The 72031-nt window shown below is 41.4% G+C and overlaps 3 protein-coding genes and 1 long non-coding RNA gene across 5 annotated transcripts; 2 read left to right on the forward strand and 2 right to left on the reverse strand.

Moving 5' to 3' along the window:
- The first annotated feature begins 11629 nt into the window (after nucleotides 1–11629).
- Nucleotides 11630–20877, forward strand: fosl2 (FOS like 2, AP-1 transcription factor subunit). Of its 2 annotated transcripts, none has more exons than XM_024429680.2 (5): nucleotides 11630–11829; nucleotides 12101–12314; nucleotides 16946–17200; nucleotides 17469–17576; nucleotides 18657–20877. In XM_024429680.2, exons 2-5 carry the CDS (start codon nucleotides 12186–12188, stop codon nucleotides 19191–19193), a joined length of 1029 nt encoding a protein of 342 aa, XP_024285448.1. In that variant the 5' UTR covers nucleotides 11630–11829; nucleotides 12101–12185; the 3' UTR covers nucleotides 19194–20877. The 2 variants fall into 2 exon arrangements, with proteins under 2 accessions (XP_024285448.1, XP_024285450.1); XM_024429682.2 differs by having other exon boundaries at nucleotides 12195–12314.
- A 5442-nt stretch (nucleotides 20878–26319) lies between these two features.
- On the forward strand, nucleotides 26320–41174 carry LOC112256421 (serine/threonine/tyrosine-interacting protein A). Its single transcript, XM_024429678.2, has 11 exons — nucleotides 26320–26607; nucleotides 27228–27260; nucleotides 27364–27417; nucleotides 34125–34222; nucleotides 34328–34388; nucleotides 34498–34534; nucleotides 37648–37687; nucleotides 37838–37888; nucleotides 39859–39931; nucleotides 40126–40216; nucleotides 40654–41174. The coding sequence occupies exons 1-11, from the start codon at nucleotides 26548–26550 to the stop codon at nucleotides 40701–40703; spliced, it is 648 nt and encodes a 215-aa protein (XP_024285446.1). The 5' UTR covers nucleotides 26320–26547; the 3' UTR covers nucleotides 40704–41174.
- Nucleotides 41175–41254: 80 nt separating this feature from the next.
- On the reverse strand, nucleotides 41255–45797 carry LOC112256422 (glucosamine 6-phosphate N-acetyltransferase). The gene is made up of 6 exons (XM_024429679.2): nucleotides 45605–45797; nucleotides 43888–44051; nucleotides 43647–43709; nucleotides 43121–43248; nucleotides 42835–42896; nucleotides 41255–42274 (listed from the first exon to the last, which is right to left on the reverse strand). The coding sequence occupies exons 1-6, from the start codon at nucleotides 45610–45612 to the stop codon at nucleotides 42127–42129; spliced, it is 573 nt and encodes a 190-aa protein (XP_024285447.1). The 5' UTR covers nucleotides 45613–45797; the 3' UTR covers nucleotides 41255–42126.
- Nucleotides 45798–54842: 9045 nt separating this feature from the next.
- On the reverse strand, nucleotides 54843–58288 carry LOC121846999. Its single transcript, XR_006083982.1, has 3 exons — nucleotides 57003–58288; nucleotides 56788–56903; nucleotides 54843–56468 (listed from the first exon to the last, which is right to left on the reverse strand). It is a non-coding gene; the product is annotated as an uncharacterized LOC121846999 (long non-coding RNA).
- Nucleotides 58289–72031: the final 13743 nt, after the last annotated feature.

Genomic DNA, 72031 nt, shown 5'->3' on the forward strand with positions numbered 1-72031 from the left:
AAAAATCCAGAAAATCACATTGTAGGATTTTTTATGAATTTATTTTCAAATTATGGTGGAAAATAAATATTTGGTCACCTACAAACAAGCAAGATTTCTGGCTCTCACAGACCTGTAACTTCTTCTTTAAGAGGCTCCTCTGTCCTCCACTCGTTACCTGTATTAATGGCACCTGTTTGAACTTGTTATCAGTATAAAAGACACCTGTCCTCAACCTCAAACAGACACTCCAAACTCCACTATGGCCAAGACCAAAGAGCTGTCAAAGGACACCAGAAACAAAATTGTAGACCTGCACCAGGCTGGGAAGACTGAATCTGCAATAGGTAAGCAGCTTGGTTTGAAGAAATCAACTGTGGGAGCAATTATTAGGAAATGGAACTGATAATCTCTGATAATCTCCCTCGATCTGGGGCTCCACGCAAGATCTCACCCAGTGGGGTCAAAATGATCACAAGAACAGTAAGCAAAAATTCCAGAACCACACGGGGGGACCGGAATGACCTGCAGAGAGCTGGGACCAAAGTAACAAAGCCTACCATCAGCAAGGGCATTGAAGATGAAATGTGGCTGGGTCTTTCAGCATGACAATGATCCCAAACACACCGCCCGGGCAACGAAGGAGTGGCTTCGTAAGAAGCATTTCAAGGTCCTGGTGTGGCCTAGCCAGTCTCCAGATCTCAACCCCATAGAAAATCTTTGGAGGGAGTTGAAAGTCCATGTTGCCCAGCAACAGCCCCAAAACATCACTGCTCTAGAGGAGATCTGAATGAAGGAATGGGCCAAAATACCAGCAACAGTGTGTGAAAACCTTGTGAAGACTTACAGAAAACGTTTGACCTCTGTCATTGCCAACAAAGGGTATATAACAAAGTATTGAGATAAACTTTTGTTATTGACCAAATACTTATTTTCCACCATCATTTGCAAATAAATTCATTAAAAAGTCCTACAATGTGATTTTCTGGATTTTTTCCCTCATTTTGTCTGTCATAGTTGAATTGTACCTATGATGAAAATTACAGGCCTCTCTCATATTTTTAAGTGGGAGAACTTGCACAATTGGTGGCTGACTAAATACTTTTTTGCCCCACTGTATATGTCCTGCAAATTGCTTTTGACAAACAAATCAGTCCCCAAAGAAATCTGTGTGGCTCCTCCCCTACGTCCTGAAATGCTGATGTGGCCGCTCCTGCTCTAGATCTAGTGTTGCACGGTATACCAAAACCTCTGTACTTTTTCGATACTAGAACATGAAAAACGGTTCGGTTTAGGATTTGTGTTACGTTAGGTACTTCTGTCAAATGTTTCTCACTGATCAAGCCGGTCTGTCAGCTCAACCGACCCCTTATTATAGCACATATTGTGCCTTCACCACTTACTCATTACTTGCCTGCACTGGGAGTCTGGGCTGCGTCATGTTGTCTCCCCACTCATGATGCACAGAAGTTAACACACTTGAAAAATGCGACACGGCATGTAGAAATGTTGAAACTGTTAACTACTGTTCACAAAACAATATCCATACAGGCTAGATTACTTTACAATGGAAGAAGGTACCGGTAACTTCCAGCTTTGCTGGCAAACTTTCCTAACTAGCTGACAGCTAAAGATAACACCAATTCACTACCCTAGTACTTTGTTTGTGATTTATTCAAAATAAAATGCAAAATATGCTGATTTCAAAGCTGATTGCCACCAAAAATGTTATTCATTCACTTATTCGGTCTCTCTCTGTCTTTTCCAAAGATTATATATAGAGCTCGCCAGCTTGTAGTCCTAAGATCCGGAAATGCCTTACCTCTGTTTCGCTCAGCTGTCCTGTGGGCAAATTTAATGGGGAAAGAATAGGGTTTTGGAATAAAAGAGAAAAAAATAAGCTCTGAGCTTAACACAGGTTTAGGAAAACGTTTTTGTTCTATAAGATGATAGCAGCCAGTTAACACAACCTTTATGAATTATTAAGCGTTTATGTGCTGTTTATATTACATACATTCTTCAAAATTCACAAAAGGTGATGTTAGCTGATGAAGATTCTCATAAAACAAAATGTGTAAGATCTCCTAATCCTGTGTTTGCCAACGTACACACACACACACCTATTAAATATGCTTTCAGCTGTATTGTGGATAGGCCTGGACTACATCTTGATTTACCCAGTTTGTCAATAGAGATAAACCATGCTACTATTCAAATAAATGATTACCATTACGTAGTTATATTGGTCAAAATAAAGTCAAATTGATTGTATGATTTGTATAATTGATTAATTAATGCATACATGGCTGTCTCGGGATTTAAAAGAAAATGTAAAACATTTAAAAAAATGTAATGTTATTGAACTGATGATGGCCAATGATTGAACAGAGCAGTAGCTGAGTTTATCTGTCTAGATCAAGTGCCATTCTGTGGATTTGGCTAATATGCCTTGTTTCTTTGCCGTGGTATCGTTTTGGTATCAAGGATCTTGATGATATTGAGTATTGCGATACTAAACTTGGTATCGAATTCAACATTATGGTATCGTGACAACACTATCTAGGTCATCCTTGAGTTAAGTCATTACACTTATTCACTTTGTGTGTAGGAGTCACCAAAGGACAGGAATGCAGCCAACATCATAAGAAAGGCTATCAGTTAGTCAAACTACGTGAGTTCGACTTGTGCTCCAACCGGAAGCCATTAACATTCCAAGCTGCCTGGCCTCCCTGCTCCAGACGAAATTCTCGTAAATTGCACTGGACGACCTTGTTGACAGACAGAGATACATTCCCCCATTGTGTGTTGTGGCTCCGTTGAAAAGCGCCACTGAAAACACGATTCTGTTTGACCTGTTTTGGAGCAGTGAGGGGGAAAACAAGCTGAGGCAGAGAACCACCTAAATAAAAACCTGACCTAAAGCGCTTCTTGTCAGGTGGCCAACTAACACGTTCCTTTGTCGGTTTCTAGTAAAGAGTGCTGTTGTTTTGATTGGGCCTTTTTCCAGACAACAAAACATGTCGACGAAACGTCCAGTGAGGTGAGAGACGTGTGGAGGTCCTGTTTATCCATAGCTGCAGATGGTGGGGTTGACTCCTCCGCTGCCTGCTCAGAAGTCCCCTGGCCACTTGAGATATTTTATTCACCAAGCCCCGGCTATTTGTTCACTTCTTCCACCACACACTCCAACATTTCCCCTCTTCTGTTTTTCGCTTCGCCTGAGCAGCGTTCCATTCTTCTTTGTTTCGAGGTACGCTGCGTTTGTGACGCACTTCCTTCCATTGTAGCAGGAAGAACTGATACCCTCTGGGGTTTTTTTTTTTTTTTTGGGGTTTACAGTCAAAAGACCACACTTATTACTGTTAAGTGTGTTCATGTGTCATGTGATTGGGGATATTGACTATATCTTACCTTCACCCACATAGTCGTGTCCTGTTGTACATGGTGTTGTTGCAGCTTGTTTTTGCCACTAGGTTGGCTAGGGTAAAGGTTATGCTTCCATTACAGAATTGTATAGCAATTAACAACGAGTACAGAGAATTACCTTTTGTCTACTAGGCAATGGACTGCTAGTTGCCAACATACAAAGGACAAGTGTTGAACAGTAGTGCTCCTTAACAACATTGAGTCACCTTTCAGGTCGATTTTTCAGCATCAACAAACAAACAAAGAAACATTTGGTGGTTGCTACGCGATGGCAATTTGACATTTTAGTCAGTGCTATTCCTCCTCTCCAGAGGTTTTCGCATAAGGCTCTTCTTTTCTCTACAGCACTGATGTCCAATTGGAGACATTATTACATACTGAAGTTATAGGGAGAGTGAGGCATTATGAATGCAGTGTTTGTTGACTACTGCTCGAATACTACTTGAGATATGCAAAGAGGCTAGCGCCTCATCCATAAGCAACTTTTAAACTTTCCTTTGAGGGTGGATCTCTGAGATCACCAAATGTATCAAAGTCTGCCCATCCCTCCTTGAATAGATCACGGATCTGATAAGGAAGATGGGATGAATTATATAGAAATGGATAATGGGGGGGAGGGGGTTATCAATCACTGTCAAGCTTTGACGTGTGTAAAACAATGGAAACTCTTGGCTTGGATATGTCAAGACCCCATATAGGCTTTCTGATTTTCTGTTGGATAGAGACCACAGGGCAAAAACTGCAATTGGATGTCTATCTTGAGCTTGTCAAACCTGCAGTTGTTACTAAGTCATTGCAAAAACTGGAAGGGTTTTGTTTGACAGCCACATTCCTTCTGTTTTCTGCTTACTTTAATGTGATTGGTCTTATGGGAAGAAATGCACATCGGAATAAATACATTTTCTCCTCCTCTGTATTGCACATTCTCTTAAGGTCAGGAACGCTATTGTGCTGCTGTGCTCCTCTATTTCTTACTGCTTTACATTAGTCGCCAAGGTAACCTGCAAATAAAATTGCAGGAATTTAGGTTGCTAATTTGGATCAGCTGTGTCTACCAATCTGATTTGGAATCCAATAGGAATCTGTGCATCACTTGTTCTATGAAATGTAATAACATTTTATGAAGACATCTGAAAAGTTTTCAATGGTAGACGTCAACAAAGTGGTGCATAATTGTCAAAGACACCCTAGTCATAGACTGTTCTCTCTGCTACCACACGGTATTGGTATTATTTACTGCTGCTCCTTAATCATTTGTTTTTCTTATCTCTTACTTTTTTTTAGGTATTTTCTTAAAACTGCATTGTTGGTTAAGGGCTTGTTGTGTTCGGCGCATGTGTCAAATAAAATTTGATTTGATTTTTGATAATTGTCTTCATTTCAAATAAGGTGTATAAAATGTTATTTACTTGCTCAAATTCAGGTGGTGCTTAGTAAATAGACAGCCCACTGTACTTTCAGTTATCTGGATAACATGTCAACTAATCTATAGTATGATAATAATGGTACAATAACAGCACAACTAGGCTGGTGATAAGTAAAAGGATGTATATCAGAATGTCATGCTGACATCATAAACGGTTAACCTATATGCCACGTGCATATGTTTGCAATAACAGCTCACTGCCTATTTCCATGTCTGATCCTTTACCCCATTGCCCTCCGAGTCAGCACTTTAGCGTGTGCGTACATAGACAGCATTTGGAGTTATCAGATTAGCTAGTCTGATCACATGAGCTATTATCCAGGTTAGGGTGTAAATTAAACCTGTGAAAACAATACTGCCATGGAAGGAGGAAAGTGATACCGGGGGGGAGAGAGAATCAGTACCAAATATTTGTGTGTTAATTTACACTTTGACTTAAACTTATACTACAAAGTTAATTTCCTTGGCTTAGTGTTAAATAAATGGAACTGAGCCCACTTCAGTTTACACCCTGGTTAATCACATAATCACTTTGTCAGGTAAAATACCTAAATTCCTCGCACTCTCCCATATTAGCCCCATATACGGTATCTGTCCCAGATGGATTGTTATTGTGATATTTGCACTGATGTCATGCTGAAATGAACATAAGCTCTGCAGCAAAACCAACCACACGTGATATGGATGGATATTGCAAGACCATTGAGACTGTGACCAGCTAACAGAATGGTGTTTTTTCTCTCATGTGGTCATATGGAGGTGGATGGTCAAACACTGATCTTGATTTGCACAGGTGTCTGAGTTGTGTTATGTGTGCTTCCCGGCTGTTGGTGGAGACAGAAATAATAGGAACTGGGTTTAGCCATTGGAGGCAGTGAGTCTATCAAAAGAGCTTGACCATCTTATTCTCATGGTGCAGGAAATGACATATGTGTTAAATGCCCTCGTCCTACAATGCTGATACTTGGGTAGAGCCTGTGTAAAACAATTAGGTAACAATTTAGAATTACTTTAATTAACAAACAGTCATAAACTTTATAAATAGTGTACCGTACATATTGTTAATCAATTATGTCATAACTTTCATAAGAATGTAGGCCCATAAGCATTCAAATTAAATGCAATTCATAAGAAAATAACACAGTTGTTCAAACATTTTTAAGTAGCCTATTTCGTTTTTATAAAGTATAAACAAACATGATACTGAAACTTGAATTATGTTGTATCTATAGGCAAAGAATGATATTTACATACATGGTGTTTGCCTGTTTCCCAAACAAACTGGTCATAACTATGCCTATATGTGAACTTGTTTAATATGAAAAGTAACATTCTTTAAATTCCTCCTGTGTAAATGTATTCATTTGAATGGTTATGGACAGGTGGGTTAATTGGCATCTTTGTTTTATCTAAATGCTTTCATAATCCTCTCTCCCGTCTGCCTGACGTCACAAATGCACCTGCAACATGGGCTATGTGTAGGATTGTATAAGCCTACTTATGAATGAAAAAAAGCTTCACGTGTGAACCGAGGAATAGCCTATACATAATATTCTGATGATCAAGAGATATACTTTTCCACTCTGCTATGTCTGGCTCCGATCGATTGTTGTCATGGCGGATAATTCGCCTGATGATTAGCCTATGCTTCCTCACTTGAGGAGAGATCATGACTCGGACAGACGCTTCAAAGACGTTTGAGAGTCATCCTACCCCGATCGACCACCAAGCCAGGTAGCCCCTCTCTCACGCACAACCCGATGATAGTCTATAAATCCACTGCTCCCAGGCAGTAGCATATTTTATGCAGGAGACCAGTGGTGCATCATATATAGGTATTTCTATAAACGAGGGTACCAGTGAGGATTAACTACACTGGACAATTTATTACAGCTGTTGATAAATCACTGATAATAATCTGGCATTTTTTTTTCTTCATGTCATTATTACATTGGATCTATCTGTTGGACAGGTTTTTTGTATAGTGATCTCAGAAATGCAGTGTAACTATATAACATTGTGTCTCCTTATGTTACGGGGTGAAAGGTTTTCATGGGCACACAAATCCAAAATTATGTATGAATTGCAAAATCGAATGCTTCTTACCGAAAGGAGCACCTTTCCTTGATACTTAAAACCTAAATCGATGTTGTCATTAATGTGGTTCTTCAATAATAAAGCACAACACTTGTTGGATGTGCATTTGGTGTCCACTGTCCAGCTGATCAGTTATGCCATGATATTTTCACACACCATTATCTGATCCTGGAAGGAATTTTCCGAATGACGGTCAAGTGATGAACAGTTGTTATATGATAGTGCATGTGATGCAAGAACATCCCAAGTGCTGGAAAAAAGGTGTTCACAAGGAATGTCCAGAATATTTCGGTGTCTCATTCCTGAAACTGGGGAAGATAGTTGTGCCTGGATCCACGTTGGATAAAATATATACAAATAGTTTTACAGACGACTATATCAGTCCACTAGCGCAGGACTAGTAAAGTTCCAGTGCAGTATTTTTGTGAGAAAAAATATATATATATATTTTTATGTATTAATATTGTGTTTTGAATATGTTTTTTCAGGGAGTGGTATAGGACCATCAGCACCCCTACTTCCCATGGCTATCAATACAAGGGACTTGAAGTAGCCTACTTGAATTTGGAACTCATAAATTAAAGTACTGTAATAGGCCTACCTTGAAAATCTGACATTTGCTCAATTTGGGAAAGGGGGATACCAAGTCAGTTGCATAACTGAATGGATTCAACCAAAATGTGTCTTCCACATTTTGCACAACCCCTCTGAATCCGAGAGGTGCAGGGGGTTGCCTTACTCGATATCCACGTCATCGGCGCCCGAGGAGAAGTTGTTGTTGGGGTTAAATGCCTTGCTCAAGGGCAGAACATAAGATTTTTCCACCTTCCCGGCTCTGGGATTCGAACCTCCGACCTTTCGGTTACTGTCCCAAGGCTCTTAACAGCTAGGCTTCCTGGTGTTTGAAAAGTTATTGTTGCCCATTTCTAAGTTCTCCTGCTCCCTTATAATTTATCCGTGATTTGATTTGTTATCAGATTTTGCCAGAGATGTGGCCACTTTCGTTTGTTTCCCGCCGCTTCAATTGAAGGGTGTTGCGCTACTCTGTTGCGATAAAACCACGTGTGGTTATTGTGAGGACGACATCTAATGCTGGATTCATCTTGGCTTTCCATAAAATCCTTCATTAAAAAAGATACCTGGTTTTTGGTCACTTTCTCATAAAAAAAACAGAGATGGTGAGATTCATATCGGGATATTAATGCTACCACTATTCATGGCATTATTAGGCCTATGTGTGCCTTTGTCGGCCACATAGGCTACATAAAAATTGCCATGCATGCCTCCAATCTATTTAGTCTGGCAATGTCCACATTATCTCACATATTTCAGAATGTAATAATAATTAGGATATCAATGCATTGGCAAGGCCCCCCCCAAAAAACCTTCATAAAGTAGTAAATGGGAGGGGGGGTTAAATTAGGCTTTATATGTACAATTATATAAATTATACAACTGTATAACATTGAGGTCCTTGACAATTACAATTAAGTCCTTGAAAAAGTTAAAGAAAGTCCTTGAATTTGACTTGCCAATGTCTGTATTTTTTTACCATTTTGAAATGTTTATCCCAATGTCACACATTGGCCCCATTATTTATAGAAATATCCATTTACACTGAGTCTACAAAATATTAGGAACATCTTCCTAATATTGAGTTGTACACCCTTTTGCCCTCAGAACAGCCTTAATTGGGGGGGGCATGACTCTACAAGGTGTCGAAAGATTTTCATAGGGATGCTGGCATATTACATAATTTATGTGGCATTCTCTGGATTTATGGTGCTTTCAAGACAACTGGGAAGTCTGGGGGAAACAAGGTTGAATTATGACGTTAGTGATCTTCAGGTCAAAGCTCTAGAAAGAGGAGTTCCCGAGTTGGATGACCATTCAAAACGTGTATTCCCAGTCGGAGCTCGTTTTTTTTTTTTTGGAAAGCGGCAGAAATCATGCTGGATTGACAGCATGGTCCCCCCAATAGTGATCGACTACCGATGATCGCTATGGAGCGCAATCGGCGATGTAGGCTTGTACACAATCGTCCAACCTTAACACACACACACACACTCACTCTGTGTGGTTACAGTGGGCTAACGTATGTCAATGGTCAAGGAACAGCAGTAACATCAGGCAGGATTTAGGCTACCAAATGCCTAGACAATTGTAGCTCAATCTTGGGTGAAATAATCACGTTCCCGGACTGACTGACTGACTGTGTGGATGCTCATTGATTTAACATTACGTTAGCCTACATCCTACACCAGTAAGTTAAAGTTATAAATTATATAGCTGTCGGCTATAGTAGCCACGATTTACCGTTCTTTGTGCAGCTTGAAATGGCGAACAAAATTGTAAATTGTTGCCCTCATTCTGTCATTTTCTTCCCGCATGTTTTGCAAGTTGCAATCCGTTTTTTATTGATACAGCGTCGTCTTTATATCCGAAAATAATAATTTTGGGTATCATCTTTCCAAGGGCTCCATCTGAATTCACCCTGCTACGTTCTTCTGAACTGCCACGCACAACTTTTTCTCAGTTGGCACAATTTTATTGGTTGCTGTCCGATTCAAACTGTAATCCGTTAAATGAAGAGTTGATGCGCTGAACACTTTTTCTAATAGCACCAGTTTTAATATTTGGGCATCAAGTCCCAAATATTGGAGGGCATCAAGTCAGGTCGAGTCAAAGGGCTCAAGTCCAAGTCAAGTCACAAGTCATTGGTGTTAAAGTCAAAGTCGGGTTGCAAGTCATCATATTTATGACTCGATTCTGACTCGAGTCCAAGTCATGTGACTCGAGTCCACACCTCTGCTGGGCAAGGAGCACCGATACTTTATATCTATAATTTCTCTTCATATGACATGGATTGAAAAGGATTTGCCAGCAGATTGTTGACTTGATTCATGACGATGACTGCTTGTCTAGCTTGCTAGCTAAGATTTTGAAAGTATGATGTTGACATCAGTCCATTCAAAGCTACTGTAGATATAACGGGATTTGACTTCCTTTTATCTGTGGCCAATGACCGTGAGTCTTCTTGAATGGGCACTTGTAATGTAACTCTATGGCAGCACCCAAGGAGCCTGAAATTTCAAGCTCTCCCTGTAGATTTGGCGGTGATGTAGTGTCCCCATGAGTGATGGAACACTGAGCCAATCAGGGCGCACCTAGAGAACATTACCAACCCCTATGCTCCTTGTTTTCCTCTGGCTGCCCCACCACCACAAAAAGCTAGAGTTAGGCTGAAACAGATGCATTTTGTAGCTGCCTTACTCAAGAAAGCAAAAAAAGAGACCATGTTTGTATGCAGCTTTATTAACTCAATTATTATTATTTTTTACATTGTTTGCAAACTGATATGTGACTCGTATTAATGCCAAAATAACATGGAAAACTGGGGAAAGGAATGACTGGTCGCCACTGAGTGTTGCAGTTATTGACACACTCAAACCAACTGGCACCTACTGCCATACCCTATTCACAGGCATTTCAATATTTTGTCTTGCCCATTCACCCTCTGAATGGCACACGTGCACAATCCATGTCTCAATAGTCTCAATACTTAAAAATCCTTCTTTAACCCGTCTCCTCCCCTTCATGACTGAAGTGGATTTAACAGGTGACGTCAGTAAGGGATCATAACTTTCACCTGGATTCACCTGGTCAGCCTGTAATGGAAAGAGCAGGTGTTCTTAATGTTTTGTTCATTCAGTGTACTGTACTCTAGTCAAGGCTCATCCTATATAACTACTGCTGTACACACCTTTTATATTCATATTCTGTCCATGATGTCTATACACACGTTATATACATATTTATATTCCGGGCTCTGACATTCATTCAAACATTTCTATATATCTTAATTCCTTTATTTCTATTTTTGGTATTTGCGTGTTTTGTTAGGTATTACTGCGCTGATGGAGCTAAGAACATGAGCATTTCGCTACACCGGCAAAATATGTGTAGGCGACCAATACAATTTTATTTTATTTGACTAGCGGTGGAGAATATGGTAGCATTTCCTTCCATAATCTTCCCTTACTGCTGCTAGCCACATCTAGCTGTTGCTCGGGCTACACATCAGGGCAGGCATTTAAATTCTAGAGCTGCGAAAAACTTCAAAGGGATATAATTCTCTCTCGTTCTGTCTCTTCGTGTGAAAACCAAAGGTTACAAAAACGTTGAATAGTCATGAGATGAAGATCCACACGGGTGGCAAGATATAACTGCACACGTCTTTGTTAATAACTGCATATACCTTACCTACTCTATGTGGCACAGAGACCCTATCCTTCTGAGCTTGAGGAGAAAATGCAGTGAGAGAGGGTAGGGAATCCCTCCAGTCTCTGACGTGCCTTTACCAAGGAAACCTTGTCCTCTCCCAACTGCCCATTTTAGGAAACATGCGTCAAAGGACTGTACCAAATCAGACAAACGGTGAATATAGAGAAACTTTATAACTTCCAACTCGATGATAAAATACACGTGCGTAAACATGTAGGCTTATCACAAGCATAGTACATTGACTCTAACGATGTTATGTATAACAATAAAGCTGATTTACGATACCTTGTGCTGATTTTTACAATCTTAGCTATGATAACCCCTCAAGTGAAGTGTCTACGCCCAGGCAGTGACGTGAATGAGCCTGCTTGCGTTGATAAGCGGCCGCAGTTCTCCGTCGTGCCATTGAAGTGAGTCATCCTAGTGTGGTGAAGGAATAGAAAAAGAAAGATAGAACTGTTCCAGGGGAACAGCGGATTGCTGAAGTAGGCCTAAAGTGTGTCGCGGGGAAGAGATTCTGTAGAGCAGGCTGGGGTGGAAAGCAATTTTAAAGCCTCTGTATGTGACTCACTCGCAACGCAAGTCTATTCACCGCCAACTCTGGATTGACTGCGAAAGTAGGTGACTTTTGTTCTTGAAGTTGGCTCTTGTAGCACACACTACCAGCAGTGACAAGGGAAAGAAGCAGGATATAATTATTTGGAGTGGACAAAAAATATAAATATTTTCAGTTTTACTTCTAGTTAATTACCTTAAAATATTTAATTTCGAAGAGCCTGGATTTATTGTACCAATAACCTATTTGAAAACACTTTTTTTCTGGATTTCCACGTGTTTTAACGACTATTGCTTTCAAGTTGGTCACTTTCCAATCTGGTCCACTTTCAGCTCCCAAAAGGGATTCCACTGTCAGAGGATTTTTTGAGAGTTGGGAGCTCATATCAACTACTGAAATCTTCCTCTTTCCTGGATCATGTACCAGGACTACTCCGTGAACTACGACACCTCGTCCTGCGGCAGCAGCACTTCGCCGGTACAGCCAGAGTCATTCACAAGCGGCAGCAGCACGATCGGCAGTCCGATCTCTACCTCAAGCTACCAGGTAACGCAATACAACATAATATAATATTCTCTTTTCTCAAATTAAAATATTGGTATTCACAACTGTAAATTGAGTTTCATTGTATCGACATTTCGTCACTGTGCAGTTGTCTATGACACACTTTTAGATGGGTAACCCGGAGAGGCTATAGCGCTGTTCGTAATTAAAGGTGCTGTGCAATGCAATAGAGGTGCATATTATCTTTCTAATACACTGCTATGTACATGTTTTATTCAAGGGCCATTAAGAATATTATATTGATATTAAATATATTACTCCAAACTATAGCCTAGTGCTGTAGAGACTTTGTCTTCACATTTGGAGAAAGCGCGCCCGCGGTATCGCCTGTGAAATCAGAATCTGCGGGCGTTATATTGTGATATTCTCCCAATATTTTCCAGACCTGCTCTGCAATAAAGTGAAATGTAATAGATTATATATGTGGTTCTGGCCAAGACACCGATGCGCGAGCGAAGTGCGTAAACAAGGAACAAACCGACTCAATGCCGGATTTATGTTGAATGTCAGAAACCTGTGATATGAAACCTGTGTTATGAACGACTGCTGAAAATGTACTTATTGACACACATGTGTATGCGTAATCTGAATTGCAATATGCAATCAGGTATTGCTCAATCGCTGTAGCCTATAATTTAATACCCACGTGTTGCACTATAGAACTGGTCATTTGAAGTTGAGGGGACGTTTTTATTATAAAATACATATTTTGTAGACGGAAGAATATACTTTAGAAAGTGTTCATACTGTGGAGTCCACAAATAATTTAGGTATACGCACATTATAAGACCTGTTGAATGAGTATAAACTTCTATGAACACAGGAGGCAAGTTATCATGAGTTATAACACACACCAAACTGCGTATAGGTTGCTACAGCATATTTTGCCATTCTGATTGCTCTCAACATTTCTCCTCCAAGATATGGATTTAAATATAAGTTGGAATGTGTAAACCAAAGGGCTACCTTTTCCCTTGCACATGGGATAGCGACTTTATTCATGCGCATAACTTGGTCAAGGGGAACAAAAACATGCACTGATTCGATTCTACCAATCCTTCTCAGTGCCTTCTTGGTTAAGATAGCCTACTGTATGTCTCTGACCTGCTGATGATCAGTGATCATCACTGTAAAGCAAACAGAGCAATATTGACTATGACTCCACATTGGATAGAAGTTCTGCAACAAGGTCTATAGCGTCATTCAGTGGTGGTACGCTGCACATTGCACAATATAGGACATCCACCCATAGCTTCGAGGTTGTGTGTGTGTGTGTGTGTGTGTGTGTGTGTGTGTGTGTGTTGCAGATGGGGCCCATGTATCACGCACTGGCAGATTTTGTCGTGACATGGAAACGGCAGGTTAAGACGCTCACGATGCGTCTCCCAATGCGCCTTCGTTTATGTTGGAACATTTGGAGACTTCGAGGCAGGAATTTTCCCCAGATCCCATACAATGATTAGGCCTACATGTTTTTTTCTACCTGCTCTCTCGTCCTCTCGTTCTAGTGACATTCTGAGATATGATGCCCAGTGGCTATCATTGAGGAAGAACCATAATCAGCATTTCACACCACATGTCCACTTTAAATGCTATTCCTGACAAAATATGAGCTTTTAAGGTTGAAATGTATCGATATGTTTTATGAAAGTGACAGAGAGACAATGTGTCTTGTGTTTTCAGTCGTCTGGTGTTAGGTTGTCCGTGTCCAATTCACAACCCGCAGTAGGCCTACTAGGGCAAATGAAGGAGGATCTCTGCGCTACATTTAACAGCTTGTTCCATAGATCTAGACCAGTGTTCTAAGTTAATTTCGTATAATGAACATTGCAACTGTTCAGATGTCCTCTCAGGCACGTGTCGGAAAACTGAGGGCTAAAAGAAGTGTCTCGTTTTTGTAGGTGAAAGGACTCGTCTGCCAAATGGCAACTGTTGTTTTGCTCCCGTGGGCGCACATATAACAGCTGGACTGGTCGTAGCGTTAAATAATATTGATCGTCCACTCCAGACCAGAACTCCCACGCATTTTACTTTGTTCTTTCAATCGTTTGTCTGCCTGAATCCGTCTTTTGAATTGACTTGGTTACATCAATTTCGAGATCATCATAACCACTTCCTTATTTGTTCCCGGTTTGACGCAGTGCCATAGGTGCTCTCTCTTCCCTGGACATGTTTACAATATTATTGAGCCGAAAGTTCCTGGATGTTTACGTCATCCTTTAGTTTCTCGGGGGCGGAGGACAACTATTCTATTTGTTTAAGAGGGGTGTTATTTTCTTCTGCAGCAATGGCGAAATCCCAGCGCATAAGAGTAAGACTCTGGGAAAGGGGGTAACGTGTGGGAAGCTGTTTACCGGTGTTGTGTCAAAAATCTCCCCCTGCCAGAATCCCCCCTCCCATCTAATTTCCTTAATTTTGTGGCTAGATTCAAATACTTTCTGTGACACACATCAGAGTCAAATACTTTCTATAGAACAAACTTCGTCTGGAGTGGCAACCGAAATTAATAATTAATGTATGTGTGCTATATTAAACATAGAGGAGGGAGTCAAATGTTGGCAAACAATAAACATTTCAGAACAACTATGGCTGAATTATTATCCTTACACTTTCAGAAATACCAGTCGAATAAGACATGGGAGAGATGACGAATTTTGGCAAAGAGATTTATTTATAGACTAATACAAAATCAGTAGCGGATTTAGGTACGGGTGACATGGGCAGCCGCCGCCGCCCCTGGTGCGGGTGGGCGCGAGTTCGCCCAGAACTCCATAAAGCTAGAACTGCCACATACACTTCAACCAAATAGCCAAAACGAAAACTGCAGACAAAAATGTTTTTCTACTACTAGTTCAGTGAAATGTAAGCTAAAATGACAACGGAGTGAAGAGCAGAAATCTCAACTAGGAAGTCGCAGCAATGAAGAACGCAAAGGGGAGGGAGAATTCTCGGCACAACACCGGCATTAGCATACTGACTTGATAGCCTATGCGAGACAACTCACAAATTACTGGGCCGAGAAACGCGTAACATGTTGTATTTGTACCCTGCACCTGGAATTGTGGACAGTGTTTCACATTTGGAGTCTACTCACAGTCGATTCACCTATTGGCTCACAAATCAAATTTGCACAACAGCCTTCCTTTACCTATTTTCATATCCCCGGTTCTTACCAGAAATGTCTGTTACTTCTGTGTGGCAACCAGTCACCCCAATTACCATATCCAACCATTACCCCATTTAGGACTTTACCTTCTCGTTAGTTATTAGTCCCTGGGATTTATGACTGCAGTGGAATTTTCCTTGTTGCCTCACTTCTGGAATGTAACTGTCTGGGGACCTAGCTTTTCTCTCTAGCCTAAATATAATGCCTCTTTCCGCCTTACTGGAACTGACCGATTTACGCACTTGCTTTACATATCCCCAACATGATTCATCAAAAGAAAATAATGGATGAATTGACCCCTGGATGGCAGCCCAGAAGCATTACTCGTCTCTTCATGTTCTATGTTTAATGAACGAGCAAATCCAGCCCATATCGGGTCGGCTGATGACATGCATCACTCACCGTTGCCCTCTAGTCACTCAAGTGTCTGGCGTGGACTTGTTGAGACATACTAACTTGCGTCCTATCCTTGCTTTTAGGGGCAATATCAGTGTGGCATCAGATATTGTCTTATCACCCCAAAGATGCCTCATGAGGGCTCAAGCCATATAAACTGAAATAAGGATACTGTATTTTGCTTTAAAGATGGTCACTTCTGTGTTGTCTCTCACAGCAGTTTGGTGTTGATCACTGATGAGCATGATAAGAGTCCTCAGATAAAGTAAACTTGTGGTCTTATGTCATCTATTTTATTAGAAAAAAAATAGATATGCTTACACTTGTCTATGGAAAGAGAGAGGCCTGTATCAGTGCCACTGCAAACCATCATGATCACCTTATTCTGGCTGGAATAAACAAGTCATCACACCTTCCCTGGTGGATGTTTTTCCTTCTTCAGAGAGGTGTACCATTCCATACCATGTTGCTCTCCAGATGACTTGCAGCTTGATGCAAGCTCCTCTCCTAGCTGTAGTGTGATGATGGAGGTAGCAACACTACGGGCTTTCCCGCCGTGATTCACTGAACGTGTCACTGACTGTGCCACTCCAGGGGTTAAACGGGTGAATCTAGACAGTGTTTGTGTATGGAGTCAGTGATTCACTACTAGCCTGTAATGAAGAGGATGTGTGAGTATGATGAAGGGTGGGTGGCTGGTGTGTAAACGGGGGGGTTACGCTACAGTACTCTGTGGCAGAAATGGAAATTGAGGTAACAGGGTCAAAGACATGTCAAGTTAAGTTTTTCCCCCAGTTGTAACCAGTAAAATAAATTAACAACATTCAATTTCAGCAAAAAATAAATGCATGGAAATGTATATTTTGATGTTACTCCATTCACAATGTGTTTGTCCCCTGAGTTGAAGACACACAACCTGTGTTCTTTGTCATCTTGAAAACATCTATTATCATCTTGAAAATATCCACTCACCATTTTTCTCCCGCTCTGCCCTCTTTTTTTGCCCGCTCTGCCCACCTCCCTATCTTTTGGCTACCTTTCCTGTATCTAGAAATACCGGGTCGACATGCCTGGCTCTAGCAGTGCCTTCATCCCTACGATAAACGCCATCACGACCAGCCAGGACCTGCAGTGGATGGTGCAGCCCACAGTGATCACATCTATGTCCAACCCGTATTCACGCTCCCACCCCTATGGCCACCACCTCTCCAACGGCCCTGGGCTCCTGGGACACACCACCCTGGCCCGTCCGGGTGTCATCCGCTCCATCGGGGACACCCGCGGACGCCGCAGGAGAGATGAGCAGGTGAGGACCACAAGTGTACAGGTGATGTGGGTGTTTAAAAGTTCATTTTGTCTGGATGTGTGGAATTCACCATGTCCCGGCAAGCACTATTGGTGAATGTCTTCTAACATTGTGAGACAGTAGAGTGAGTTTTAATATCAAAGTCCCAAGTTGTGAGGAATTTGGACATGATGGCTTATATGTCTTAACCCAAGGCTTCTCTTCTTGTTTACCCTGTTCAGCTTACGTGTGAGTGACAACTCACAAGGTGTGTTGTTTATTTCCTTAGCTTACCCCTGAAGAAGAGGAGAAGAGGAGGGTGAGACGCGAGAGGAACAAGTTGGCTGCCGCCAAGTGCCGCAACCGCAGACGAGAACTCACTGAGACGCTCCAAGGAGTGAGTTACACGGCACACACACACCCTAACCGAGAAGAAGAGACAAAGTTTTGTAATGGTTAGGTTGTTACGAATGCACTGATATAAGTGGACACAAGTGGCATTTCGTCAAGTTTGATAAAAAGGAGTTGTGCCTGTTGTTCAGACACGTATCTGCCTTCTCATTGGCTAGAATAGTCCCATCTGATCTCAACTTGATGACTACACTTTCCCCTCCCTCAAACTGCTTCCAGCAAAAACGCCCTTCCCTCTCTCCACCACACGCCACTCTTTGTTGAATGACCAAATAAGGAAGTGTCATATTTCAATCATGAAGGGCAACCTGAACTTAAACCTACACTTTACCTGACATTACCTGACATTCTGGTTTGACCCTTATCCTAATTCAAAAAAATATTGCTAGTACAACTTTGTCCAAACAAAAATGGTATGAGGAAGTAGGAAACAAACAAGCAAAGCACGGACACACCTCAAAAATAGGAGAAATAGTGCAACCGTCTATTTCCTTGTTGCACTATTTCTCCTATTTTTACTACAACCGTCTCTTTCTTTCCTTGTTGCACTATTTCTCCTATTTTTACAACAACCGTCTCTTTCTTTCCTTGTTGCACTATTTCTACAATTTTTGGGGTGTGTCCATGCTTTGCTCGTTTGTTTCCTACTTCCTCATACCTTTTTTGTTTGGACAAAGTTGTACTTGCAATATTTTTTTCAATTAGGATCAAAGGGTCAATCCTAAATGTCAGGTAAAGTGTAGGTTTACGTTCAGGTCATTCAGGTGCAACATAGCCAAGACTGCCCTTTCGCTTTATCCCTACTCTTTTCCTGAGCAAACTTACACTCAAATATAATGTGCAGTGTGCTCTTTTTGGAAAACAGTACACTCTTGTGGTAGCATTAGGTGGTGCAGAAACTCACCAATGTGTACCTTAAACAGTGATTGGGGCTGTAACATGAAGATTAACACTTTTTCTGTCTACTCCAAACACCAGAATTGTAATTGAGCTGAATATTAACCCTCCAGATACTGAAGATTAAAACTTGTCCTGATCGTCTGTTTTGTTTGTTTGTGTTTTCCAGGAGACTGAGGAGCTGGAGGACGAGAAGGCTGATCTACAGAAAGAGATCGAGACACTGCAGAAGGAGAAGGACAAGTTGGAGTTTATGCTGGTGGCCCACAACCCCTTGTGCAAACTGCCCCCCGACGATCGCCACCAGGGGGGCCACCACCACCAGCAGCAGTGCGCTCCTCTTCCTCTGACCATGCGCAACAATCTGGGTCCCCGAGGCCTCGTCAACCCCGTTGTGGTGAAGCAAGAACCACAAGAGGACGATGAGGACGGCAAGTCCCAGCGCTCCGTCATCAAGCCCATCTGTCTTGGTGGAGGTGGTGGGATTTACTGCGATAGCGACAGCCTCAACACCCCGGTGGTGGCCGCCTCCACCCCGGCCTCCACACCCAGCGCCCCTAGCCTCATCTTCACCTACCCCAGCATGCTGGAGTCCGAGAGCCCCTCGCCGTCCTCAGAGTCCTGCTCCAAAGCCCACCGGCGCAGCAGCAGCAGCGGGGATCAGTCTTCAGACTCCCTCAACTCACCTACCCTCCTGGCCCTCTGAGCAGGGGCAGTAAGGTGATGTTGTGCGGAGGGCGAGCAGCGCCCCCTTACCGACTTGGAAGACAAAGAGCACACTCAAGCCTGGACCAAGCCAACCAGTAACTGTTTCATTGACACCAGGAACCCTCAAGGGCTAAGCCGCTTGTTTTTCTTGTACGCTTCAGTGTGATTTTTTTATACCCAAAGTGTGTGCACCTGTACCAGCCAGTGTCATCCCTTCTCCATTTCAACTCCAGCACAATTTGTTTTTTGAACAATGAACATATGACATGGAGGTTAGAAGTGACAGCAGAGGCAGTCATAAGAAGAGAAAACTGGTGAATGCAAGACATATTTTTTGATCAACATTAAGTAAAGCCATCGGGCAAAAGTTGCACTCTGCTATGATCAATCTACCAGTTAATGACTAAATGAGAGACCATGGGAGGGATATAGAAACAATGGAGAGATTTTAAAAGCAGGCTCATCTTTTTCCTTTTTTTATCCTCCCTCTCCCAGAAACCAGGACCTGTTTGGGAGACTACAGAGAGTGTGTGGATGCGCTGATACGCTAATAAACATATGACTTTATTTTCATCTCTACTTGTATTTATGACCTGTGCTGTGTGACCTTGCGTTCTGGTGTTGTTGTCTCCTGATGGTTCACTGGGTGAGCCTCAAAGCCTCAGTGTCTCAAACGAAAATAGCCAATTTTTATTCATTGCCTAGATCCTCAACACTCTACTCCGAATATTGGTCAAAGTATCGATGGCCATCGTATTGTGTGCTTTTCTCGGTAATGTACCTGAACTTTATTATGTGTTTAATACATGTTTGTGTGATTTACATTGATGTCAGGGATTTCTCTTCTGTGTGGTTGTTGATAACTATTTTAAGGAGCAGCATGGGAAGCATCGGGGCTCAAATGCTTGAGTGATATATGAGGAGAAATTCAAACCGTGGACCCTTCTACTTCGGAAATTATGTCATTCACCAAGACAGTTCGACCAACGAGGGTATTATGACCAACTCCTTATACCCCCAATACTAGTGGAAGTGAAGGTTCAAGCAGACACTCTAGAGCTTCATTGAAAGTCTTTTTTGGGGGGGGTTGATTGAATTGCAATATTTAAGACCTGTTGTTTACTTCAAACATTCCTTACAGGGTCAGTGAGTGTCATGGTCTTGCTGTGATCACGGGACAGAAGACTTCCTGAACAATTTTTAGTTGTGCTGGGTGCAGCAAATAAGACTGTGCAAAAAATCATTGCTGCTGCTGTTGTTGTGGACTGACCAGTCTTGAAGGAGAACACATCACTTATTTATCTTTGTGTGGATGGTCTTGAGGTAAACTTCACTGGATAGTTACGGTATCACATGATAGCGTTTGAACAACAACACCCATCATGCATTGCGGCAAATTGCAGACCGAAAAAAAGATACCAAAAACCATTGTGGGAGAGAGTGTGTTCTTAGTCTGTTGAACCCCTTAGAAACACGTAGGAAAGCCATTGACTTTAGATCTTCTACTGTACGTGTCATCTACTGTACGTCTTCTGTTTCTGACATCTATTTCTTCTTTTCTCAAATGCTTTAACTGTTTAAAATGATTGAAAACAAACAAAAACAGCAATATGTATAGCAGTGTTTGTTCATTTCGTAATTTAAATCAATAATTATAATAAAAAAGCATTTTCAACAAAGAATTCTTGAAAGTTGTTGTGTTGGCCTGTTCGTCTTTGTGTTCACAAACTGTGTCACATGAGTGATACAGTGTCCTTACATTTGTCGCACTGAATATTAGGCACATTTTATTTTAAAGGCGACGTACCCCTAAACTACTTAGTGGGGTAGATAGACTAAACCACCCGTTATGTTATATCTCATGCAACAGCACGATATAACACTGCCTTAAAAAATGCAATAATTGACAGCGTGGGAAATATCTTTATTATATATGCAGACTTTTTGGTTGGTCATTCAGTGGTCAGTTTGTCAGAACCTATCTACAGTGACAACCATAAAAGCAACTCCACTTTTTGACCATATGCCTGAATGGCCAATTAAACATTTACAAGTAAGTGATAGGTGTCATTATCCTTCTCGTTTCAAACAGGTTTTTTTTCTCCATTTCACAGTTTATACTTATTTCTAGTGGTTAAAGTGAGACATAGAGAACATGTGTAAATCTAACATCACAGGGTATGTTTGAGATTCTTTGAATATAATTCAATCATGAAAAAGAGTCAATGACTTAAACCTTTAGTAGAGAGGCTCAGTGAATGTGGAGCCAAAATGTGTACACGTGTGCCAGTGGAGTCGCTGTAGAAGGACCAGCCAGCCCAGATACCCCTACCTGCAACAGAGTCGTAGTGTATGTATGGTAGTCTCCTTATAGTTGTGCCATAAAGAATATGTAGTTAGAGCACAGAGGACTCCATGACTTATCATTGTGTCCAAGCAAACAGTCAAAAACCTCTCCTGCTAAGTCTTTTATATGTCACCTCTACAAGATCCCATATCCCACTCCAGTTTGCCTCCCAGTAACAGTACCCAGTCAGCCCTTGTCTACACAGAAACTGTGGCCACACCTCAAAATCACAGGAGGTTGGTGGCACCTTAATTGGGAAAGATGGGCTTGTTGTAATGGCTGGAGCGGAATCAGTGGAATGGTATGGACGACATCAAACACATAGTTTCCATGTATTCCATTTGCTCCGTTCCAGCCATTATGAGCCGTCCTCCCCTCAGCAGGCTCCTGTGCTTAAATATCTTAGAGTGATCACAATATGGCTGTGTTTTGGTTCTGTGTGACCTCAAAGGCATCTAATAGTGAAAAGAAAATTAATAGAGAAATCAGTAACACTTCAAGTCTCCAGGTATAGTACTTTATTACTTGTTATAAGCATGTAAAAACCTTTATAGTGTCCTATTGAAATGCTTATAATAAGTTATGTCTATGGCAAAAATCATTGAGTCATTGACTGAAAATGTCTGGTATTTAGCCAGAATCATTATGAGATGGTTATAAGCATTATATGGGTTCTTGCATGCTTATGACAAAACTGCATCATAATGAATTAAACCTGTAGGCTTTATGTAAAGTTCCCTTCACATCATGATGTTGTTATAGTCACTTTCATTACTGTAATGACCAATAAATATATTATTAATAAATTAGGAACTTAATCGCCATGTAGAAATATCAAAGACTTATGGCAAATATAGGTGCTCAATACAATTGGAACAACACTGCAGTTTTTAGGCAGTAGCTGCTTAAAGGTTACTTAAAAACCCTTTACTACTACCAGGTAGCCTCCCCTTAAAAATGTGCACAGGTAATAGTTTCTCCAGTTTAGTAGAGACCAACTTCCCTCCAGAGACTCCCGGGTTATTGTCGCTCACATCCAGCTCTCTCATATGTGAAGGGTTTGACTTCAGAGCTGAGGCCAGCGAAGCACAACCTCCCTCTGCGACTCTACAGAATGACAATCTACAAAATGATATGACAATCAGAGTAAAGCTGGCTCACACTTGGCATCGATTAGAACAATAATGTCAATGTACTCTAATACCCATTCCAATGTCTCATTAACCACATAATACCTTTGCTCATTGGTTTACAGAGTGGACTCAAGTTCACTTCACTCCTGAATCCTGCAGGTCGTTGTCCGTTGGGTCCAGCTGCCTCGAGTGTGAGGGGTTTGAGCTGAGAAATGAGGTCAGCTCTTCACAGCATCTTTCTGTGAAGTTACATCTTAACAGCCTGAGTGGGAGAAAATAATGACATATTTTAAACCCGAATTCAATCAGGATGTGCAATATGATGCTTTAAAGGGGAAGTTCAGAAGTTTACAACTTGATGATTCCTCACCTTGAAAGTAGTCTATGAGCAAGGAGAAAATGTAATCCATGATATGGTTTTCTTTATACAGCCATTACAAACTTCAGCTAGCTTTAGCCACCACTAGCTAAAAATCAATGGAAGTGATAGGGGCAATTGTTTAGTTGAAAAAAAAACGCCAAATCACCTTTTACATTAGAACTGCTAGGCTTCTCAGCCTTCAAGTACCCACTAGAAAACGTGCTGTCAGAAGTCCCCTTTAGCCTACGTATCAGATTAATCTACTATGTTGTTATCAGAGGGTGGCTATATTCGTAATCATATCTGTAAGTTGATACTCATGATGGGAAAAAACTTCAGGTTTATTATGTCTAAGTACCCATCTCCCTGCAGGTTTATATAGCTGCAGGTTAGGACCAGCACGCAGAGGTGTGTGTGTGTGACTGTGTCTGTGTGTCCTGTTCTCAAAACTGTCAGATACAAGGGTGTCTTCACTCAGTCAGAATGTGCATCAGCGTTTCTACTGATTTATCATAGTGGCAGGCTAACAGGAGGCAGCAGCAATCTAAATGATCAGACCAAAATGTGATGAGAAGTGATCGGGTGAAATATGAAGCTACAAGCGAGTGAAAGAAGACAGCTTTGGGTGAAATATCAACTATCCATGAAAGGTCAACTATCCAATCAGAGCAGCAGGATCAATGTGCAGCCCGGGTTAGGGGTGGGTTTGGCCCAAACTTACCCTAGTAAAACTGACTATCCTACCGATCCTCGACTTCGGCGATTTCATCTACAAAATAGCTTCCAATACTCTACTCAGCAAACTGGATGCAGTTTATCACAGTGCCATCCGTTTTGTTACTAAAGCACCTTATACCACCCACCACTGCGACCTGTATGCTCTAGTCGGCTGGCCCTCGCTACATATTCGTCGCCAGACCCACTGGCTCCAGGTCACCTACAAGTCCATGCTAGGTATAAAGCTCCGCCTTATCTCAGTTCACTGGTCACGATGGCAACACCCACCCGTAGCACGCGCTCCAGCAGGTGTATCTCACTGATCATCCCTAAAGCCAACACCTCATTTGGCCGCCTTTCGTTCCAGTTCTCTGCTGCCTGTGACTGGAACGAATTGCAAAATCGCTGAAGTTGGAGACTTTTATCTCCCTCACCAATTTCAAACATCTGCTATCTGAGCAGCTAACCGATCCCTGCAGCTGTACATAGTCTATTGGTAAATAGCCCACCCAATTTACCTACCTCATCCCCATACTGTTTATATTTATTTACTTTTCTGCTCTTTTGCACACCAGTACCTCTACCTGTACATGACCATCTGATCATTTATCACTCCAGTGTTAATTTTCAAAATTGTAATTATTCGCCTATCTCCTCATGCCTTTTGCACACAATGTATATAGACTCTTTTTTTCCCCTTTTTTTCCTACTGTGTTATTGACTGTTAATTGTTTACTCCATGTGTAACTCTGTGTTGTCTGTTCACACTGCTATGCTTTATCTTGGCCAGGTTGCAGTTGTAAAGGAGAACTTGTTCTCAACTAGCCTACCTGGTTAAATAAAAAAATAAAAAATTGTTACATTTCATACCTTTATCCCATAGAGTCCTGTAGAGAGTAAAATTAGTAGTGTAAAATGTCACCCACTGCACAAAAAAGATATGCACGGGTATTTACCCTTGTTGTGTAGGGAAGGCTTTCAAAGGGAAACCTGGCCGTAAGCTGCCCAGTCACACGAGTTTACCCGAAGACCTAAATTCCTTCAATGCTCGCGTCGAGGCAAGCACCACTGAACCGTGCATGAGAGCACCAGCTGTTCCAGACGATTGTGTGTTCTCGCTCTACGTAGCCGATGTGAGTAAGACATTTAAACAGGTTAACATTCACAAGGCCGCAGGGACAGATGGATTACCATGACGCGTACTCAGAGCATGCGCTGACCAGCTGGCATCTTCACTGACATTTTCAACCTCTCCCTGAGTTCGTAATACCTACATGTTTCAAGCAGACCACCATAATCCCTGTGCCCAAGAATGCCAAGCTAACCTGTCTAAATGACTATCGCCCCGTAGCACTCACATTTCGTAACCATGAAATGGCCCACATCAACACCATCATCCCAGACACCCTGAACCCACTCCAATTGGCATACAACCCCAACAGATCCACAGGTGACCGAATCTCTATTGCACTCTACACTGCCCTCTCCCACCTGGACAAGAGGAACACCTACGTGAGAATGCTGTTCATTGACTATAGCTCAGCGTTCAACACCAGAGTGCCTTTCAAGTTCATCACTAAAAGCTCAGGACCCTGGCAGGACACTTGGTAGTTGGTCCTCGCATGCTCTGAGTACACATCCTGGTAATCCGTCTGGCCCTGCGGCCTTGTAAATATTGACCTGTTTAAAGGACTTGCTCACTTCGGCTACGGAGAGTGTGATCACACAGTCGTCCGGAACAGCTGGTGAGGTAGAGAGAGAGAGTCGAAAACAGCATGTCCGGTGAAGAGGTCAGGGTTCCATAGCCGCAGGCAGAATAGTTTAAACTGGAGCAGCAGCACGACCAGGTGGACTGGGGACAGAAAGGAGTCATCAGCCTAAGGCATGTTCATAGGGATCTGGTCCTCCGAAAGAGAGAATTAGAGGGAGCATACTTAAATTCACACAGGACACCGGATAAGACAGGAGAAAAACTCCAGATATAACAGACTGACCCTAGGTCCCCGACACAAACTATTGCAGCATAAATACTGGAGGCTGAGACAGGAGTGGTCGGGAGACACTGGCCCCGTCTGACGATAGCCCCAGACAGGGCCAACAAGGCAGGATATAACCCCACCCACTTTGCCAAAGCACAGCCCCCACACCACTTCACTTGCCACACTTTCGGATTCAAGCACACTCGCCATTTCCTCTAGACCGACCTCACTCCAACTCTCTCGCCAAGGAGCCATGCTGGCGTTCTATAAGATCTCCCCCTTGTTCTACTACCAACTTGGGCACATCGCCCTCATGTGGCAACATTTGCAAACACAGAAAAGGGTCTTTATTTTCAATGTTAACTTCAATTGGATAGTGACGTCCCAAGGATCCCGCATTGAAATTCCCATTTATTTACAGAGAGCAGCTAAGAGCACGTCTCTGTGGTTATCGAAGAAGAAGTTATATTTTTTCAAGCGAAGAATAAGGGAGTTGTCTAGTAGGTGGCGGTAATACGTCTCCGTGGTTATCGAAGAAGAAGCTATATTTTTTCAAGCGAAGAATAAGGGAGTTGTCTAGTAGGTGGCGGTAATGCAACATTTATTGGATTCCAACCGCCATTAAACGTCATCGAAGAAGAACGTCTACGTGGTGACGTTTTTGTCTCTGGTCACGTGACTCATCCGAAAGGTAGCAGCATGGCGGAAACGCATGTGCAACCTCAAAACAAACTCCTGCAATTGTACAGTTTTAGCTAGCAAACCACCGAAACCGAGCGACAGGCCGGGGTACCGGCGCCCAAGTACACTGCAAGATGGATGAGGAGAATAAGCTTCAGTTCCCGTCCCTTCCTCCGTGTAAGGAGGACCTATTGGTAAGTTCTAGCATGCAAAGCTAACGCAGCTAGCTAAAGTTAGCATACTCAAAAACAGCCCTTGTAAAATGAACGTAACGTTAGTCTAACATGTCATCTCTCACGCGACAAATGTTAGTTAAATGTAATCTTGTCTGAAGTATTTTTAAATGACCGTTAATTATATTTCTGCTCAAATTAGATGTGTTCGGCGAACTAGCTACCTAACGTCAGCTAACTATCTAGTTAGTTTGTATATGGCCAATAAACCACACCGTTAAGCCTAATTGCTATTATAAACTGGTTACAAACGTAATTTAAACGTTTTCATATGTATGTTATATGGTCTCATAACACGGCTTTCAACCAATCAACATACCACGGGTATAACAAAAAAAATATTTTTACAACTCTAATTACGTTGGTAAGTTTAATAGCAATAGGGTTTGTGGTATATGGCCAATATACCACGGCTAAGGGCAGGCACGCCGCGATGCGTCGTGTGTAAGAACAGCCCTTAGCTAGCCGTGGTATATTGGCCATATACCACACCCCCTCGTGCATTATTGCTTAAATATACCGTTAAGTTAAGTTAGCGTGCCAGCTAACATCCCTTGATTTTTTTCTGATATCTTCCACAGGACTGGGCGTATCCAATGAGACGAGAAATGCAGGTAGCTATGCCCTTTTCTCCCCAATGTGGAATTCTTGAAACAGGCAACAGAAGTGCTGAGTCATCTCATAATGATGCCAAAACATATTTCTCCATTGTGTTAGGAAATTCTACCAGGCCTGTTTTTAGGTCCCTACTCAGCTGCTATGAAAAGCAAGGTAAGTTGGTATACCATAATTAAAACAGGGGTGGTTATTCTGGTCTGCGGGGGGCAGGTGTGGGTGCAGACCTTTGGTGTGTTTCTGCTTGGCTGGAACAAAAGCCTGCACTCACACCGACCCTCTAAGTGTGAAGGGCCATCCACACCAAGGACGATAAACATTTAAGTAGTTCTAATTCAAGTGAACAGCAGCGTCCACACGATAACTACAAAAACGGTGGGAAACTATTTCCATCATTGGGGTCACTTTCAGAGTGCCCAACGATACAACGTCAACAATCAATCAAAAACGTCTTGTATTGAAGAGTTCTAACTAGGAATAGCCGTTCGGAGAGGACAGGAGGCAGAGCGCATTGTGAGCTTTCCTGAATAACTGGTTGTGTGGGTATGTTGGCCACATTAATTGTAGGAGGACTTGGGAGACTGATTATCCATGACAGACAGCACACCTGTGTCAGAAGCCAATTTCTTCCAAAATACACCATATGAGGGGCCTACTAGTGTACCTTTCTGAACCTTGTAAACCACTGGTGTCAAACTCTATGGAGGGCTGAGTATATGTGGGTTTTTGCTCTTCCCGTGTACTTGATAGATGAATTAATATTTGTAAGGAACTCTCCACACCTGGTAGTCAAGGGCTTAATTGAAAGGAAAAAACTACAACCTGCAGACACTAGGCCCTCTGTGGAATGTGTTTGATAGCCCTGTTGTAAACTGTCAAATAGTCCCATAACTGATCCAAATGGTTGCATAACTGCATAGGCAAGGCCTGATTATTTCAGCATGAAGCATGCATTCAAAATGTGACATTTGAGCTGTTATTAAAATTAGCCTACATCACTGCAGTTTACAGTCCAGACAATAATTGTGTAGCCTACTTACTTGATAACAATAATATAATTTCTAATTTTACTGTTAGCCTAGGTAGAGTAATTTTGTTTTAAAAAGTTGGCCTAATCAATAGTGCAACTTTGGTCTGCAGAGCACAGCCATTTCAAAATGGTAACTCTTTTTTTATACTAGGCCAGTTCAAGGAGAGAAGCAGGCTTGCTATTGCTGAATGTAAAATAGGCCTACAAGCATAGGCTGAAATAATATTAACTTCAGTTAATTAATTAATGTTAATTAATTAATTAATGCTTAATATAATAAAATAAAAGTACTGAAGAAAGAAAGACTGGAGAATGAAAAAAAAGATGGCTTATTAAAATCATACTTTGAAATCATCTTTATAAAAGTGTGTCTTCAGCAGTGATTTAAAGAGGCACTGAATTTGCATGCCTGATCTCCTCTGGCAGATCATTCCAAAGTTTTAGGGGCCCTAATGGCAAGTGCCCGGTATCCTTTTATTTTCAACCTAGACTTTGGAATGGTCAACAGTGCCCTGCCAAAGAATCTCCGGTTGCGACCTGGCTCGTAAGGAGATTAAAATATCAAAGATATAGGATGGGGCTAAACCAAGCCTTAAACTTGATTAATGCAATTATAAAATGTATTCTGAAAGGGACTGGTCGCCAGTGTAGAGAAGCTAAACTCTCAGCTACAGCACGACAAGTGGTACCAGAGCGCCAAGTCTTAGACAAAAAGTCTCCTTAACATCTTCTACCCCCAAGCCACAAGACTGCTGAACATTTAATCAAATGGCTTCCCAGACTATTTGCCTTGACCCTTTTATTTTATTAGTTGTTATAAAATGTTTTGTTCAGGCTCGATGTACACTCACTGGACCCTAACCACACACAGACATGTATATTAACGCCACACGTATACATTCACACCCTTCACATATGCTGCTGCTACTCTGTTTATCTATGCATAGTCACTTTACCCCTACCTACATGTACATATTACCTTGACTAACTCGTACCCCTGCACATTGACTCGCTACCCCTTGTTATTGTTATTTTATTCTTACAATTTTTCCTTGTAGTTATTTGTCACACAAAAAATGTAACTTTAAAAAAACTCAGCATTGTTGGTTAAGGGCTCTTAAGAATTTCACATTATGGTCAATACCTGTTGTATTTGGCGCATGTGACAAATACATTTTGATTTGAAAATAGGTGTGTTACGGTTACATTTTCTGCTGCCTGTTAAAGCAGAGGTGCAGAATATTGAACAAACTGCGGACGTTGGAGTGATTTGACTGCGGCGTATACAAAGAGTTACAGTAAACTAGGCATGAGGAAATAAAATCATGTATTACTTTATCCAGATTAGTGACTAAAATATAATCATTACTGCATCTATGTTAAGATGATAAAAGAAGGACTGGACAGCCTTTTATATGCAGGCTGAGGTTTAGGTCAATGTCAAAGAAGACCAAATTTCGGCACTGAGCAAATTGTTTGATTGGGTTCAAGACCAAATGGTTGCACAGAACAGACAGATCAGCACAGTGAAAAATATCCAAACTTAATAAACAACCATTAGAAAAATGCGAATCACTTGCAAACCAAATCACTTGAGCAACAAGGCAAACAGTAACATGCTGTAAAGGATGCACATGCTAAATGGCGTTTGTTGAATTGCTACATTGAAATATGAGTTTCTATATAATTTTCCCTTTACATGTACACTTAAGTATTATTTGCGGTTGTCACTGACAATGAACATGAACTGAATAGACTGTTACCTTATTAATCAAGCTGGACTCTGAGTAGAAGTAACATGGTAAATGTAAATCTGGGACATAATTTGTGGATGTCCGTCATCCTTTTCGTATATGTTACGAATTACAATTTACTTAAAGCCTAATCTAGACCCCCTCCCTACAGAGTAATTATAGATCCATCTCTAAACGTCATTTTGTATCCAAGATTTAGAAAAAGTAGTTTTCAAGCAATTGGTGGCGCATCCACAAAGAAAGTTGTCTCAGTTCAATGGCTGTGAGTTCTAATCCCACCTGAGTCAGATGTTTCCCCCCCCCCTCCAAATCCTTAATTTACAATATTCATCCCGTACAATATACATCCATCTATTTCTGAAAAATGAAAACATACCTTTGACAGGGATCACCCTGGTAGTAGTTGTTGGTTTTTATACAGTACCCAAGACCAATGTTCCCTCCAAATAAATTAGGCACTGAGCAGATTTCAGGTCTGCTGAGCTCAGACTAGAACCCTGTGAATATTCTGCAACTTCCAGCCTACCAGAGTGGCCTACCATAAAAAAACTATGGAGAAAGTGCATCCCATAACATTTTAACATGGAACTAGCTGTTCTATCATTCAGCCTACAGTGGCATCCAATGTGTGGCCCAGCGTCATTCCGGTTTGGCCGAGGGTAGGCCGTCATTGTAAATAAGAATTTGTTCTTAACTGACTTGCCTAGTTAAAAAAAGGTTACACACACACACCACTGACCAAAAGGTTTTGTTGGCCTTTATGTATGTCCCCATTACCAGTAAAACAGAATCAAACCTATTTCTTTCAATTATTTGCTGTTTCATTGTTCAGTTGTTCAGTTGTTTCATTCTCAACCAGGATTTCTATTGAACGACGTTTGGGTCTTTGCATGTCAAATAAGCATGTTGACCAATCAGGACCTGAATATGACTGCACGTCACATAAGTTACCGCGTTTGTTCATTTTTTAACGTAGTTATTACACTATCACTCGTATGTCATATGTCACAATGCTATGATGCTGGTAAAGTTGTCTCGCTCACCTACAGTGCTGGTCATAAAAAAGCTGGCTAGCTCATGGATGCAAACAATGTTCTTCCTCAAAAACAGCAAAACAACAATCTGTTTCAGTAGCTATAGTTAGCTAGCTAACAATATAGCTAGGTGTTAGGTTCTAATTCTCAGAGGTAAAAACTCAATGGACACTATGAAAGCTTTCCCCAGAGGATCAATACAGCTGCATTTGACAAACATTTTCACACAAGCACTGATATTTAACCCTTCCTCCTAGGCTGAGTCTCCTCCTTCACATCTGTACAAACATTGTCTTTACTGCTAAGCAGGATACGAAGTGATATGGGCCATAAACTTTTATTCCTCCCTTTACGTGACCAGACCTGATCTCAACCTGCCCCCCATCACTAATCCATGGCTCATCTATGTGAAGCTAGCCACAATAAGGATTAGCCACAACAGTGGACTTTGCGGTTAGCCTTCAAAATAAGTGTCATTGACAGCGATGCCATTGAATACAAATAGTAGAATTATGCTGTAATTTTTTTATTTATCCGTTATTTTACCAGTTAAGTTGACTTAGAACACGTTCTCATTTGCAGCAACAACCTGGGGAATAGTTACAGGGGATGAATGAGCCAATTGTAAACTGGGGATTATTAGGTGACCGTGATGGTTTGAGGGTCGGATTGGGAATTTAGCCAGGACACCGGGGTTAACACCCCTACTCTTATGATAAGTGCCATGGGATCTTTAATGCCATCAGAGAGTCAGGACACCCGTTTAACGTCCCAATCCGAAAGACTGCACCCTACACAGGGCAATGTCCCCAATCACTGCCCTGGGGCATTGGGATATTTTTTTCAACCAGAGGAAAGAGTACCTCCTACTGGCCCTCCAACACCAATTCCAGCAGCATCTGGTCTCCCATCCAGGGACTGACCAGGACCAACCCTGCTTAGCTTCAGAAGCAAGTCAGCAGTGGTATGCAGGGTGGTATGTAATTGAATAGATCATGCTAAATGAGGTTGAAATGGTATATAAAATCAACAAAAGACAATTTGTTTGACAAACTCTTTAAATCACACTAGATGTATTATACTTTAGAAATGCATTGGGGCATGCTTATTTCACTGTATAGCCTTACTTATGGATTGTGGATCAATGACATGGGGTATCAGTCTACTCAGTGACACCCAGAGAACATTAGCATTGTAGCTCTTATTGCGGGATTCAATTGAATTGAGCCACATTTGTCAACCTATGTGTATTGAACACCATTCCCAAGGAAAAACAATACTGCGTGGATGTTTTGGAGTCTGATACCTCTGAGGAGGACATTGGGGAAAAATATATTGGGTATTGAGTAGACTGATACCTAAGGATTGGGGATCAATGAAATGGGGGTAAGGCTGTACAGTGCAATATGAATGTCAATACACACAATAGGCTGACTGGGGAGATGATTTGACATAGTCACAGTCCTGCGATTAGAGCTACAACGCTAATATTTGTGTAAACTCTTCACAGTTGTGTTCTGTGTGTCACCGAGTAGACTGATACCCAATTTCATTGCTTCACATTCCAACTTTGTTTAACATTATGTAGTCTAAATATGGCACGATTCCACCAATTGCAACCTTCTGCAACACTTTCAAATGGGTACTTTTATTTTGAAGGCAAACCGCAAATTCCACTTGTGCCTAATCCTTATTGTGGCTAGCTTCACAACACATAACCCGGTCATTTCGAGCCTCACTAGCCAGATGAAGCTAGCTGGCTGCTTATAATGTTAGCTTTGGGCAACAGGGTTAAGTAGCTGGCTAACTATTTATGTTCATGAACTGAATTTCAATAGACGAACAACAAGTGGCAACCTAGCAAATACTTACAAGGATTCCTAAATCATTGCTAAGAATAGCGAAAATGCCTTTTCTACTGGTCATTATTTTCAGGCTGGTTGTATTGGTGCTAGCTAGGTACCAAGCTAAAGCTTGCAAGCTACCCCAGAAGTTGCGGTCAAACAAATAATGCTTTATAACCAACGCGGTATTGTAAACGCATCGTTCGTGGCCTGTGTTTGCAGACTTTTTTTGTACGGCTTTGACAGTGCTAATGATGGTAGTGGTGGCGCTTGGCTTGCACGTATATTCTGAACACAACATTCTATAATATAACTTATTTGACGTGTCAAATGAAAAGCTTATTTAACGCGTCAAGTAGTGTTATTTGACGTGTATCTTTCTTGACACGCAAAGACCCAAATGGCGTTCCATAGTATGTCGTGAAGCAAATAGCAGTGACGCTATTACTGTGTAACTCCGGTAGGGAAACATTTGAAAAATGGCGCACTTGGTAACGTTAGTGTGTACCGGTGCTCGACCAGTCGTGAAAGCCAACATCCCACGACAGAACGACTGATTGTCAATGGCAATGAATTCCATTATCTTGACGTTAATGGATTTCGCCTTGGAGTTGTCTCGCTTAAATTTTCTTACTCTTTCAAATGACTGTTTGATCCATACAGCAGACACTGGGCTAGGTTAGGAATGCTATGTATAGCACAACATTTTACGTGGCGTCATTGCATAATTTCCCTACGTTACATAGGTATGCACGTCAGTTTTGACATCGGTTTTTCACATTGCCAAATAAGGTGCACTGTCACCTGCTAACTAAACCTAAAACATCTGGATTTAAATGTTTTTTCCCCCATTTTTTTCACAAGTTACTCTTTAAGTAACCTGTCTTCTGTAACCATACCAAACATAACATACTAATTTGAGTTTCACAGATTTTATTATTAGGCCTACAGCTTGCAGTAGGATGTGTTGATCAGTTGATTGACAGGTGTAACGTAGAACGATGACCTTGCCTCCAGTGTGGATGTTCGCCAACATTTTCTAGGTGTGTAGTTTATTCTCATAGTTATAGTTCGTGTCTTTGGGGTGGATGGCCCTTTAAAATTAGTTATGGAAATGTTGAAGGTCCTGGACCATAAAAAGAATAAATGTTTTGAGTTTGTACAATGTGCTGTTAAACTGAACCTTTTTGTCCTCTTTTAGCTTTCCATCCTTGAAAGACAGGAGATAACACACTTAGTGTGTGTTCGCCAAGATATTGAAGCAAATTTTATAAAGCCCAACTTCCCACATAAATTTCGGTAAGAATCAAACTGAGAATGGGTACGTGTTTAAAACTCAGTTAAATGACATCTCTCACTCAATCGATCAGCTAATTCATGTGGCCTGCTTTCTTCTGTTTTCAGATACCTCGTTTTAGATATTGCCGACAATCCTGTGGAAAACATAATTAGATATTTCCCTATGGTGAGTTTCAGCATGAGCTAAATGTGATGGATAATGTTACAATGTACTGCAGCCTGACCTGCCATGTTATTGCTAGTAGGCCTAAATGTATTTTCTCCTCTATCCACAGACTAAAGAATTTATTGATGGCTGTTTAGCAAGCGGAGGTAATAAAAATGTATTTAATTGGATTGAATATTGTTTTTAGAATTTCATTCCAAAAAATGCATACAACAATGTGCAGGTACTTATTTTCCTTCTACAGTGCCTTCAGAAAGTATTCACACCCCTCAACTTTTTTCAGATTTTGTTAGTCTGAATTTTTTATTGATTTACAATCATGTTTTGTCACTGGCCTACACACAATATCCCATAATGTCAGCGGATTTTTTTCCCCAAAATGTCTTGTCAATAAGTATTCAACCCCTTTGTTATGGCAAGCCTAAAGTTAAGGAGTAAAAATTGTCTTGAATTAAAAAAAGAGCAGACATTGAATATCCCTTTGATTTCATTAATTACACTTTGGATGGTGTATCAATACACCCAGTCATTACAAAGATACAGCCGTCCTTCATAACTCTGTTGCCGGAGAGGAAGGACACTGCTCAGGGATTTCAATGTTGACTTTAAAACAGTTAGAGTTTAATGGCTGCGATAGGAGAAACCTGAGGATGGATCACCACAATACTAACTTAATTGACAGATTGAAAAGAAGGAAGCCTGTAAATAATATTTACGGTACCAGTAAAACAGTTTGGACACCTACTCATTCAAGGGTTTTTCTTTATTTTTTATTTTTTTACATTGTAGAATAATAGTGAAGATATCAAAACTATGAAATGGCACATATGGAATCATGTAGCAACCAAAAAAAGTGTTAATCAAATCAAAATATATTTGAGTTTCTTAAAATAGCCACCCTTTGTGCAAAGCCGTCATCAAGGCAATCTTGGCATTCTCTCAAGCAGCTTCATGAGGTTATCACCTGGAATGCATTTCCAACAGTCTTGAAGGAGTTCCCACATATGCTGAGCATTTGTTCGTTACTTTTCCTTCACTCTGCAGTCCAACTCATCTCAATTGGGTTGAGGTCAGGTGATTTGTGGAGACCAGGTCATCTGAAGCAGCACTCTATCCCTCTCCTCCTTGGTAAAATAGCCCTTACACAGCCTGGAGGTGTGTTGTAAGTCCCACTAAGCGCAAACCAGATGGGATGACGTATCACTGCAGAATGCTGTGGTAGCCATGCTGGTTAAGTGTGCCTTGAATTCTAAATAAATCACTGATAGTGTGGGCACCAAAGCACCATCACACCACCTCCATGCTTCACGGTGGGAACCACACATGCGGAGATCATCCATTCTCCTACTCTGCATCTCACAAAGAGAGTGGTTGGAACCAAAAATCTCAAATTTGGACTCATCAGACCAAAGGACAGATTTCCAGGGTTCTAATGTCCATTGCTCGTGTTTCTTGGCCCAATCAAGTCTTTTATTTTTGTTTGTGTCCTTTTAGTAGTGGTTTCTTTGCAACAATTTGACCATGAAGGCCTGATTTCATGCAGTCTCTGAACGTTGATGTTGAGATGTCTGTCACTTGCACTCTGAAGCATTTATTTGGTCTGCAATTTCAGAGGCTGGTAACGAATGAACTTATCCTCTGCAGCAGACGTAAGTCAGGGTCTTCCTTTCCTGTGGCGGTCTTCAACTGATTGGCTCAAATGCATTAAGATATTCCACAAATTAATGTTTAACAAGGCACACCTGTTAATTGAAATGCATTCCAGGTGACTACCTCATGACGCTGGTTGAGAGAATGCCAAGCGTGTGCAAAGCTGCCATCAAGCCAATGGGGGGCTAGTTTGAAGAATCTCAAATGTAATATATATTTTGATTTAACACTTGTTTGATTACACTCCATGTGTTTTATTTCTACAATGTAGAAAATAGTTCAAATTAAAAGCCTGGAATGAGTAGGTGTCAACTTTTGACTGGTACTGTATATATTCCAAAACATGCACCCTTTTTGCAACAAGGCACTAAAGTAATACTGCAAAAATGTGTCAAAGCAATTAGCTGGAGCTGGAGTCGCTTACCAAGAAGACACTGACTGTTCCTGACTAGCCGAATTACAGATTTGACCTAAATCTGCTTGAAAATGGTTGTCTAGCAATGATCAACAACTAAGTTGACAGAGCTTGAAGTATTTTGAAAGGAATAATGTTACACAATCCAGGTGTGGAACGCTCTTAGAGACTTAGCCAGTAAGATCGTAATTGCTGCCAAAGGTGATTGTAATACGCATGGACTCGGGGGTGAATAATAATCTACACTGAACAGAAATATTAACTCAACATGCAACAATTTTAAAGATTTTGCTGAGTTACAGTTCATATAAGGAAATCAGTCAAATTAAATACTTTAATTTGTCCCTAATCTATGAATTTCACATGACTGGGCAGGGCTGTGGCCATGGGTGGGCCAGGGGGGACGTAAGCTCACCCACTTGGGAGCCCAGCCAATCAGAACTAGTTTTTCCCCACAAAAGGACTTTATTACAGACAACTACTTCCCCTCCCTTTGACGATCATGCAGGTGAAGAAGCTACGTGTGGAGGTCCTGGGCTGGCGTGGTTACAGGTGGTCTGCGGTTGTGAGGCCGGTTGGACGTACTGCCAAATTCTCTAAAACGGAGTTGGAGGCTGCTTATGGTAGAGAAATTAACATGAAATTCTCTGGCAACAGCTCTGGTGGACATTCCTGCCGCCAGCATGACAATTGCACGCTTCCTCAATTTGACAGCTGTGGCATTGTGTTGGGACAACTGCGCGTTTTAGAGTGGCCTTTTATTGTTCCCAGAATAAGGTGCACCTGTGTCATGATAGTGCTGTTTAATCAGCCTTTTGCTATGCCACATCTGCCAGGTGGATTTATTATCTTGCCAAAGGATTAAATGCTCACTAACAGGGATGTAAACAAATTTGTGCACAACATTTGACAGAAATAAGCTTTTTGTGCATATGGAAAATTATTTTTATTTTACTTAATCTCATGAAACATGGGAACAGCACTTTACATGTTGCGTTGATATATTTGTTAAGTGTAGATAGTGTTTTATTTTGACACTGACATTTATCAATTAAGTCTTTCTGAAGGCACTGTATGTGACTTATTGTACTCTGCACCTGGATAATTGTTGGGTTGTGCAAAACAGTGCTTTTGAATTCTTATTATTTCCCCGTAGAAATCGATCTTGACTCTTTCCTTGTCTTGTTCACATAGGAAAGGTACTAGTTCATGGAAACGCAGGGATATCAAGAAGGTTGGTTACCTCGTGTAAAATATTTGATTTTGAACAGATCCAATGTGTTTAAAAATTGCCTGCTTGTCTATTGATCTTGATTGATCTTCCTGATACTTAAAGATGAAGATTAGTATCAATCTTAATCTAAATAATTCTCTCTTCTTGCAGTGCTGCCTTGGTTATTGCATACCTTATGGAGACATTTGGTGTAAAATACAGGTAAGACCGTTCAACAAACCAAGCAGGCTTCATTTATTGCTAGCTAGTTCAGAGTAGAGCTGGAATGATAAACCGAAAATGGCCACGGATATTGACTTCCTCTTACCAAAGCAAATGTTGGTGATTTTGCTACACAACGGTTGTGTAGATGGTTATAAAACCATAATTTGTTCCAACAGTAAAATCCTATGCATTGTGTTGAGTCCTGCTATGAAAGTGTCTGCCTGTCCCTGTTTCGCTGTTGGCTGCTGACTCACTCCCTCTCCCCACGTTCCGTGCGGAGGAGAGAGCGATGCATTCTGAGTAGCACAAGCATGTGAACGTTGTTCAAAATGCTATTGCGGGAAAAATAGTTTTCAATGCAGCTATTGTTCTAATCACAGAGAGGAGACTCACAGCTTTCTGTGAGTCTATACAGTTCATTCGGAAAGTATTCGGCCCCCTTGACTTTTTCTACATTGTTTCTACAGCCTTATTCTTAAATTGATTTTCCCCTCATCAGTCTACACACAATACCCCATAATGACAAAACAAAAACAGCAAAAAAAAAGTTTTTCAAATGTATTTAGAAATAAAAACGCTATCACATTTACATAAGTATTCAGACCCTTTACTCAGTACTTTGTTGAAGCACCTTTGGCAGCGATTACAGCCTCAAGTCTTCTTGGGTATGACTCTACAAGCTTGACACACCTGTATTTGGGGAGATTCTCCCATTCTTCTCTGCAGATCCTCAAGCGCTGTCAGGTTGGTTGGAGAGTGTCGCTGCCAAGCTATTGTCAGGTCTCCAGAGATGTTCGATAAGGTTCAAGTCTGGGCTCTGGCTGAGCCACTCAAGGACATTCAGAGACGTGTCCCGAAGCCACTCCTTTATTGCCTTGGCTGTGTGCTAAGAGTCATTATCCTGTTGGAAGGTGAACCTTTGTCCCAGTCTGAGGTCCGGAGCAGGTTTTCATCAAGGATCTCTACTTTGCTCCGTTTATCTTTCCCTTGATCCAGACTAGTCTCCCAGTCCCTGCCGCTGAAAAACATCGCCACAACATGTTGCCACCACTATCCTTCACCGTAGGGATGGTGCCAGGTTTCTTCCAGATGTGACGCTTGGATTTTAGGCAAAAAAGTTAAATATTGGTTTCATCAGATCAGAGAATCTTGTTTCTCATGGTCTGAGAGTCCTTTAGGTGCCTTTTGGCAAACTCCAAGCAGGCTGGCATGTGCCTTTTACTGAGTGGTTTCCATCTGGCCACTCTACCATAAAGGCCTGATTGGTGGAGTGCTGTCCTTCTGCAAGGTTCTCCCGTCTTCAGAGGAACTCTGGCGCTCTGTCAGTGACCATCACCTCCCTGACCAAGGCACTTCTCCCCCGATTGTTCAGTTTGTCCGGGCAGCCAGCTCTAGGAAGAATCTTGGTGGTTCCAAACTTCTTCCTTTTAAGAATGATGGAGGCCACTGTGTTCTTGGGGACCTTCAATGCTGCAGGCATTTTTTGGTACCCTCCCCCAGATCTGTGTCTCAACGCAATCCTGTCTTGGAGCTCTATGGACAATTCCTTTGACCTCATGGCTTGGTTTTTTGTTCTGACATGCACTGTCAACTGTGGAACCTTATATAGACAGGTGAGCCTTTCCAAATTAAATTCACCACAGGTGGACTCCAAGGTGTAGAAACAGGATGCCCCAGAGCTCAAATCTTTGAGTTTATATTTTTGTTCAGTGTAGTTACATTTATTGCAATATTACTTTTTTCCATATCGCCAAGCTAGTCTCTCCCAAAAAGTATTTACTGTAATTTATCGCTGATTATTGCAAACAAAATGTAAATTTATCGCAATATGGATTTTTTTTTGTCCATATCGCTCTAGTTCATAGACATTTTATAATGAGTTCACTCCATGTATTGCTGCTGTCCAGATGCATAGTGACCAAAGATCTAGTCACATGTCCTGCTGTATTTGGCTGGTTCTTCTGCAGGGATGCTTTCAGCCATGTTCAGGAGAGGAGATTCTGCATCAACCCTAACGTGGGCTTTGTACATCAATTACAGGTAGGGTCCTCTGTATCAAGTTGTTGATTCAACCTTCCAAACAGCTCTGACCACTGATATACCAAAATGGCTTGAGGGATATTCAGTGGATTTCAACATTACAAATTTGGCAGATAAATAAATGTCTGCTCAAAACAAGACCATTTCTGTCTGAATGTTTGTGACATTGCTCCCTCCATCTCTGGGTTTTCTAGGAATATGAAGCGATCTACTCAGCTAAACTCACCATCAAGATGTCACCAATACAGCTGGGCAGATCATTCTCCCTGCATGCTGGAATGCCAGGTCAGTGTGTGCAACTTGCATTCAGGTGACAGTTCCAAGAACCTGGGCTTATTGTGTCACCGTGGGTGGATTTGAGATGACTTACAAACTGCCTAGAAAGAAGTCCATTGCAGTTGGAGGTGCTTATGTACCAACACTTCATGGTTTTCCAACAGCAAGGCTCATTTCAACATGGCTGTGTCGGCATAGCTATCATTGTTCATATGTTTTTCATTAATGTCAAAATAAATTACTCTATCATCCTAGTACATTCATGTACAATCAATGGGTGCAAGTCAGATAATTCCTATAATGCAACACATTGAAAGTAGCTGATTATTATTGATCAGTGACTGGACAGAATGTATGCACTCATATGCCCAATTACAACTGGTTTTCATAGTTTATTTAACCTCGTCACCAGTCTTTCTTTATGGATTTGACTCTGTACCTCACAGGCAGCCTGAAACGAAGCCTGGAAGAAGACGAGGATTTTGGGGGAATGTAGGTCACTGCTGAGCAGAACGGATAGGCTTATTATGCAGATAGCTGTCATCACATACAGTGCACTTTTTTTTTTTTTTTACATTTGTATTGATATAATAAATGTATATATTAAAAATTTTCTAAAGGAGGTCAGAGAGCATTGGGTCCACTTCCTGACGTCTGAGACCAAAGGGAGAGGGGATACAATTTCTTAAGTGACTTGTTTTTCTTGAGCTGTATGCACTGAAGGTTTTATAGTATTTAAAGCATTTTGCATTTGCAGCGGGACAGTATTGCAATAATGCACTTTTGATACTTGAATTACTTTTTGCCAGAAGGGGGCAGTTGGCGTAAGGTACAGTAATAAGAAGTAAATGCCCAATGCTGAGCCACACGTTAGGGAATTGGGAATATTGGACAGATCAGGTTTACAATTGAGAAACAGCTTTCCAGAGAATTAACGAACCACTGTTCAATAAAAACATTTAACATGTATTTTGTACTGTTATTTTTTATCCATTTAACACACTGCTCCCAAATGTTAGGTTTTTGTATTTTGACCAAAGTAACAACCAGTGTAAAAATAATTTATTAGCATTTTTACATAGAATAAAAATGTCCCCAGTTGCCAAGACTAACAGCATAATTATGAAACTAAACTGAAAAACCTAAAGGTTGAATAAATAAGCTTTCATTACAATTCCATTTAATTTACCCCATACCTTCATACCAAATGTAGCTATGTATTTTCTAGAACAGAATTCCCTCAAACCTATACATGATTTTACTTGTGTACAACTTGAACTTCCTGAGGTCTGAAATAACCCATGTACCATTGATCACTAGTGAAAGCATATATCAAACTTGAGTCATTCTGTGCTGCCCATAGGCCAATAGTTTGCCAGCACAGTTATCAGTCTAAAGGGCACCAAGATCAAAGTCTTTTTGCCAATGAACACAAAATACAATTTCAGCGGGTAATTGTAAAATTTCCCAAAATAAATATGCAGTACCTTAGCATAATGAATGTCCCAAGTTTTCTGCCCTACATTAAGGTACCAAATGGTCTTTGTAGTACATGGGACTTCTCACATGTGGACCAGTCTGCAAATCTTAAGTTGCAATTAACATACGTAAATATTAACTAAACCCTCAACACATACATTTGAATCAAAAAACTAGGAAATCGTTCAATGTGTTTCCTATAAAGCACAGAGAGCACTTTATCGCATGTGCAGAAGTCCCAAATTCCAGACTGGATTGACATTCCTTTGTTAAGAAGCCAGGGACACAATGCCAAATCTCCCCCAGGTGAGGTAGCTTTGTGACCAGAGGGATGGTGACTGACGGTGGGGAGATGACTTAAACGTTAGGATCCTAAACCAATATGACAATGTCCTGGAACCAATTTCTTCAAGTCAAATCCCAGGGAGGGAGAACGACGCTCAATCAAAGAACCGACACTGCATGTAAGTCTCGTCTGATGCGGAGTAGCTAAACTTTGTGTAGAAGGCCACGTTCTTGGGTGCACATTCCAATGTTATTTTATAGCAATCTAGTTTTTTGCTGAGGAGAGTGAGGGTCGACACTAACCTGAAATTGGTGAGAGAAAACAAGAACCGTTAAAGGACAATAGCCCACCTTGTTTTGCGAGACAAGTAGAAAAAGCTACAACCTCACTGTGAAATGTAACACTCATGTTTACCAGATAGTATTACAGAACAGGGGTTGGAAGAGAGGCAAGGACTACCAATTAAGTCAAACTATTTTTTTCCATTAGTTTACTGTTCATACAGTCCCAAAATATTTTGCATGTCCGCAGTCAAGTCATCATGAGGTGGCAGGTAGCCTCGTGGTTAGAGAGTTGGGGTAGCAACCGAATCTAATCCCCGAGCTGACAAGGTAAAAATATATAATTCTGCCCCTGAACAAGGCAGTTAACCCACTGCTCCTAGGCTGTCATTGTAAATAAGAATTTGTTCTTAACTGACTTGCCTAGTTAAATTTTAAAACAATGTGGCAAGTGACACTACTTCTTGTCAATAGGATTTTCAAGAAGCAAACTGACTGCTGACATGCAAAACATTGAGACTTAACAGTGGCATTGTTTTTTTGGGTGGATTTTTCCTTTAAGCTCAGTGGAGACTACTCACAGTTTCCCCAGCTGTTTTCCCCGGCACACGTCACTGACAACCACCTCCTCCACCCTTCCTCTCTGTGAATGAGACAAAATGTCAGACATTCAGAAGTCTTCAATGGGCTGAATAACTATGTGACAAATGTGTGGTTTTGAGCAAAATATCCCATTGTCATCAATGCAATGTTACGCGTGTCTGTCACGATTCGGCCCGATAAGATTTGACCAAGTACATCAATCAAAAAGGAGTTGACATAGATCCAGGGAGGGTTTAATGTATATTGCTTGTTGGTAAACCCTACCTTTGCACAGGAATGAATGAATTTGTGCTCTGTGATCAATGTGGCCGTGGCAACAATCTGTCCCAGGTTTGTGTCCTCCACCACGATGACATAGTAGTCCCCAGTCTTTTTCATGTGCTCAAAATTCTCTACAAGAGAATATACAGGATCATTTGGGTAGTGCGTGCATCTACATCTGATGGACAGGATATCATATGGCAAAAGGCTTATTGAGGACCTTTTTACTGGAGAATGTGTTTGTTTTCTATGATTGTGTATTGATGTGTATACAAGGCTCATCTGTAAAAGAGACCTTGGTCTCGGCATGACTCCCTATCAAAATAAAAGGTCAAATAAAATAACCAGTTCTTAGCAGTAAACGATAGTATGGCTCTTAAGCATATCAATATTTTTTTAATGTTTGTTTTAGGATTTATATACCATGCCTTTGAAAAATCTGAATGTACATTCACAACATGTCAAAATCCATTGTCAAAATTAAACAGTCAATGTGTATTGCCATACCTAGGCTTTGATTGGAACTTACTAATAAACTGCTCTGGCGTAACATCCCCTGCAGTTGTGAGTTGGGATAACACCTTGTAGAATCCTGTGTAGCAAAAACAACATTGGAACTATTAGGAAACTTACATTCATTTTATTTTAGACAGAATAGAATGCCTGCTTCAGTCCGAATAGTTCCTGCTTCAGTCCGTTTTCTTCCGGTTGGTGCCGAATGCACACAACCCAGATAAAGCAGTGTGTTGTAGTGGCCCTTCCTTCCTTACCCCTGTTGAAGTCAGCTGTGCAGAGGGGCCTGAGGACCAGACCTTCCCCAGGCTGGGAGGGGGAGATTGGGGGAGAGAAGGACACGGTCTTGCTACTCCAGTCCAGCTCCTGGAGCAGAGCTGGCTCGAATAGTGGCGTCTCATCCAGCAGCATCCCACAGGCTCTGTACACACACACACACACACACACACGTTTAATGTTAGCAAAACTGTGACCTGAAGGTGTGGGAATAGGATGTATGTACTAATCAAATACTGACTGTATGTAGTGTGTAAATCCATTCTCCAAGATTAGCTTAATATGTTTACTTTTGAAATGACGAATTCAGTTCTGGATGTACAGACAGTGGACTTTGACCGAGCAAATACGGTATAAAATAGTACTGAGGAACAAAACGAGTCTAAATTTGGGTTGAAAGACACTCAGGGCAGTTTCCAAAATGGTAGACAATGTCAGTGAGTGACTAACATTCAACTTGAGGAAATTGTATAAATAATTTAATGACACTATTCTGTCCTCTTGGCTTTGTCAGGTGAAATAACTTCTTATCTCACTCTTACTGGGATTGAATTACAACTGTATTGTGTTCAGAATATGTCCTCCAATACTCTCCTCCTATCCAGGAAGTGTAACAGGAGTTGGACCTACCCCACTATGTGGACACATTTGGGTGCAGCCATAGAACAAGAATTTAGGCCTACAGTCCACCTTTTGCCAAGTAAAAGAACTGACTGATGGTGGTCAAAGTCAATTGTCTTGCCTAGAATTGTTTCATAAACAGCGAAGGACTGGTCTAGTTATGGAAGTGTTTATATTTTTTTCCCTTGATGAATCTAGAAGAGCAAGGTTAGTTCATTGCTAGCGGTCTTTGGTAAAACGTACTTAAGTAAAAAATACTTTAAAGTACTACCTAAGTCGTATTTTTTACTTCACTACATTCGTAAAGAAAATAATGGACTTTGTACTCCATCCATTTTTCCTGACACCCAAAAGTACATTTTGAATGCAAGCACTTATCAAGAGAACATCCCTGGCCATCCCTACTGCCTCCGACCTGGTGGACTCATGAAGCACAAATACTTCATTTGTAAATTATGTCTGAGTGTTGAAGTGTGCCCCTGACCATCTGTAAATAAAACAACAAGAAAATGGTGTCCTCTGGTTTGCTTAACATATGGGATTTGAAATGATTTATAACTTTTGATACTTTAGTATATTTGAGCAATTACATGTTATTTTGATACTTATGTATATTTAAAACCAAATATTTTACTTTTACTCAAGTAGTATTTTACTGGGTGACTTTTACGCGAGTCATTTTCTATTAAGGTATCTTTACTTTCACTCAAGTATGACCATTGGGTACTTTTTACACCACTGCTAGCCGTCATAAAATGTTCACTATTTCCAAAAGGCACAGTAACTATGTTGCCACAAGCACAGATAGAACAATGGTTTAGTTATAGATATCTTTGCCATGAGTTTCCATAGTACCACAGTCTTTTTCCTGACAAATGTTTTCCCTGACAAGCTAACGTTACAACAACTAGCTAGCTAGAGAGAGTAACTACTTGCTAACATGTTAATTATAGCTAGCTAATTATATAATTAATCAGAGATCTGCTGGCTAGCTGACGTTAACTACACTTCACAACATTGCTCTTCAGCTATGCTAATGTAGCTAGCTAAATCAAGAAAATATGTCAATGTACTTACGGTGACATCAATGTAAGGACACGTACAGATGAATAAATATCGGAATGAGATGAATGAATACTTGATCGATCTCCTTCTTCGAGAGTATCACTAGCTTACATCATTGATCGAAACAGATGATTTTTTTCTTCCTCCTTCTGATATCACTACTGTATGACGTGGCAGAGATGCTAGAGCCAGAGACGGAAGAGGAAGTGAGACATCCCACTCCACTCAGAACTAAGTAGACAAGACCAAGAGCCGTATACTGTGCCTTCAGAAAATATTCATGCCTCTTGATTTATTCCACCTTTTGGTTGTTACAGCCTGAATTCAAAATGGATTAAATAGCTTGTTTTTTTCCTCTCACCCATCTACACACAATAACCCATAATAACAAAGTAAAAACATGTTTTTAGAAAATGTTGCAAATGTATTGAAAAGGAAATACAGAAATAGCTCATTTACATAAGTATTGATACCCATGAGTCAATAATTTGTAGAAGCAACTTTGGCAGTGACTACAGGTGTCTTTTTGGGTATGTCTCTAAGAGTTTTCCACACCTGGTTTGTGCAACATTTGCCCATTATTATTTTCAAAATTCTTCAAGCCCTGTCAAATTCGTTGTTGATCATTTCTTGACACCATATTCAGGTCTTGCCATACATTTTCAAGTAGATTTAAGTCAACACTGTAACTTGGCCACTCAGGAACATTCAATGTCTTCTTCGTAAGCAACTCCAGTGCAAATTTGGCTTGTGTTTAGTTTATTGTCCTGCTGGAAGGGGAATTAATCTCCCGGTGTCTAGTGGAAAGCAGATTTTGCCTGTGCTTAGCTCCATTCGGTTTATCCTGAAAAACTCCCCAGCCCTTAACGATTACAAGTATCCCCATAACATTATGCAGCCACCACTATGCTTGAAAGTATGGAGAGTGGTACTCAGTAATGTGTTATATTGGATTTGTCCCAAACATAACACTTTGTTTTCAGGACAAAAAGTGAATTGTTTTGCCACATTTCTTGCAGTATTACTTTAGTGCCTTGTTGCAAACAGGATGCATTTTTTGGAATATTTTGTATTATGTACAGGCTTCCTTCTTTTCACTCTGTCAATTAGGTTAGTATTGTGGAGTAACTACTATAATATTATTGATCCATCCTCAGTTTTCTCCTATCACAGCCATTCAATTCTGTAACTGTTTTAAAGTCAACATTGACCTCATGGTGAAAACCCTGAGCGGTGTCCTTCCTCTCCAGCAACTGAGTTAGGAAGGACACCTGTATATTTGTATTGACTTGGTGTATTAATACATCATCCAAACTGAAATTAAGAACTTCACAATGCTCAAAGGGATATTCAATGTCAGATTTTTTTAACCAAAAGGTGCACGCCCCTCTTTGCGAGGCATTGTAAAACCTCCCTGGACTTTGTGGGTGAATCTGTGTTTGAAATGCACAGCTCGACTGGGGGACATTACAGATAATTGTACGTGTGAGGTACAGAGGTGACATATTCATTTAAAAAATCATGTTAAACACTATTATTCCTTGTGATTTATGTGACTTGTTGAGCAAATCTTTTCCACAACAAAGTGTGGAAAAGGTCAAGGGGTGTGAATACTTTCTGAAGTAGTTGGGTCAGGTTTTAGAATTAGCTGCCATGTTTGCACCGTTGTTCTTAACATTTTGGTGATGTAACAGTACGAGAGCACCTCTGACAATTCCCCTATGAAATTACCGCTGTAAACAAGCAGCAAAGAGTTGCAAATTTAACAGATGTTTTTATTGATTAGCATTTGGGATAATGTGTATCCAAGTCTGTACTATGTTGTGTTGTCAACAAATTGCATGTCTGCTTTCACTGGACATCTTCATAGGTTTTGAAAACTATGTGAAATAATCAGTACAACGAAGGGTCAATTAGTAACGGCCATGGAGGAGAAAGTGGAGCTCTCTAAATGTTCTGACAGAAACCGCAATGGCCCAACTCTCTATATACAGTGCCTTCGGAAAGTATTCAGACACCTTGACTTTTTCCACATACAGCCTTATTCTAAAATGGATTAAATAAATAAAAATCCTCTGAAATCTACTCATAATAACCCATAATGACAAAGCGAAAACAGGTTTTTAGAAATATTTGCAAAAAAATGAGCTATGAGACTTGAAATTGAGCTAAGGTGCATCCTGTTTCTATTGATCATCCTTGAGATGTTTCTTCAACTTGGAGTCCACCTTTGGTAAATTCAATTGATTGGACATGATTTGTAAAGGCACACACCTGTCTATATAAGGTCCCAAAGTTGACAGTGCATGTCAGAGCAAAGACCAAGTCAATTGTCCAAAGAGCTCCGAGACAGGATTGTGTCGAGGCACAGATCTGGGCAAGGCTGCCAAAAAAATTCAGCAGTACTGAAGGTCCCCAAGAACAAAGTGGCCTCCATCATTCTTAAGCGGAAGAAAATTGGAACCACCAAGACTCTTCCTAGAGCTGACCACCCGACCAAAATAAGCAATCGGGGGAGAAGTGCCTTGGTCAGGGAGGTGGCCAGGAACTCGATGGTCAGGAACTCGATGGTCACTCTGACAGAGTTCTAGAGTTCCTCTGTAGAGATGGGAGATCCTTCCAGAAGGACAACCATCTCTGCAGCACTCCACCAATCAGGCCATTATGGTAGAGTGGCCAGACGGAAGCCACTCCTCAGTAAAAGGCACATTTCAGCCCGCTTGAAGTTTGCCAAAAGGCACCTAAAGACTCCCAGACCATGAGAAACAAGATTATCTGGTCTAATGAAACCAAGATGGAACTCTTCGGCCTGAATGCCAAGCGTCACATCTGGAAGAAACTTGGCACCATCTCGGTGAAGCATGGTGGTGACAGCATCATGCTATTGGGATGTTTTTCAGCGGTAGGGACTGGGAGACTAGCCAGAATTGAGGGAAACATGAACAGAGCAAAGTACAGACAGATACTTGATGAAAACCTGCTCCAAATCGCTCAGGACCTCAGACTGGAGCGAAGGTTCACATTCCAACAGGACAATGACCCTAGGCACACAGCAAGACAACGCAGGAGTGGCAAGTCTTGAGTGGCCCAGCCAGAGCCCGGACTTGAACCCGATCGAACATCTCTGGAGAGACCTGAAAATAGCTGTGCAGCAACGCTCCCCATCTAACCTGACAGAGCTTGAGAGAGTCTGCAGAGAAAAATGGGACACACTCCCAAAACAGGTCTACCAAGCTTGTAGCGTCATACCCAAGAAGACAATGCTGTAATCGCTGCCAAAGGTGCTTCAACAAAGTACTGAGTAAAGGGTCTGTATACTTACACTACCGATCAAAAGTTTTAGAACACCTACTCATTCAAGTGTTTTTATTTATTTGTACTATTTTCTACATTGTAGAATAATAGTGAAGACATCAAAACTATGAAATAACACATATGGAATCATTTATTAACCAAATACGTGTTAAACAAATCAAAATATATTTTATATTTGAGATTCTTCAAATAGCCACCCAAATGCCTTGATGACAGCTTTGCACACTCTTGGCATTCCCTCAACCAGCACAACCAAGTCAGAACAATAGGCTTAAATTATGAGGGGAAAAGGGAGCAAATTATTAGCATGAGGCACATGGGCTACTAACAGCTTACTACACAACATACACTAAGTATTACTTTCTTAGCTACAGTGTATATATCTCCCTGGCATATTACATGATTTATGCAGCAGTATACAAGACACGTAGTTGTGCTGTGCTCACTTGAACAGGGAGGTGGTGCGGTGGTCCTTCGTGGTAAAATTGATCATCAAACTTTGTCATCAAAGTCTAGCATTCTCTGGATTTATGGTGCTTTCAAGACAACTGGAAACTCTGAAAAAAACAAGGTTGAATCATGAACTCCGTGATCTTCAGTTTGGAGATCTAGAAAGAGACCCGAGATCCCAACTTGGAATTCCGAGTTGGATGACCATTCAAAACTTATTTTCCCAGGCGGAGCTAGTTTTTAAAAAAGTTCCCAGTTGTCTTGAACTCACTGAAGTCTGAGATTTCCCAGTTCCGAGTCCAGTTGTTTCGAATGCGGCAGAAGTCATGCTGGATTGACAGCATGTCCAACTTTAAATGTTTATCCTTTTATGGTTGGAAAAGAGACCCTTCAACCCTGACTTGGACCATACATCCACTCCACTGTATAGCAGGCTAGTGATTGTTTTGCTATGCTTGCAGTTAGCCACGGATTCCTTCCAAACCACTCATTGTTGTGTAATGTTTATGTCCAATGGCCGATGAGCACCGATACGTTTTACCTATAATTTCTCTTCATACGACAAGGATGTAAAAGGATTTGCCAGTAGACTGTCGACTTAATTAATGATGATGACTGCTAGCTTGCTAGCTAAGATTTTGAAAGTATGATGTTGACATGATCAGTTTAATCAAAGCCACAGTACATATAACGTGATTTGACATCATTTTATCTGTGGTCAATGACCTTGAGCATTCTTGGATGGGCCCTTAAATATATATATTTTTTTTTAAACCTCTTTTTCCAATTTCGTAATTACCATCTTGTCTCATCGCTGCCACTCCCCAGCGAGCTCGGGAGACACGAAGGTCGAGTCATGCATCCTCCGAAACATGACCGCATTTCTTAACACCCGCTCGCTTAACCCGGAAGCCAGCTGCACCAATGTGTCAGAGGAAACACTGTTTAACTGACAATCATTGTCAGCCAGCAGGCACCCGGACCGCCACAAGGAGTCGCTAGAGCACGATAAGCCAAGTAAAGCCCCACCGACCAAACCCTCCCCGAACCTGGACGACGCTGGGCCAATTTTGTGCCGCCCTATGGGACTCCCGGTCCCGGCCGGCTATGACACAGCCTGGAATCGAACCACAGGCTGTAGTGACGCTGCAACTCTATGGCAGCACCCAAGGGGCTTGCATTCATGAGCTCTCCCCATAGATTTTGCAGTGACGTAGTGTCCCCATGAGTGACAGAACACTGAGCCAATCACGGTGCAACTAGAGAACATTACAAACCCCTACACTCCGTATTTTCCGCTGGCTGCCCCACCACCACAGAAAGCACTGAGTTAGGCTGAAACAGATGCATTTTGTAGCTGCCTTATTCAAGAAAGCAAAAAAGAGACCATGTTTGTATGCAGCTTTATTAACTCAATGATACATTTTTGATTGCAAATGTACACCCCCGATCAAAAGTTTGGGGTCACATAAAAATGTCCTTGTTTTTGAAAGAAAATCATTTTTTTGTACATTAAAATAACATCAAATTGATCAGAAATACAGTGTAGACATTGTTAATGTTGTACATTACTATTGTAGCTGGAAAAGGCAGATTTTTTTATGGAATCTCTACATAGGCGTACAAAGGCCCATTTATCAGCAACCATCAGTCCTGTGTTCCAATGGCACGTTGTGTTAGCTATTCCAAGTTTATAATTTTAAAAGGCTAATTGATCAAGTATATTAGAGTGTCTAGTTTGAGAAACAGACTCCTCACAAGTCCTTAACTGGCAGCTTCATTAAATAGTACCCGCAAAATACCGTCTCAACGTCAACAGTGAAGAGGCGACTCCGGGATGCTGGCCTTCTGTTAAAGGAATTAAATTACTCTATGTTTTAATATCCAATTAAATTAAACACTCTGTCCATTCATAAGGACTTGTAAGACCCTTATTCTATAATAATAGACAGAGCCCAGTCTCAAAATCAAACAGCAGAGTTTATTCTCGAGAGTACTTACACATTTTACCACAGGTTATAAACTGAAAATGACGTCAGCGTTTTCTAAATGTTCCGTCTCTTCTTGACACTGGTAGAAAGGCTCTATAGTTCTCAAGCCTTCCCTCCTCGCCTAGAGCCAAGGTCAGCCAGTGTAGATAAGCATTCTAGTCAGTCTGGAGATAGAAAGAAAGAAAATTCATACATGTACAGTAACATAATAGTATTCTGATTAGTTCATATACAGTAACATAATAGTATTCTGATTAGTACATATACAGTAACATAATAGTATTCTGACTCGTCAGGCCTGATTGAAATGTATACATAATTAGTCATTATAGGTAAAAATTCCCTTAACACCTTTAGGGAGAGTTCCTCTGTCCAGTGACTGTGTTCTTTTGCCCATGTTAATCTTTTATTTTTATTGGCCAGCCTGAGATATGGATTTTTCTTTGCAACTCTGCCTAGAATGCCAGCATCCCGGAGTCGCCTCTTCACTGTTGAGAATGGTGTTTTGCGGGTACTATTTCATGAAGCTGCCAGTTGAGGACTTGTGAGGCATCTGTTCTTCAAACTAGACACTCTAATGTACTTGTCCTCTTGCTCAGTTGTGCACCGGGTTCTCCCACGCCTCTTTCTATTCTGGTAAGAGCCTGTTTGAGCTGTTCTGTGAAGGGAGTAGTACACAGCGTTGTTCAAGATCGTCAGTTTCTTGGAATAGCCTTAATTTCCCAGAATAAGAATAGACTATCGAGTTTCAGAAGAAAGGTCTTTGTTTCTGGCCATTTTGAGCCTGTAATCGAACCCACAAATGCTGATGCTCCAGATACTCAACAAGTCTAAAGGCCAGTTTTATTGCTTCTTTAATCAGGACAAGTTTTCAGCTGTGCTAACATAATTGCAAAAGGGTTTTCTAATGATCAATTAGCCTTTTGAAATTATAAACTTGGATTAGCTAACACAACACAAGTAGCTATAGAGTTTACTTAGCTACTGCAGCTACAGTAGTTGCCTTGGTAACAAAATAGACATACTTCCTAGTTTAACTAACCAAACCATCAGTCCCAGCTTGCTATAATGAAAATCAAATTCAACAATGACAATGTTTTTAATTTGACTTTTTCTTTCAAAAGTAGCTCAAACATAGAACATGTAAGCTCAGCTCAGCATTCAACATCATAGTACCCACAAAGCTCATCACTAAGTTGAGGACCCTGGGACTAAACATCTCCCTCGGCAACTGGATCCTGGACTTCCTGACAGACCGCCCCCAGGTGGTAAGGGTAGGCAAGAACACATCTGCCACTCTGATCCTCAACACTGTGGCCCCTCAGGGGTGTGTACTTAGTCCCCTCCGCTTCTCCCTGTTCTCCCACGACTGCATGGCCAAGCACGAATCCAACACCATCATTAAGTTTGCTGATGACACAACAGTGGTAGGCCTGATCACCGAGGAGGTCAGAGAACTGGCAGTGAGGTGCCAGGACAACAACCTCTCCCTCAATGTGAGCAAGACAAAGGAGCTGGTCATGGTCTATAGGAAAAGGAGGGCTGAACAGCCCCCCATTGACATAGACGGGGCTGAAGTGGAGCGGTTCGAGTTTAACTTACAGTCACGTCAAACAGTGCAGCCAAAATAACAACAGTAGCTGCATTTGCATTTCGTTTGAGCTGTTTTTTAGTGACATTTATTTGGATGCATCCCTAATAATGAGCTAATGAGGCGCAATTTCACTGGCATAGAAAAGGAGAGGAGCTAGCCAACAACACAGTTAACACAATCATTTCAAACTGAATCTGGAAAGACTGCAGGCTAGCTGCACTACCTTTTTTAAATTGATATTTCTTTGTATATATCCATACAAATAATGCCAGCTGGAAGGCATGTATGGTGAAACTTTAGAATAGACTGTTGGATATGCCAACTGCCAGAAAAGCTAGTAAAACTTTTCAATGGGATCATTCCATAAGGGGATACTGGGCAACTGAACTTTCTGACCTTTTTCAAACAGTCTGACTGTGAACATCTGTACAAAAAAAAAAATTAAGGGAGACATGATAAAACAAAAGATACAACAAAAAATCTATTGATGCAGTATGAAAAAAATGGGTAGAGAATAATCATAAACCCAAATTGAGAACCTTTTGTTTGATCAAGGGTGCATTTGTGTGTTAGAGATTTGTTGTGTATAACCTACCTAAAAGCAAGAGATCGCTATGTGCACAGGTAAGATCAGGGATATTACCTCTGCGTATTGAAACAGGTCGGTATCGTGGTGAAACAGAAGAGGAAAGACTATGTAATTATTGTTACCACGAAGAAATAAAGAATTAAACTCATTTTATCCTCTATTGCCCGTTCTACCACGATATACGCTTGCTCTTATTCCAGAAAGTCCACCAGATATACCCTGGCATTATGTGGCTGAGTGATGAGGAGAAATTGAAATGTTTTTTTTCTCCATTGTGTATTTCCGTTTGTGGAAATTTTTTGATAAAGCCTGGAATAAAATAAAAGGGGCTACCGATAATTAAATTGTAAAAATATTTAGATTCTATGTGGTAAATGGCATGTGTGTATATAGATTGTGTATAGGCTTGTCTCCCATTTGAATCTTCTCTTTGTGCCTGACTGGGTTCAAGTGACTTCTGTTTCTTTTTTTATTTATCTATATATGTTATGTATGCATGCATGTATGTAAACTCAGCAAAAAAAAGAAACGTCCCTTTTTCAGGACCCTGTCTTTCAAAGATAATTCGTAAAATTCCAAATAACTTCACAGATATTCATTGTAAAGGGTTTAAACCCTGTTTCCCATGTTTGTTCAATGAACCATAAACAATTAATGAACATGCACCTGTGGAACAGTCGTTAAGACACTAATAGCTTACAGACAGTAGGCAATTAAGGTCACAGTTATGAAAACATAGGACACCAAAGAGGCCTTTCTACTGACTCTGAAAAACACCAAAAGAAAGATGCCCAGGGTCACTGCTCATCTGCGGAACGTGCCTTAGGCAAGGAGGCATGAGGACTGCAGATGTGGCCAGGGCAATAAATTGCAATGTCTACACTGTGAGACGCCTAAGACAGCGCTTCAGGGAGACAGGATGGACAGCTGATCGGCCTCGCAGTGGCAGACCACGTGTAACAACACCTGCACAAGATCGGTACAGCCGAACATCACACCTGCGGGACAGATACAGGATGGCAACAACTGCCCGAGTTACACCAGGAACGCACAATCCCTCCATCAGTGCTCAGACTGTCCGCAATAGGCTGAGAGAGGCTGGACTGAATGCTTGTAGGCCTGTTGTAAGGCAGGAAGATGGTATCCTGGAGGTCTTATTGTTTTCTTTTGTTGATTAAATAAACACACTTGAAACCGAGCTAATCCAACTCTGTCCGTGTCTGATCTGTGTAAACGTCTTGACCAAACCCCCTGGTCTATATATATATACACCCCCTGGTGTATATATATTATTTTACTGATCTAGGGATGAAATTTTTTGGATAACCTTATTTACTATTATATATATATATATTATATATATATTTTTTATATATTTTTTCACTCTTCATGCAATGCAGAGAACACCGGAAGAACTATAATTTAATTACCATGAGTTAATTGTATTTTTTTTTAAATGTGTCAAATAATACCATAAGGGATGGGTTGCCAATTGGCGAATAGACACAAAAATAAAATTTCATTCATTCAAAAATAAAATGTAATTCATGCCAGCTGATTCATAATTTAGACTGGCTGAGAAATGCTGCCTACCTATCTGTCTCGTCCCGGCACGTTCATTACTATGGGACGGCTGGAGGATGTTTAAACAATGTTGCAAATGTCGGAGAGACAGACAGTTAGGTTTGTACAAATCTCCGCTGTTGAAAACAAAATGTTAGTCTAAAAGAAATGTGAGATAATGTCTCGATGCTTTTTATTGTGGAGATGAAGTTTATAAATTACCTAGCTGGGCTGATGTGACAGTGGATTGCAGTCAGATGGAACAGAGTAAATAGGCATTTTAACATCATAGATTTAGCCGGTGGTAAATTGTGGAATAGACACCGGCTGGAATGAAGCATTCAGAATTAGACCCACCCATTGTAAAAAATAATCATTAACCAGATTACCCTGGATACCAAAATTAGATGAGTGATAACTCAATTCTAGAATGTTGTCATTGATGAGAATGAATCAAAAAATCTATTGACATTCAGAATTTACTCTGTTTACACATCCAGCCTGTATTGTAGTTTCATGACCAGAGACAAATCATCAAAGGCACATTATCTACAGTATAAATTCAGAGTGGTACATGCATTCACACAGTCTTTATTTATAGGATCCTTCCAACCATATGATTAATATGTCAAGTGATAAACTTTTCACTGTTAACTTGATAATTTATGAGAAAAACTGCACTTATCATGTGAAAATTACAGTAGATTAAATATCTGCAGCTGTAATGAAATCAACCAAATCAAACTTTATTTATATAGCATATTTCGTACATCAAATGCATTTCAAGATGTTCAAAGTCATGCGTTGAAAGGCATGTGGCAATTAACATCCTTCCTCTTGGCCAAGTCTCTATAGCTGACCAGGGGATTCTCTCTACCACATGAGAATGGCCTTGTGGAGCTCATAAGTGTAGCCATGCAGCTACACGGGCTATTATTGCGGTTCACAATATCGTCTGTAAAAGATATGTAATGTGAGTGGAGGAAGCAAACCGTGACCAACCAGGTGCAGTCAGTGGAGGACCTGTAACCCAGGTCACAGGGTCTGGGATCCTGGGTGCCTCACCGGATGGTCTGGTGGGCACCACAGTGGTGCTGGTGGTCAAGTATACCTATGGTAAAGGGACCATACCATTGAGGCAGTGAAGTCAAAAAACGTCTATATCAAGGAGGGAGAGTCTTACCGCCTCCGTGAAGCCCATCCTTACTTGCATCAGGTCAAAGGGCAACGCCACATCACTGGAAGGGACATCATCTTGGTTGTGTGGACCACCAAAGCCTCCATCACCATCCGCATCCAGCGTGACGACCTCTGGCAGACTCATATTGCTGGACTTGAGGAGTTTTCAAAGACCGCATGCTCCCAACGTTGGCACTGCAACAGTGAACATCCGCACACAAATCAGTTTTTGTTCTTACCTTTTTGGGGGATGGGGAGCACTGGATCAGCTCTCTTGTTGAACATCCTGTCAGTGCCTGTGTTCAGGGAAGCCAATGGTCCAAAAATATTCCACATAGTACACACACAGTAGGCTTTCAGAATAGCAGTACGGTAGTTAACGCAAGTTCAATCACAAGAACTGGTCTGAGTGAATCTCCACATAGTTTCTTTCAGTAGTACAACAGAATTCACATTGCAGTTTATCATGGGCACAATAGGAATTTATATCTGTGATGTTAAAATGATGTCTTACCCCAGAGTGTAAGAGAGAGTACATCACTTCCAGCAGATCTCCTTGCTGAGGGTGGTGTTGATCAAGCACTGCTTCTCGTGGGGTGAGCCTGACGTTCCCCATGTCACGCCTCATATCTAAAACATGAGGAAAAGGGGACATGAAGTCAGAATTTCGATGCAACTACCAATTCAATGTTTTACACAATATTGTATCATATTTGATGAGTTACTGACCTGTCCGCCCACAGGCTCGATGTGCTGTAGTCTCCACAACTGGACACTCGCTCTCGGATCACACTGGCACAGGATGTCCATGCACCAGATGGTCTGAGGGATGCACTCCTGTTGGACTGGAAAACAAAGAGACATTTGGTCAGTGGTGGGTCTTTTTCAATGCCATATCAACATCTTTGTCTGGAAGAAAACACCTTGTTTGTCATAATACAAACACACCTTGGACAATGTGACAAGTGATGAGAACCATACACAAACGTGACAAACATACTGCACAGATATCAACAAATTCATTGTTGTATCACATTTGATGAGTTACTGACCTGCCGGTCCACAGGCTCAATCTGCCGACAGAAAGTGCATTGTTAATCATAACACAAACCCATCTTGGAGAATGTGACAAGTGGTCCCTCAACACCCAATCCTCAAGCCTCATTGGTTGTTCTTGTTTCCCAATCAAGAGTCTGTTTCTTCCTCTTTCTCTTCTTCTTCCCCTTCTTTCTCTTCCTCTTCTGCCATGGTGGATGAGCTACCTTTTCTAGTAAATACAGGGCCATTTCTCTTTCCCACCGGAAAATAGCAGCTGCAGACCCAAGTGTTGTCACTGGGTTTCCGGGCCAAGCTGTCTGAAAGACAAAAAAAAGTTACTTTTACTAGCTAGCTAAGTTGATTACTGAAACGTTACCATCTATATTCAAATACCATAACTCACAGACTTGACTATAGTAACGGTAACAGACTGGGCTTTGGTTTATCTGCACATCTAAAATCCTAATATGTCGATGGGACATTTCTACTGGGATGGAGGAATCATCTGGAATGCTCAACTAGATGATCAGGACAGTCTAGTGTACTATTTGCCCGAAGAGGTGGAGTATTGCTATGAGTTATACTACTTCTGATTCTAATTCTCAAGAGTAAAGTTAAAACCTTCAGCCGTGAGGTCACTGAGGAGGACCAACACCGATAAGGGTGGTTCGGCTGAAAGGGACTGACATGCATGGATGGAATAAGGATTTTGGGCACTGGCCAGCAGACCACGATTTCTACAAGCTCGGGTAACATTTAGGTCCTAAATCTGTGGCATACGATGTTTATAAAGGCCAAATTTCACTCCTGTGTCAGGCTAGTTCGGCACATTTTCTGCTAGCCATTTCACTGCTGTGTCAGGCTAGTTTGGCACATTGTCTACTAGTCCAGTCTGAAAAGTAGTAGCCTCGGGCTACCTTTTTTTATCCCTGCTGACATGTGCACTACCATTCAAAAGTTTGGGGTCACTTAGAATGTCCCAGTTTTTGAAAGAAAAGCGCATTTTTTGTCCATTAAAATAACATCAAATTGATCAGAAATACAGTGTAGACATTGTTAATGTTGTAAATGAGTATTGTAGCTGGTAACGGCAGATTTTTTTAATGGAATATCTACATAGGCGTACAGAGGCCCATTATCAGCAACCATCACTCCTGTTCCAATGGCCCGTTGTGTTAGCTAATCCAAGTTTGTCATTTTAAAAGGCTAATTCATCATTAGAAAACCCTTTTGCAATTATGTTAGCACAGATGAAAACTGTTGTCCTGATTAAAGAAGCAATAAAACTGGCCTTCTTTAAACCAGTTGAGAATCTGGTGCATCAGCATTTGTGGGTTTGATTACAGGTTCAAAGTGGCCAGAAACAAAAAACTTTCTTCTGAAACGCTATTCTTGTTCTGAGAAATTGCCAAGAAACTGAAGACCTCATACAACTCTGTGTCCTCCCTCCCTTCACAGAACAGCACAAACTGGAAAGAGGAGTGGGGCCCCCCGGTGCACAACTGAGCAAGAGAACAAGTGCATTAGAGTGTCAAGTTTGAGAAACAGACGCCTCACAAGTCCTCAACTGCCAGCTTAATTAAATAGTACCCGCAAAACACCAGTCTCAAAGTCAACAGTGAAGAGGCGACTCCGGGATGCTGGCCTTCTAGGTTCCTCTGTCCAGTGTCTGTGTTCTTTTGCCCATCTTAATCTTTTCTTTTTATTGGCAAGCCTGTGATATGGCTTTTTCTTTGCAACTATGCCTAGAAGGCCAGCATCCCGGAGTCGCCTCTTCACTGTTGACGTTGAGACTGGTGTTTTGCGGGTACTATTATCCCCCCCACAATTCTGAATGACACTCTTTGTTTAAGACCTATTGAAGATTGAATAACCAATATTCAACGAAAATCCAATATAAACATTAGCCAACTTCAGATAGCTTCTAAACTAGCATATTAACTCAGTAGCAAAGATATTAGGTTTCCCCATCTGGCAGCCCGCAGGTGATGTCATTTGGATTCCCAAGTTCTCCGAAAAAAAATGCTGTAAAAACACTAGCAAACCAGCTTCAAGTGTTTTTAATTTTGGACATCTGTATTCCCATGCATAATAGAGAGAGATATGTGATTATATCTCTTTGTGCTTGTTTCATTATATTTGCAGTCTACTAATTATTTTTCATTATGGTCTGACCCTTGACCATCCATCACTGAAGAGGAAATTGCCCCATGGCAGAATCTAGTTGATGATCCCTAGCCTATGATGTTGATGTAAATTGTACATTGTGGATAGTTTGGAATATAGCCGGAAATATGTTAATAAATATGTAATGACCCAAAAACCTAACTATGTTTGCACTATAGTTAACCAGATCTTGACTACAACTAAGTATTTGACCCCACTGTGTTTTTACATTGTGAGTAAAATGTAATGCTTCTTACCCTTTAAATTCATTGACTTCAATTGAAATTATGATAAACGAGGGAGTGAAATTACTTTTTCTCTTCCGTCTCTGGTTGCGGTACCCCACCAGTACAAACTGCTTAAATCAAAATAGCATGGCTACTAAGTGTGCAATGTTATAAATGATGGATTTCAATATTGTCCTCATCTTACATTTTATTTACACAATATTTCAGAGCTTAGCGATATAAATATTGTTGAACTGGTCAAGCAAGCTGCCAGACGATTAACGTGACAACTACCGATTTCAACTTCACTGTTGGTTAAGGGCTTGTAAGTAAGCATTTCACGGTAAAGTCTACACTTGTATTCGGCGCATGTGTCAAATAATGTTTGATTTGATAAGCGTTCTCTGAAAAGGGCTTATTCAAAATGAGACCACTAGCTAGATTTATTGCTCCTCTTTAGGCCTTTTTGTTTTATAAAACAAATTAAAAAGATAAGCCTACAATGGTTGTGCAGTATAGACTATGGCAGCAATAGATTATTGAGTCAGCTAATTTAAAAAAATAAACAATCGTGAAATCAATTGTGAAATCCACATTACGTGTTTTTTGTGGATTCATTAACTGATTGCAGTTATTGTCTCCAGTTTTAAAGTGATTTTATATTTCAATTACTGTTGTGTATTGTATCCTACAAGCTACTTTTAAGTAATTACCAAACATTGTTTCATATTATTACATTTTCCAGTTTTGCTTAAAATTATGTAAAAATGATCTAATAACTGTTATAGTTTTTCTGTTGACATGACTGCTCTATCTTTGCGTTTAGCTGTCTGTTGTGAAATTCTTGAAATACACAATCTGCCTTATAAATGAATATAAGGGTCAACTCAAAATGATCTACGGATAATGGATATGTACGGGTAACTGGCCTAGAGATTTGCTGTAGACTAGGGATAGAGAGTCACGTTACAAGATACTTCTATAACATTAACGATTCTGGTTTCAGACACCTCCAACAACTTAGTTACTTTTCAGTCTGCCTTTGGGGAAATTATCCTACTTTTCAGGATGCCTTTTCATACTAAGGTGACAGACAAACAATTTGATCATCTATAGTGGATGATTGCTCTTGTAAATAAACAAGTTTCAAAATTACATTTCTATGTGTTCCCAAGTGATCACAATAATGTCTTGTCGTCCCATATTCAAAAGACAATGTTTGTATATACTTTACACATGACATGACTTTAGATATAGCTAACAGACATTCTCTCACCTGACCACTGAGGAAAATTACTCAAGGTGTCTTTTGTAATGTACTCATCTGTCACGTTCTGACCCTAGTTATTGTGTTAATTGTTTGTTTTAGTTGGTCAGGACGTGAGTTGGGTGGGCATTCTATGTTTTGTGTGTCTAGGTTGTTTTTCTGTGTTCGGCCTAGTATGGTTCTCAATCAGAGGCAGGTGTCGTTAGTTGTCTCTGATTGAGAATCATACTTAGGTAGCCTGGGTTTCACTGTTGTTTTGTGGGTGATTGTTTCCGTGTCTGTTTCACCACACAGGACTGTTTCGGTTTTCACATTTATTGTTTTGTATTTTTGTAGTGTTCTCGGTTATCGTCTATATTAAAGATGTTTAACACTAACCACGCTGCATTTTGGTCCTCCGATCCTTCTCGCCTCTCCTCTTCCGACGAAGAGGAGGAAAACCATTACAGAATCACCCACCAAACAAGGACCAAGTGGCGTGGGAACAGACAGCGGCAGCAGCAGCAGGAGCAACAGCAGCAGCAGCAAAAGCAGCAGCAGGAGAAGCAACAGAAGCAGCAGAGGAAGCGGGAGCAGCAGCAAAAGCAGCAGCAGGAGAGGCAACAGCAGCAGAAGAGGCAGCAGCAGCAGCAGCAGGAGAGGCAGCATTAAGAGGCAGCATTATCTGGACTATACAACTTGGGAAGAGATAGACAGGTGGGCGGTCGACCCAGGGAGAGTGCCGGAGCACGCCTGGGATTCGCTGAAGCAGTGTGAGGAGGGTAACAGGAGAATGAGGTTGGCGAAACGAGCACGGCGGCGCGGTAGGAAGCCCGGGAGACAGCCCCAAAAATGTCTCGGGGGGGGCACAGGGAGAGTGTGGCAGAGTCAGGAGTCAGACCTGAGCCAACTCCCCCTGTTTACCGTAAGGAGCCATGGATGGAATCAGAGCTGTCGGCGAAGCTGAGGGCTGAGTCTGAGAGGGTTGAGGAGTTATTGGACAGACTGGAAGAGAGTCAACGGATGGAAGATGAGGAGACACTCGAGGAGTTGTAAATAGAATTGGAGGAGAGTGAAGAGAGAGAGCTGTTGATTTGGCGTAGTATGCAAGGGCATTCGCCCAGAGGTGCATGTCCCAAGCCCGGTACCACCAGTGCCGGCACCCCGCACCAGGCTGTCTCTCCGTTCTTTGGCTACAGGTGCTCCCGCCTGTCCAGCGCTGCTAGAGCTTTCATACTCTCCAGAGCTGCCGGAGTCTCCCGCCTGTCTGGCGCTGCCGGAGTCTCCCCTCAGTCCAGAGGCGCCAGAGCCCCTCAGTCCAGAGGCGCCAGAGCTCCTCTGTCCAGCGCTGCCAGAGCCTTCCTCCTCTCCAGCGCTGCCGGAGTCTCCAGTCTGCCCAGCGTTGCCTGAGCTGCCCGTCTGCCCAGCGCCGCCTGAGCTGCCCATCTGCCCAGCGCCGCCTGAGCTGCCTGTCTGCCCAGCACCATCAGAGTCTCCCGTCTGTCCAGAGCTGCTAGTCTCTCCCGTCTGTCCAGAGCTGCTAGTCTCTCCCGTCTGTCCAGAGCTGCTAGAGTCTCCCGTCTGTCCAGAGCTGCTAGTCTCCCGTCTGTCCAGAGCTGCTAGTCTCCCGTCTGTCCAGAGCTGCTAGTCTCCCGTCTGTCCAGAGCTGCTAGAGTCTCCCGTCTGTCCAGAGCTGCTCTCCCGTCTGAGTCTCCCCCGTCTGTCCAGAGCTGCTAGTCTCCCCGTCTGTCCAGAGCTGCTAGTCTCCCGTCTGTCCAGAGCTGCTAGTCTCTCCCGTCTGTCCAGAGCTGCTAGTCTCTCCCGTCTGTCCAGAGCTGCTAGAGTCTCCCGTCTGTCCAGAGCTGCTGTCCAGAGCTGCTAGTCTCCCGTCTGTCCAGAGCTGCTGTCCAGAGCTGCTAGAGTCTCCCGTCTGTCCAGAGCTGCTAGAGTCTCCCATCTGTCCAGAGCCGCTAGAGTCTCCCATCTGTCCAGAGCCACTAGAGTCTCCCGTCTGTCCAGAGCCGCTAGAGTCTCCCGTCTGTCCAGAGCCGCCAGTCAGCCAGGATCCGCCAGAGCCGTCTCATCAGACCACATGTCCTTCTCCCATTCCTCCTCTGGATCATCCAGATGGTCATTGGCAGACTTCAGACAGGCCTGGACATGCGCTGGCTTGAGCAGGGGGACCTTGCGTGCGCTGCAGGATTTAAATCCATGACGGCGTAGTGTGTTAATGTTTTTCTTTGAGACTGTGGTCCCAGCTCTCTTCAGGTCATTGACCAGGTCCTGCTGTGTAGTTCTGGGCTGATCCCTCACCTTCCTCATGATCATTCATTCCCCCACGAGGTGAGATCTTGCATGGAGCCCCAGAACGAGGGTGATTGACCGTCATCTTGAACTTCTTCCATTTTCTAATAATTGCGCCAACAGTTGTTGCCTTCTCACCAAGCTGCTTGCCTATTGTCCTGTAGCCCATCCCAGCCTTGTGCAGGTCTACAATTTTATCCCTGATGTCCTTACACAGCTCTCTGGTCTTGGCCATTGTGGAGAGGTTGGAGTCTGTTTGGTTGAGTGTGTGGACAGGTGTCTTTTATACAGGTAACGAGTTCAAACAGGTGCAGTTAATACAGGTAATGAGTGGAGAACAGGAGGGTTTCTTAAAGAAAAACTAACAGGTCTGTGAGAAGAAGAATTCTTACTGGTTGGTAGGCGATCAAATACTTATGCCATGCAATAAAATACAAATTAATTACTTAAAAATCATACAATGTGATTTTCTAGATTTTTGTTTTAGATTCCGTCTCCCACAGTTCAAGTGTACCTATGATAAAAATTACAGACCTCTACATGCGTTGTAAGTAGGAAAACCTGCAAAATCGGCAGTGTATCAGATACTGGTTCTCCCCACTGTAGGTACTATATAGTGCAATTGGGCAGTTCTGTGCAAGTTCTGTAATACATCACATAAGTGGACTTGCAGTGGTTACTCAAGGAGAACTTTGGGTAGCATTGCACTACAGAATAGGCTGTCTCTTATGGTGTGGCCACTTATTTTTTTATGATATTGGGAAAAATGAATTCTCAAAAACATTTAACAGCTACAATTATTGTAAGCCTGTAGTCGGTAAACAGTTGTTACAACTGAAGACTTTGGGTGGAGAATCAGGACATGCATCCAGATTTGCTCCCAGACAGCAAATCGTGTAAAGAGATGGCAGGAGAGTAGAATAAAAAAAATATTGTCAGGAGAAGGTAAGGAAAGTGTATTTAAAGACAAAGTAATTCATGCAGCTTCAAATGTCGAAGAAAGTTGGAAATTGTTGCGCCTCCGTTTAATTTTCTTCCCGCAAGTTGCAATCCAATACAGAGTCATCTTTATATCCGAAAATAATAATTTGGGGTATCATCTTTCCAAGGGCTCCATCTGAATTCACCCGCCGACGTTCCTCTGCACTGCCACGCACAGCTTTTTCTCAGCTGGCACAATTGGATTGGCTGCTGTCCGATTCAAACTGTAATCCGGTAAATGAAGAGTTGATGCGCCGCACACTTTTTTTAATAGCATCAGTTTTAATATTTGGGCTTGGGGAGGGCATCAAGTCAGGTCGAGTCAAAAGGCTCAAGACCAAGTTAAGTCACGAGTCATTGGTGTTAAAGTCAAAGTCGAGTTGCAAGTCATCATATTTGTGACTCGAGTCCGACTCGAGTCCAAGTCATGTGACGAGTCCACACCTCTGCTAATCACTGATCATAATCTAGATGTGATTGGCCCGACTGAAACATGGCTTAAGTCTGATGAATTTACTGTGTTAAATGAGGCCTCACCTCCTGGTTACACTAGTGACCATATCCCCTGCGCATCCCGCAAAAGGAGGAGGTGTTGCTAACATTTACAATATCAAATTTACAAATAAATAAAAACGACTGTGTTTTCGTCTTTTGAGCTTCTAGTCATGAAATCTATGCAGCCTACTCAATCATTCAATTTTTTTGGAAAAAGCTGTTGCACAGCAACTCACTGCCTTCCCGAAGACAAACAATGTATATGAAACGCTTCAGTCTGGTTTTAGACCCCATCATAGCACTGAGACTGCACTTGTGAAGGTGGTAAATGAGTATGAGGCCTCACTCCCCCTATCTGAGACAAATACTGCAGCCCTCATCCTCCACATTCAACACCCATTCTGCCAGTCATATTCTGTTAAAGGTCCCCAAAGCACACACACATCCCTGGTTTGCTCCTCTTTTCAGTTCGCTGCAGCTAGCGACTGGAATGTCATGCATTTCTATCACAAGTTGCTGGGCTGACAGTTGGCATGAAATGGCAAATTACTTGTCAGAAAAGGGTGATATCTTTCCTATTAAATGAGTAAACAAACTAGGTACAACACCCTCTTGGCTAGTCCGTTTAAAAGAAAGCTAACCAGCTAGCTAACATACAATAGAAAGGTATGGGAAGTTAGTTAGCACAACATGCTTACAGACTTTCAGTAGAGAAATACATATTCATAAACATTATACTAGTAATAATTTCTCAAATCTGGAAATGAAATAGCACAATTACAGATAAGTAATGTTAGCAAAGACTCCTCCATCAATGTTTTTAGATCTTAAGCTTGCGTAAAGGAATCAATCAATGGACTTCTACATTTATATATATATAAAAAAACACATTTAGTTGTTTTTCTATTGATAAAGGCTTTACGATTTTTTTTCTCTCGAAAATATGCAATATAATTGTCCATTAACATTTAAACAGGGAATTTCCTACTTTGAAAAGCAACTCCACAGAAGAAACACGTTTTCTACACTTGTAAATGCAAACAGAACAGGTGAAAAGAAAATCAAGTGTAAAATACTTAACATTTGCTCACAACGTGAAATTAAGGCGACAGGCGTTTTATTCACCTGTTCATTCAAAAATGACATGCGGAAGATGCACGTGTAAAAGTGTACACTAAGTAATTAGAACGCTTGAATGTTATACTTTCAAACGCATGAAATTGTGCCACTGTACACGTTTTCAACGCTGGTGTAGTAACTGGCACAATTTCATGCGTTTGAAAGTACGCCCAGAGTTGTAATAAATAAACCAAGATAGACCACAGCCTGTCGTTTCCAATGGGAATACATGAGTCATCGTGGGAAGAACAAACGAGGAGGTGGGCACAAGCTAGCGAGATCATATTGGCATGTTCTAGCCCACATCTGCATATTTCCGTTAGAGAACGCCTACTCTGTGACGTGAGAGTGTGCAATTACTCAATTCGCCTTTGCACTCCTTCTAAACAACGCCATTTAAAAAAATAAATAAACATTTTTTGGCAAAGGGTCAAGTCTTCAAAACTTAGTCCACTCTGTTCATAGCAGATTCTAGTTTTGGGAACAAAAAACTGTATTGAGATAAAAATGTTCCATCAACGAGAAACCGTGCAGAATCTCGGTCAGAATCCATCTCCTTCCCTCTTCTCCCACTGGTGGAAATGCCAAGCAGATGCTTCAAATTTATACATCCGGTGAAAGATCTGCGGTACCACGTTCTAGCCCCTCCCACATCAATTTCCGTGAGTTTCACTTTTGTTTGACTTCCGGCCTGTCGCGATGAATTGCTTACTCTGGGCACGAGATGTTGCTAAATATGGATCAAATTGTAAAAATGTGTAAATGCATTCACATAATTTAGGTTGAAGGTTGAACCAATGCAATATATATTTTATTGGCTTGCTAAATGAACTGCTTTTCCTGAAAATGTCTCTGATAAAGTTGTTAGTTGTTGTTCTTATGCAATATCCAGGACATGTTACAGCCATAACATCATAATCAAGTAGTCAAGCATCTGCAGATCAGCGAGGAGGAGGAGGAAAACCCATAGAACAATAAGTACTAGTTAGTTATTATATCAGATATACATTGAATTGGCTTGCTAAATGTGTTGCCTTTACTGAAAATGTCTGATATAGCTATACTCTGAAAAAAAGGTGCTATCTAGAACCTAAAGGGTTCTTCAGCTATCCCCATAGGAAAACCAACTCGTTGGTTCCGGGTAGAACCCTTTTGATTCCAAGTAGAACCAATTTGTAGTACCAACCTTAATGCTATTGGAAACTGTTTACCAATGTAATTACAACAATAAACAAGTCATATTGACTCATACACGTGGTATACGTTCTGATATACCATGGCTTTCAGCATTCAAGGCTTATAAACCATTTTATAATTTCTTTATCTATTTTTACTGAGTCGCTATCTGTCTCATGTTGTAATGATCATCAGCATGAACAAGATTGAATTCTGTTGAATTGTCAACTGGACTAAATTCTTAGTAGGAAGATGGTGCTGTTCAGAATGACAAGTTTATGACTGTTGGTGTTCACAGGAATCTCCAAATGCTAAGATGAAGGAGCGGGAGGAAAATAGACAGCTTTTTTCTATCACACCTTCACCAAGTCATACAATGTTTGCTTCATGAAAAATTGTTACATCTTCTGAAATAAATACAGAGTTATTTTTGTTAATTCTGTTTCTAATGTTTATGCTGGATGTGAGTAATTTAGCAGGTCTATAGTATAAGGTATTGTTTTGAAATGTTTATTAAATATCTATTCAGTCAACTCATTATTTTATTTTACCTTTTTAAAACCTGTTGTGACTAGGGGGCAGTATTTTCATTTTTGGAAAAAAAAATGTTCCCATAGTAAACGGGATATTTTGTCAGGACAAGATGCTAGAATATGCATATAATGGACAGCTTAGGATAGAAAACACTCTAACGTTTCCAAAACTGTAAAAATATTGTCTGTGAGTATAACAGAACTGATGTCGCAGGCGAAAGCCAGAGAAAAATCCAATCCGGAAGTGCCCCATGTTTTGAAAGCTCTGCGTTCAAATGAGTCCCTATTGAGCAGTGAATGGGCTATCAACCAGATTACTCTTTCTCCGTATTCCCGAAGGTGTCTACAGCATTGTGACGTAGTTTTACGCATTTATGTTGAAGAATACCCGTAAGCGGCTACATTGCGCAAGTGGTCACCTGATGCTGCCAGAGAGATTCTCACGTAAAATACAGAGGTAGCCATTACTCCAATCGGTCCTACTGAAAAACGAATTGTCCCGTTAGCTAATGAAGATTATCTCATAGAACAAAACAACATTTCCTAAGCCTGTATTTAACAAATAAGTTATTTTCGATGATTATCAAAAAACATACAAAAACACCAGTCATCACCCCATACGCTGTCAAACAAACCAATGGCGGAGTTAGTGCCCGGGGGTGGAGGTCGGCCCCAATCTCCCTGAGTAGACCCCATCCCTTTCTTGCCCTCTCCCCCAATCTCCCAGTGCAGGGAGCTTGCTGGATGGAGTGGCGCCCAGTTGTGGCCTTGGTAGCAGGCAGAGATCTGGCACCCTCTCCAGGTGGTCGGCCCCCCTTCCCTGAGTTGCCCCCCTTTGTGCAGGGAGCTGGGTGGATCTAGTGGCTCCCCTTGGTGGCCGGGGTGGAGGTCAGGCCCCCTCTCTGGCAGTTAGCTGCCCCTACTGGGTCGGCCCCAGCACTCTCCGGCCCTCTCCCCCCATTTCCTGCTGCAGGGAGCAGGCTGGATGTAGTGGCGTCCCCTGGTGGCCACAGGCAGTGGTTGGCCCCAAACAAGCATTCTAATCACCTGAAAATGCACACTGGACAGGTGTAAAGAACACATGTAAAAATTACCAAACAAGTTTTTGGAAATGCACTCTGGACCATGGCGGAGTTAGTGCCTACAAAAAGAGGCCATTACTATTTCGCTCTACAGCTTGGACAAGGATCTGGCTGGATGTAAGGGGTTGGGCCCCCCTCCCTGGGTTAGCCTTAGCCCTCTCTGGCCCCCTCCCCCATGTCCCTGGGGAAAGGAGCTGGATGTAGTGTCGCCCCCTCTTCAGGGCATCGGCATCTATAAAAAAGAAAGGAAATGACCTGTAAGTATAATGTAAAACAACATTTTATAGGTTGAATGATGCGTTTCCAGCGGATCCCATTCCTCACTTGAATCCCATGCAAAGTGATGTGCGTGACAATATGACTTCTTGTTTGTCTCCCTACCAGCAGACTCGGTCTCTCTGATGGACTGTCTCCACCTTCCACCACCGTGCGCCAAATACTCAAAATGTGAATCTTTAAGGCTGACACCCTGAGCTGGTGTGACTGGACAGTAAAGGAGTCAATCTCAAATGTGAAAACTGTTCAAGGGTGTGTAGACTTTCACTAGGCTCTGTATACCCATTGCTTCTTGAAGAAAGGTTATACATGCTTGTTGAGCTAAGTTTAACTGTTGTTCCGCATCAGAACAAAACATAGGCATGTTTAACTGAAAACAAACACTGTATAGCCTCAAAACATGGTTCAAACTATCATTTTTATATAATGGGTGGCCATTAGTGCATCCATAGCGCCCATATATTTATGGTCAGTGCTAACTGGGATCCTTGGGACGTCCTTACCCTAAACCATAACCCTAACCGTAACAAAATCCCTTACCTAACCTTAAACATTTTAAATGTCCACTTCAATGGGGTAGGGACGTCCAAAGGAACTGGAATAGCACGGACCATATGTTTTTTATTGTCAGAGCTGTAGCCATGAATACTGGGCAGGGGACACAAAATAAGAGAGACATGTGTGAGAGACAGACAGTGGCCTGACCATAGAATTATAGAATATTATTATGACATAGCCTGACAATAGGTCACAGAAAATAACTATTTTCTGAGGGAAATTAATCTGAGGCCTTTGCGGCCCCAAGTTGCCCATCCCTGACCCAGAGTCCTGAAATGTTGTGCATAGTTCCCTCTTCTCACAAGGAACAAATTTGCTTCAAGGAACCACAAGGTCTGCCATTATGTATTTTCCATTTAGCATTTTCTTTTTAAACATTTAAAATATATCTCCTCTGGAACCACAGGGCCAATCTGGATGAAACTTGATACTTGGCATCTATGGACCAAGGTCTTTCAATGCAATATTTTTCAGACTAGTATGTCAGACAACTGACCAATGGGGACGTGGTCTGGCACATAAATGCATATTTGTAATGTAACCAAATGTGGCACACATGTTCCAAACCCTATCCAGACTCAACACATGCAAACACATTCAGATTGACCATACGGTGGCGCTCTTGATCTGTTTGACTCAGTGTTGAAATTGAAAACCTCTGTGGTTATTGTTTTGTGTTATTTTGATGTTCTTCCTTATTGTGTGGTGTCAAAATCTGACTGAATTGTTGTAACTTCTTTGCTCTTTTTTTCTCCTGTTATTCAAAAGGTGCTGTCAGGACAAACACTTTAACATGCAAGGCTACAGATGGAGAGAGACGTTTTAAGGTGGCTGAAGCTTGCAACAGAGACGGAGGAATAAAGGAGAGGACCGAACACAGCAAGGAAAGGGCAGATAGACCCAGGGAGACATAGATACATGTAAAGGATAAACACTGACTTGTAACTTATCTGGAAATCATGGATGACTTGGTACTGCCCGAGAGTATTAGTTGCAGATAATGTACAGAGCAGAGGTGTTTATCCCGCTTATACCACTGTTGCCAAAGAAAACAAGCACACATTTACTGGTCAACATTTTCCACTATACCTGGTTGTTAGTTCTATTGGTTAGGTTGCTAGAAAAGCAGACTTGTTGTTCATTCTATTTGTTTGATAGCTATGCAGGCTGGTTAAGTTCTTATCCCTAGCTTGCTAGCTAGCATGCTCTACCATACCTTGGCTGAGATAGTCTTGAATCACATCATTGTGTCAGTCATACAGAGTAACATTGTTTCTGAATTTTCTTAGCAGACTGGTATTTTTTTAAAATACATAATTGGATAATAGCTTCACTTGTTCTTCTCGTCATGGAAGCCTTACTTCATATTATTCTGATATTTTTCCATGTGAATACCAATAGATTCAGTTTCCCCAAACGTGCACAATTTCTCAGAAAGCGCTTGCTCTTCTCCCCCATTCATGAGTACAGAGCCGGATTAAGAAATCATAGCCCCCCCCACTTCCCCTGCACCAAGATGCAATTTGATGCGTGGTACATTTACTGTTGAAGAAATGTCTTGCAATTCAACGTAACTTGCACGATAGAAGACATTAGCTGAATCTTTTTTTAATACCACACAAATGACCGAAATGAGTGGCTACACTGACAAACTGAGAACAATCTGGTCTTGAAGTCAAATAAACAATAGCCCAGGCCAGTGAAGCGACACACATATTGTACAATATTAGGAGGCAATTTTTTATATATAGTACCAGTCAAAAGTTGACACACCTACTCATTCAAGGGTTTTTCTTTATTTTTACTATTTTCTACATTGAACTCCTTCAAGACTGAAAAGCATTCCTCATGAAGCTGTTTGAGAGAACGCCAAGAGTGTGCAAAGCTGTCAAGGCAAAGGGTGGCTACTTTGAAGAATCTCTAATATATTTAGATTTGTTTAACACTTTTTTTTTGGTTACTACATGATTCCATGTGTGTTATTTCATAGTTTTGATGTCTTCACTATTATTCTACAGTGTAGAAAACTGTATAATTCGTTTATTTTTTAAAAACCTGGAATGAGTAGGTGTGTCTAAACTTTTGGCTGGTAGTGAATGTATTTTTTAGGCTACTAAATACAATTTCCAGTGGCACACTGACTTACCTCATGAAGAAGATGAACCATAGGCCACTACTCACGGTGATGGTCGATGCGCAATAGCAAGATCATCTCAAGATGAGCTACCTTGAAAAACAGTGCTGCTGTATGCAAGAATGTGGGAGTTGTTGAGAAAGGTTTTCTTCTATTGGTTCTACAGACAGATTAGTCTTCTCTTCTCAGCAGTAGGTGTTCCAAACGGTACATTTTCCCCACGATTGTATTTTGAAATTTGCAAAAGGCAAACAGACAGCTGCAACAAACCCTTCTATGAATTATACTTTGTCTATGGCCATACTGCAACAAGCTGTAGGCCTATATGTGGTGTGCCTGCTGGCCGCCTGTCTCTCCACCCACTCATTCCAATACGTTCTGCAGTGTATGATGCGTCAAAGAGTGGCATATGGCATCTAAACC

Source organism: Oncorhynchus tshawytscha, linkage group LG08 (assembly GCF_018296145.1).
Source record: "Oncorhynchus tshawytscha isolate Ot180627B linkage group LG08, Otsh_v2.0, whole genome shotgun sequence".
Lineage (NCBI taxonomy): Eukaryota > Metazoa > Chordata > Actinopteri > Salmoniformes > Salmonidae > Oncorhynchus > Oncorhynchus tshawytscha.

What these genes read in the sequence shown, in the direction of transcription:
- fosl2 (XM_024429680.2), top strand. Translation starts at nt 12,186, where the DNA reads ATGTACCAGGACTACTCCGTGAACTACGACACCTCGTCCTGCGGCAGC. An exon ending in GCCGCAGGAGAGATGAGCAG is followed by an intron (nt 17,201 to 17,468) that starts GTGAGGACCACA and finishes TTATTTCCTTAG; the next exon opens with CTTACCCCTGAAGAAGAGGA. An exon ending in TCACTGAGACGCTCCAAGGA is followed by an intron (nt 17,577 to 18,656) that starts GTGAGTTACACG and finishes TGTGTTTTCCAG; the next exon opens with GAGACTGAGGAGCTGGAGGA.
- LOC112256421 (XM_024429678.2), top strand. Translation starts at nt 26,548, where the DNA reads ATGGATGAGGAGAATAAGCTTCAGTTCCCGTCCCTTCCTCCGTGTAAG. An exon ending in CAATGAGACGAGAAATGCAG is followed by an intron (nt 27,261 to 27,363) that starts GTAGCTATGCCC and finishes CCATTGTGTTAG; the next exon opens with GAAATTCTACCAGGCCTGTT. An exon ending in CCTGCATGCTGGAATGCCAG is followed by an intron (nt 40,217 to 40,653) that starts GTCAGTGTGTGC and finishes TGTACCTCACAG; the next exon opens with GCAGCCTGAAACGAAGCCTG.
- LOC112256422 (XM_024429679.2), bottom strand. An exon ending in CACAGCTGACTTCAACAGGG is followed by an intron (nt 43,710 to 43,887) that starts GTAAGGAAGGAA and finishes TTTGCTACACAG; the next exon opens with GATTCTACAAGGTGTTATCC. An exon ending in GGAAAACAGCTGGGGAAACT is followed by an intron (nt 42,275 to 42,834) that starts GTGAGTAGTCTC and finishes CACCAATTTCAG; the next exon opens with GTTAGTGTCGACCCTCACTC.